This window comes from Neolamprologus multifasciatus, chromosome 5 (genome assembly GCF_963576455.1).
Source record: "Neolamprologus multifasciatus chromosome 5, fNeoMul1.2, whole genome shotgun sequence".
Lineage (NCBI taxonomy): Eukaryota > Metazoa > Chordata > Actinopteri > Cichliformes > Cichlidae > Neolamprologus > Neolamprologus multifasciatus.
The window spans coordinates 25,406,117-25,467,064 of record NC_140443.1 but is presented as its reverse complement, the minus strand read 5'-3'; the positions used below and the strand labels follow the sequence as shown (position 1 = coordinate 25,467,064).

The following is a 60,948-nucleotide window of genomic DNA, read 5'->3' as shown; positions in this document are numbered from 1 at the left end:
CTGCTCAACTTCTTTGTTATATATATGCTGCCTGAAGCTGTATTAATTTTTATCTCTTTTTTAAATGTTTTTGAAACTTTTTAAATACGATAGCTCGTAGTGCACTCGGTAACCTGCTCTTGTTTTCCAGTAAACCATGCTGATCATTGCAAAATCACTACAGCACTTTACTATTCGTTCAGCCTACTTGACACAGGGTGTGTGATATATGAATAAGTATAGTAGTTCCTCTGTGTGTGTGTACGTGTGTGTGTTTTTGTAGCAGGCGCTCACTATTGGTCTTAGCTAAGCTCTCTCTCTCTCTCTCTCGCTCTCTCGCTCGCTCTCGCTCTCCAGGGGAGGGTCACGTCACACCCACTACCAGACTGTCAAACACAAGGAGGACTACAAATAGGGCAGAGAGCAACAGAGAGACACATAAAATTCCTCTCTCAGCTGAAGACTGCCTGAATAAACAGTTTGGTCAACGAGCACAGAAATAGTCATGGCTCAAGGTAAGTTGTGTGGTGCTTCCTTACTAATTTTATGGTGATGTTATCTTTTGCATGAAAAGGTCTTTAATGAGTAGAATTTGTTAGAAATAGTTAAGACCTTACTCAGTATTAAAAAAAAAAATCAATATTGTTACATGTGTTGTTTTGAGTCATTCATTCGGGTCAGCATGGGTGTTCATTATTATCCCACTATGTCTATGTTAATGTGACTATGACGTTTAGTTACAGATTTTTGTAGAGAAGTGCATGTTTAGGAGGTGAAACTTTCACTCTTAGCCTCTTGCTGTTACTAACAATGCTGCAGGCACAGTGCCAAAGATTTCCACTGCTGTCTGAAGTTATCACTATTCACTTCAGCACCGTACTGCTGGAGTAAATAGTGATGTCACATTTTCATCAAGGATCTGAAGATCTATATATATATATTTATTTATTTGAGAAGATGATTGCCTTCCAAGGTCCCTAACACTTAATAATAGCAGCTGAGAGCAGCTGGTGCTTCCACTACTTAACCAGTTCTATCTTTATAGGCTCACAGAGGACCGAGAAAAAATTCGGATGGTGCTGCTAAGAAATTCATAACTCCACAAACAACATGTCATGTCTGTTTAATAGGAATACCCAATAATTCAAAAACAAAAAAAAGTTGCCCACCTGTGTGTGAAGTCAAACACCGCAGCATACCAAAAATATCTGTGGAGGGCAGCTGGACACTTTAAAAGCAGCCTAACTGTCTGCCAGCGCACCTCCGAACAAATTGTAGTTGGTCATGCTTACACTAAGTTCTTATAAATAAGCAACATTTGTTTTCCATATGCTGAATGTGCACAGAGCATTTATTTAAATCTGAATGAACTTTTGAAGGAGAACCTCAGTCAACATGGGTGTCTCCTTGAAGACTGAAAAGTTCTTTAACTTCAGAGTGTTTTTCCTTGTTTATTTTTCCAGGATTTTAAACAGTGTTGACTGTACCAGCTCATGCACACTTGTCCCCTGCTAGATTCTGTGTAATTTTCCTTATGAGGCTCATAGTGGCCTCAGTGATGCTAACCATGATCCACACATCACCGGGGGGACTGTGGCGTGTGGCTCATGGTTGGTAGACTGGAAGTGGAGAGTGGGTCTGTTCAGTATGTAAAGGTTAGAAAAGAAGGGAGGGTCAAAGCTTAGGAATGGCCCATGCAGTTTAGAATGGAGTGCTGTCCTGATAATTTACGCAACCCTGCAGGATAAACTGCAACCCAGTGACATGCATTCAGTTTGGCTTCACACCACACATGCATACCATATGGCATACCAAAGCTGCTCCGCTTTAAATCAAACCTTATGTTCAATTACGGGAGCAAATCAAAATACTTGCCTTTTGTACTATCAATGTAGCCACAACAAGCCTCCAGAGCCCTGCAGAGAGGATGATGTCAGTTCCCCACTGCACCATTAGCCTGTTGTCTCTAAAGGTTTAAGGTGACAGACATCCATGTGTTATTAATCTAAGTAATTGTTTTCACATTGTGTAAGCTGAGGGCATGTTTTATTGGACTTTCTAGTCTCCAGATGGCTCCTATATAACTTGATATAATAATTGTGCTTCAGTGCAATGCTTACATTTTTTTTTCAAATATGTGTTGATTGGTTTGGGATCATGAACAGACTAAACAGAAAAGCCCTCATTATGCTCTGACTACACTCTCCAGCTGTGTCAGAATACACTGCACTAACGTGTCTTCAGTTAAGACCGGACTAAGTTTAAAACATCAGAGCCATGCCAAATACTGAGGAATGAGCCCCTATGGATTTCATGTAAAACCACAGGAACTTTTTCTAGTCGAGCCTTTGTTTACTTAAGTCTCTCCTAGCCCTATGACTACCACCTCATGTCTGTTTCAAGCATTATGTTTGCAAGGAATAATACATAGGGAGAGGCTAACATGACTGTCTGGATTTAGCTTCTGGTAAATTAATACAAGAAGATCTGTCAGATAATATCATCCTTGAATGTTGGAAAAGACAGAGCATCCTACAGTCTGCAGTTTAATTTCAAAGTGAAGTCATCACAAGCAGAAGGAACAAACAAAGCAGTTGTTTTATGTTTTTTAGATTATGTGCCGCATCCACAACTGCGACACAGGAAATCCAGACCTTGTTAACTGCACTTTTTCAGTTAACTGATCATTTTTTTATAAGTATTTGTTGGACATTGGAGTTCCCGATGTCCTACACAGCAAATAGGTTTTATAAAGCTTCCACTTTTTTGCGACATTGCATGTGCTCCATATGCATAGAGATATATTTTTTCCTATCATTATAAGAAACAAGGACATGACTAACGAGCTAAAACATGTCTATGCTTCACAAATCTAAATGATTATTCTGTACTAAAAACCCAACGTTTTGGGTCAGCATTGAGAGAAATTACTAGGTAAGAGATGTTTTTAGAAGTAAAAATTGTAATTATGGATATGTCAGTATTGTTTAATATAAATAGCATTTACACTGTATAGTTTCTGTCAGTAGTTGTGTAGTAGCTGTGTGTGTACTCAGCTAAATGTGCTGCAGACAGTGTTTGATTAATGTAAATATATTGTATGCAGATACTCTTTTACTCTTTGTGTTTTTTTTCTTGATCTGCATTTTTATAAAGAATAATAGAAACTCTCATTACCAAGATGGTTCTTTATAGACTATACTGCATATTTGAAATACTACTTAAATATTTTCCTTTTTATTCATGTTTTTTCCCTCCCTCTCTCCATTTTAGCTCTGGACATCGATCGCTGGAACTTGGAGTGCGAGTTCAACAACACTGACCATCGCACCGATCTCAATGGCATTGATCGTCTCATTGTGAGGAGAGGCCAGCCTTTCTCAGTCAGCCTGTACCTTCGCTCTGGAAGCTACCAGCCAGGAGTCAGCTCACTTGATTGTGTTGCAGAAACAGGTACTGCTCCTGATTCTTGTATTATATTTATATTATATTAAGTGTTTTAGTCCATATACATGTGTTCTTTTATAAAGTTTATATGGTCTGTATCAAAACAATTGGAAAATTGAATGAATAAAACTTTCCCTACACAATAGGAATAGGAAAAGCATTGTGTCCTCTCATTCAGGAAGTTAGCAGCAACTTGAAACCACCTATTACCATGTGTTTATGCTGTCACTATTTTCATTGTTGCCTATTCAAGAATGAGAAGGGAAAGAAACAAAGTTTATGGAAAGGGAAGTCATGTTCCATCTTCAGCGATCAGCAATAGTGCAACACCCTTTTCACACTGGGCTCAGTTACAGTAGCTGAAAGATGTTTCCATTTCTATCCTCTATGACCTTAGTTGTTATTCTTTGCAGCCCTAGAAACTGCATCTTAAATTTTTTGCACTACAAACAGTGAAAGCTCTCTGTCTCTTGTCCTCTTCTAATATTTGGATAAGACTCTTATGAAGAGCATGATAAGTCAACTTGTTGCACATCATCGAATGTAACTCTTTAAACAGGAAATGTTGCTCGCCAAGAGGAAAGCGTGTGTATAATCACAGATAATGATATCAGCCTTTGAAAGTCGAATGTGTTTTAATGGATAAGAGCGGCACTGTTCATCCCCCCCCCCCCCCCCCCCCCCCCCAGTGTGTGAGCCAAAAGCTTGCCCTTGCTTTAGCTGGCTGAGTGGGAGATGTCAAAGAGTTGGCTCTGTGGATTAAAGTGAACATAAATCTAAAATTTCACTAGAATCTCTGCCTCTTCTTTCAGACAGACTTCTAACTATATTTGGGGTTTCATGCAGGTCCTCAACCCTCTGAACAGTATGGCACCAGGGCCTGTTTTGGTCTGTCTGCCAGCATTGACACTTCCCGCTGGAGTGCTGCTGTCACCAGTCCACCCGGAGACATGGTGACCCTGTCGATCTGCTCTGCACCAGATGCGCCTATAGGCCGCTACACCCTGACCCTGGGGCACTCTGCGAGGATCGAGTTCATCCTGCTCTTCAATCCCTGGTGTCCAGGTGGGTAAACAGAAGCTGTCGCGCAAGGGGCTCTTGTTAAGACTCACTTTGATGATCATGTTTCACACTAGAGTGGTGTTGGTGCAGGAACTTTTCAGTTGCACGAGTGAAGGGACCATTTAAGGGAACGGTTGCATAGTCAAACAACTATGTTGTGATTTTTAAGCAATAGTTCAGCCTTGAGCTGAATATTCCTTTGTTGGAATAGTTTTGAAGCACTGGATTGAAAGTGAATGAAAGAGAAAGATTGAAAAAGAGGATTATAGACAGAAGACAGCTGTAACATGTCAGCCACTTCACTTGTGTTTACTTTTGAGCCGAGCTAGCACTAACCTTTCCAGCAGCAGCCTGTAGTCTTTCCTTTGTTACATAAGAGTATTTTACACTCTTGTGTTTTCAATAGGCAGTTTCCAATAGTTAAAGACCAGCAGTACATCATTTACACCCTAGTTAGGACATGTATTAAGGAATGTATTAATGTTTGTAATGTCTCTTGGCAACAGGTGATGCAGTATACATGGACAACGAGGAGAAATTGGCAGAGTATGTCTTAGCTCAGGATGGGATCATCTTTCGAGGAGCCTACAAATATCCCATACCTACTCCCTGGAATTTCGGACAGGTACCAGCAACAACACTGACACAATCAGCCTGCCTACATTATCCACATAATCAGTTATATAAGTTCACACAGTGCCAGAGCGGTGAGGGAGTGAACTGCACTCATTCTGATAACAGAAAAATACATCTACTTGTGAAAGAATTAATGAAATGCTACATACCAAAAAAACCCATAACTCTAAAAATTGGATGGTGGATACATAAAGAGGGTGGACGGCATGATAAAGTAGTATTTTCTTTAGTATGATCCTGAGAGCCAGAAGATAATGTTTTCCTATTCTGATTTTTTTAAGCACTCCCTTTTTACAATTCAGTTTCCAGAGGACAGTTTCCCTTCTTCCCTTATCAGAGAAATTAGGATCATTTGTTACTTTGATGGACTGTCTAATCTTAAAGAATCTCTCCTAACCTATTGAACTGGCTGTAACTGGGACCTGGTATATTCAGATGCTAGGGTATTCGGATCATGCCATGAACACAGATATTTCAGCCCAGTTTCAATAGAGTTGATTTCTAGTGAAAAGACTCCTATTTCCCCGACTAGATATTGTAATGAAAAACTCCAGAGCCCTAACTCAGCGGTCCCCAAGCTTTTCTGCGCTTCGGACCGGTTTGTGTCCGACAATATATATTGTTGTGTTACAACAAAATAAAACCAGTGGAGGTACCAAAAAGAAGAAGATTTATTCATAACACAGGGGAAAAGACCCAGGGAAACTGAGTTAACAATAAAACTGATAAAAAAAAAAAAACCCAATAAAAACCCTGAAAATCATGAATTTCACACCCAAGCCTCAACTCTTGCTGCCTGGTAACGTGTTTGTACTTGCTCAGCCAACTCGAATTCTGTTTTCTGTTTTCCTTTGAGCTTTCACTTTACTGTTATAATATCAGCCTCTTGCACCTGGCAACTCATCCCCAGACAGCTATACGTCTGACTCCCCTTCTACAAATGAGAGCTGGAAGTCCTGCTGTCCACTACAAAGACACTGAATAAAAGTTTTGTTTTGAAAGTGCTAAAATTACTGTAAATTTCTGTGCTCTTGGTAAAATGAAGACAAGAATGTAATAATGAAGATTTTGAAATTTTTGAAATCTTTAACAAAAGAATAATAATATCAGATCACTTAACCTCCCTTGTGGCAATAAAATGCAGCATCAATAGAAAGCCCAGGATGTCCTCTTTACTATGCAGTAGGCCTGAGATACAACACATATACTTTGGTTGATGTATAGGTCTCAAACTTGCATCCCTTACAGAGGGCAAGAATGATTTGTTGAGTGTTAGGAGGTTAATGGATGGTGCGTTCCATCAGTTTTTCCATGTTGTGACTCTTCAAAAGCTGGTATCTCTTCCTCTGAGTTTTTACCTTCCTGCTTTAATGCCCGGATATCCTCCACATCATGCTCTGCCAGAAATCAGTCTGATTCCCCTTTAAAATTCTGAGTGAAGTCCCTTTAGTCCTCTGCTTCCTGAAGTATGGACATAGGTTGAATTTGAAGGCAGTAAGCCCTGCTGTCCACTACAAAGTATACTTTAAATCACTGTAGATGTGATTTTTAGCAGCAGAAGCACAATATCTGCAAAAATAAAGGATCATAACCCTTCCTTGTTATAAAATGTGGAAGCCTTAATGCCCGTCATTCTGAATGAAAACAGTATTGTATATGAATGATTGGGTATGCTCAAAGTTTTGACTTGCATTGTATTTCAGATTTGTTGTATTTATTTATTTTTATAAAGCATGTGCCCGCCATGACATGCCTAGTTTTGTTATTTTTCCGCTCACACTTAATCTGCAGTTATGTGTCTTATGTTGCGGTACAGTTTGAAAGTGGAATCCTGGATGCCTGTCTGAGGATTCTCGATATGAATCCTAAATATCTGAAAAATCCTGGCAAGGACTGCTCAGGGAGAAGAAATCCCATTTACGTGTCCAGAGTGCTGAGTGCTATGGTTTGTCCTTTTGACTTCTCGATATTCTTTCATTTTGAGAGTGTATTGTTTCTTTTTGTTAATTTTCATAGACATATTTCTTTTGCCTGGCAGGTGAATTGCAATGATGACAAAGGGGTATTGCTGGGAAAATGGACAGGTGACTATGAAGGAGGCGTCAGCCCCATGTTATGGAGGGGAAGTGTGGAAATCCTGCGCAACTGGCACACACAAGCCTGTCAGCCTGTTCGCTATGGACAGTGCTGGGTGTTTGCTGCAGTGGCCTGCTCAGGTAAGATAGCACAGAGCCAGGCTTAGTATATCCTACATATAAGCACATATGTATGATATGCATTTTGTTCATCTTTTAAATATGATAATACTTAAGTTGTTGTTAAACCCTGTCAGTTTCCAGGGCCCTGGGCATCCCCTGCCGAGTTGTGACCAACTATCTGTCTGCACATGACACCAACAGCAACCTGGTGATTGAACGCTATGTCAATGAAAATGGAGAACCCATTCAATCCAAAGAAATGATCTGGTGAGAACTCTTTTAAGTTGACTCACAAATGGTGGGACAGCTCACAGATTCAATTTAAATCACTGATTATCTTGAAATGAGAGAATCCACAGGCTATACTCAGCGTGAATCTGTTGTGTCATGGGGCAAGTGTGAAGACCTGAGTTACTTTGGTTAGGGCCAGGCAGCTGGGTCTGGAGTAATGAAGAGGTGTGGCAAGGGTGGCCATAATGTTTTTGCATGTGATGCATGGTTGTAATACATATAACCATGCAGTATGTTTCTATTATGCTATCCAGCTTATGGTATGATTGTATCTACAGGAACTATCACTGCTGGGTAGAGAACTGGATGACTAGACCTGACCTTAAATCTGACTTTAATGGTTGGCAGGCCTATGACCCCACGCCTCAGGAGAAGAGTGAAGGTAAGAAAGACTGTCCATCAAAAGCATGTTGTTTTATCAAGTAACGTGCTCACCGTGTCTTTTCCCCCCCGTTTCCCTCAGGGGTGTACTGCTGTGGCCCCATCCCTGTCAGAGCCATTAAGGAAGGTGAGCTCACGCTCAAGTACGATGCCCCCTTTGTCTTTGCTGAGGTCAATGCTGATGTGATCACATTCATGAAGAAGAAGGATGGCAGCACATCGAAAGTTTCTTCCGATGCACTCGTTGGCCAAAAGATCAGCACCAAGAGTGTGGGCAGTGATGCCAGAGAGGACATCACTCATCTCTACAAATACCCTGAAGGTAGATCAAACTTTTAGCACTCCAGCTGAATCAAATAAGTTCTTTCTCTTTTGAAAAAAATAGATATTTACCCGAGATGTACTATTTAAACACTTGTTTGCAATGCATAGAGGGATTTACCATGCACGCCTCATCCAACATGGTCTCACATGTTTGCATTCATTGCACTTTTGCCCAGTTTTTCACACACCGTAAGTGTGCGTGGAAATCATTCCCTCATACCTGTAGGTAAAACCAGGGTCACTTTCTAGCTACATTCCTGAATTGCTTATCAGTGTTTGCATTCCCCCTATTGTACATAAAGTCAACCTAGAACACCCTTAGGCTCATTTACTCCTACACACACTTTATCACTTTGGTTCAAATATACTGTAGAAATTGATTATACAACATGGCAAGGCATATGGGTCGAGGCTTCTGTTATTTAAGCCATGATGTTGCTTCAATACTCACAGGATCTGCTGAAGAGCGCGAGGCTTTTAAGAAAGCTGACCACCAAAACAAGCTGCTCCAGCAGCAGCAGAATCAAGGCCTGCACCTCAATATCAAGGTGACATCAGATATGAGGAAGGGCTGTGACTTTGATGTGTTTGCTGTGGTTACTAACAACACACAAAGTGAGAAGAAGTGCCGCCTGTTGTTTGGATCCTGCGCGCTGTCCTATAATGGGTTTATGGGAGGGAACTGCGGCTTCAAAGATCTACTCAATGTTGAGCTTTCCCCTGGAGGAGGTAAGTAAGCTCACCGCTGATAGAGAAGGTTAGTACAGACTTTTCTTTTCACTGTAAGTTTAAAATATAATGTCTACATCCTTCCAGAGAGGAAAGTTCCACTAAGGCTGAACTACTCCAAATACGGTGGTCAGATCACTGAGGACAACTTAATCCGTCTGGCAGCTCTGCTGCTGGACTATACCACCGGAGATACAACACTGGCAGTGAGAAATGTTGTACTGGACAACCCTGAAATCAAAGTCAGGGTGAGTAGCAAGATATGTGACAAAATACAAACTTTTGGGGTCTTTAAAACCCAGAAGTGACCTGAATAAATATAACCAATGTCATGCATGATTGTTATGAGATAAGCAGCATTATGAGCTTCATCTGAGAGTGATCATAATTTTTGGCCTGTTTCTGAACAGATCCTGGGAGAACCAAAGAAGAATCGGAAGCTGGCTGCAGAGATCACCCTTCAAAACCCTCTGCCAGAGATGCTGGAGAACTGCTGCTTCAGCATCGAAGGGGCCAACCTGACAGGGGGAGGCATCATTACTGAGAGGTCATTAAGCCATTAAGATATTTGTCTTTTTTCAAGACAGCCTTTTAAAAATTATTACTGTCCGTAATGGAAATGTTACTTCCCAATTTGAATTATGAATTATGAGATTTGTGTCATGTTGTTTCACGTTTTGCTGCCAAGTCTCAATTCAGCACCCGAATGTCTGGCTGAATGTGCTGCTGTTTAGTCAGGACAGGAGGTCACTGGAGCAGGCAGGAGAGAAAATAAATTACCAAATGGATTCCTTATGATTGCTCAACAGAAGGAGATAGGAGGAGTATCTCCTCATTGAGTGTTTGAACAGTGTCCAATAATTTACTTCACATAAATCCAGCTTTGCGTTTCTGACTCCATGACTGATGAGCAATGTGCCTGCTATTTTTTTTACCACGACTATGTTTGGCCAAACTCTTCAGAGCAATGCAAATACTTCAACTCCAACTGCACCATTGCCATAAATAGTCACAAGTATCATGGTTTGTTTGACAGCAGGAATTATTGAAATGTGTATGCAATCACAGGACTGTGATATAAACCTTCTGGTGTTGCCTCAAAAGTAATCTTTAAACCTTTTTCCTGCAGGCTGGGACCAGTGGGACCTGGGGAAGATGCCAAGGTGAAAATCTACTTCACACCCACCCATTCTGGACTGAGAAAGCTGGTGGTTGACTTTGACAGTAACAAGCTGTGTCATGTCAAGGGCTACAGAAACGTGATTATTGGAAAATAAAGCCTTTCAATGTCCGTAATCCATTAAATGGAATTATTCTTACTCTTTTTTTCAGACCAGGCATTTAAAGATTAGACAATGAATCAAGTTTAGTGCCTTTCTGCTCCAGTGCTTCCTTACTGTCTCCTCTCTTGTTTATTAGGGATTACTGTGTGGATATATACTTTAGTCTGAGCCCCAATTTTTTTTACTGTGATTTATGAATGTTTTGTACTCACCGATGCCAGCCACAGTCTGATGATTTTAGGTATTATGTGTTATTTGACAAAATTAAAAATCTTGTTTGCCAGTCAGTAACAGCCTTTGTTTCCACGTGACTGAGAATGCAATGTGTAGGTTTTTGTTTGCGTATTATATGACAGTCAACACATTTGGACTAACTACAGCAAAGGCAATATGGAGGAGCTGTGTTTATGATGCTTTTTCTCTTGTTTATATACAGTAAATATTTCCCTGGCTAATCACAGCCAATCCTGAATATTTTATTTTACTCATGGGATCCATTTCCACATGCACACTGTGACTCTGCAAATATTCCTTTTATGGTAGCATCTCTGTCCCCAGTAAACATGCCGCCATTAGTTCCCCTATGAATCTCAGTACAAATCTCATTTGTACTGAGATTACAAATGAATACTACAAACACACTTTGGAAGCTAATCTTTTGTCTCCTAACACATTACATCATTTAACAACCCTGTGTTATTATTGCAATGAAAGCTTTACTTAAAACAAAGATCATCATAATCTCCTCTCACTTATAAATCCTTCATCACTGATTATACTCAGACTGAGCTGTGGAATATTCTGCAAGTTACTACATGCCAGTTTCCTTTATATTCCTTTCTCAATTCCTCTATAGTCAGAGAGACAAAAAAGAGACAGTTGATTAACTTGAAAAAAAAAAATCACATATCTGCTTTTTCAGCCCCATTTCTCATGCACCTCTTTTTCCATGTCTACTTTGGCTCCTGTAGTTGAGCTCTCTGGCACCTGTTCCCTTTCATCTGCCTCTCATGGCTCCAGTGTTTGTCCTCCAAATACTTCTAAATGACCAGAGAGGGCTCAGGCTTTATGACACAATTATCAATTATCATTGTATTAGACAACTGCAGATCACAGTGCTGAACTGGAACACAGCCACAGACCTGTAAAGCTTATTCACCATTTAACAGTGCAAGATACCACAGATATATCTCAAATATGCTACAAGCTCATATCACGAGCAGGCTGAACTCTTTAATTTGTGCCGTGCATTTAAAGAAAGCATCAGTATTCCTGTTTTTTCTTCCCTCTAAAGGCATGAGTGCATGGAAGTGTCTCTGCATGTTTGTGACTTACTGCATTTCAAAGCTTGGAGGAAGCAGTGCTCTCTGCTGGTCAGGGAGATAAACTGTTAAGAAAAAGAAAGTCTGCAGAGCTTTTGAAGAATGCACTGTTTGAGTTGCACAGTAGCTGGCAGCACAACACAATCTGTCAGCCGTTTGTGGCAGCTCGGAATATAATACAATGCATGGGGAAAATCCTTTGTTTATCCCGTCTACAAATGTGTCAGCTTACACACCATAAAACGTGACTGCATGCTCCAAAAGCACATAACACAATTCACCACTCAAGAAAACGACTTACCCTTAATCTTACAGACATGCAGAGTGATTAGTGTGCAGTAAACATACCATATAACGGATATAAAGAATTTAAAGCATCACTGGATCTCACGAGTAGTCAGCCTGCACACCTTGAAATGTATTTAAATTACCGTAAAACTTTATTTGATCAAACACAAGACGGAAGACCAGAATCACAGAATCAAATTTATAATTTAAAATGAAAGCATTTAACACAACAGTTGCAACGGGGCAAACACAGTCAAGGAGTGATTTGGGAAAAAAACAAAACAAAGGGTATCTTTGTTCAGAAAACTAGAGCAAAATTTTAGTCAGATTTACGTACTAGCTGAGGTTGTAATATTTGTTTGATTGGCACTGAGTAACTTTGTGAAACAATAAAAGTATACAGTGCAAATAAGTGAATACACAAGAACAGATATCTTATCTCGATGTGACGAGTGCGTACACTTGCATTGTTACAGACATACTAGTTATGGGTTAGAAAGCTAAATATACACTTTGCCTTTAAGGCGCCAAAAAACAAGGACTACACGATTTAAAACCAATGCACGGAAAAGTTTTCAGATAATGAAAAAAGTGGAAAATTATTCAGTTTTTCTTACAAAGCATTCGTACTGAAATACTGCAGCTTTCAGCACACGTTTTGGTAAAAGACAATAGAAGTGGCACGCTGCATCGTCTGTCTGTATCTTGGGCCTACAATAATAACATAAAACTTGTTCTTTGTCATTACAACCTTACTGTCACATTATGGTAAACTTAATGCACAGAGATGAAGTCAATCAGATGTACTGTCAGCAAAACCATGAACAATCAAACCATGAAACACAAAGGGTCTCAGCCGTGTGATAAATTAGTGTGCTGATGAGTGTCCCTCTTTACAGAGTGAAGTCATGCAAAGTGCCGGGCACATGGCTCGTTTTAAAGCACACAGGTCTCATCACAGTCAGATTGATGGGGCAAGTGTGGGTGACTGCCCTGCGACTTATACTGGACACCCTCTGATCCCTGACTCCTCTCGGGCTTCACCTGGAGGTAGGCCCGAACGCGGTGGTGCTGCACCACAGCACCGCTGTAGTCGAACACGCGGCACTCGTACGTGCCCTCGTCTGTTGGTTTGACGCTGGAGAGACGGAGTTTGTGGGAGATGTTACTACCGGCCACTTTCACCACCTAATGAGCAGAAAAGATCAAGTTTTCTTGTTTATGTTTAGTTTGGTGAAATGTCAAAAGAGCATCTATCAAGAAATGGAAATGAGTGTTACAAAAGTGTGATTTCTTACGTGTCCATAATCGTGATTGATAATGCCTTTAATCAAAAATGACTTTTCTAGGTGACAGCTGATTGATACCACATCAAACTTACACTAATTTTAGTGGCACCTCTGACAGTCTCCTCCAAAGGTACGACCTGCACGGAAATACGGATGAAAAGTTAGCAGCAGAAAGCGACTGAGGCAGGTTTTTCAAAAAAAATAAATAGATCTCATTCTCAGCAGCATCTCACTGGAGGAACAGGAACAAACACGACTGATGTATCAGTATTTTTTCTTTTAAAGCAAAGGATTACTTGTTTGGATTGCTTTTCTGATGTGTTTACCTTGTTCTCCTTGTTCTCGTCTAGCTGAGGTTTATACGTGTGTGTGTGTTCAAATGTGCATGCACAAGAACACACTCCACAGTGCCAAGCATGTAAGCCTCTGAGCAGGAGAGTTTGCGTGATTGGGTATGCAGAGGCACAGAGGTATTCTTTTGGGCATAGGTATGAATTATGCATGGAGCAGAAAGAGATTTTGAAAATCTATTTCTTTCTCAGCACCAATTATAGTGTCTAGAGGCACAACAGGGGAGCCCGAGTCCCCCCATGATGGGAGAGAGTCAACCTGTTCCCCCAGTGCTGGCAAATGCTAATCAGCAATTATACCTTGGTTTCCATGACAGAGGGTTTGTGCCACTGCATTTCCCTTTGACTGATATTCAGTAAGCTTTGGGTTTAGTCCAAGTGGACGTGCCATAAGAAACTGTGTGAAATCTGAAAAAGTGAACGTTAAAATTGATGTTCAGCAATAAAAACGTGTACAGTGATTAAGGTTGCAAGAAATAATTTATATAATCTTTGCTTTGTTCTGGATGTGTTGCAATATCAGTTATATATGTACTATTTTGATCCATCTAGTATTTTTTGGAGCGATGAAATAATTTCTAGCTATTTCAGCTGTTAATTCACTACTTTTAAGCTAAAGCAGCCCTGTTTCATCTATAATTGGAATTAAGATATATATTTTTAACAAATCTCTTCTTGTTTAAAGTTAAATATAGGATGGTTGACTGAGTTAAGTTTAAGTTTGCTGAGGTATTACAGGAGTTTTTCACCTTCGCTGGGCTACAGGTGACTCCATCAAGAAATCACTGTACTTATACAATAAAGGAACTAACATTACAGCTGCTTACATTATTAGTGATATAGGGAGGCTTCTCTTGCCACTCTCTATAGTCCTTGATATACCACCACTGGATCTCCAGGGAGTAGGACGGAGAGCCCGCCCCACGGAAGGAACAGGCCATCTCTACATCCTCACCACTGTGTGTCGTGATGTCGTGTGGGACCTCTGTAAACAGTGCTGCAACAGAGAGACACACAGAGAGAGAGATAGGCTTAAGATGTCCCCAAAATGACAGAAACATTATTTCTCAAAGAGCCTTGTGACAATGTGGCATTACTGCATCACGCTCATACATGAGAAAAACTGTAAGCCAAGGACACGGTGTTGGAACTTAAGTTAAAATAAAAATAAGGATTCAGGGAAGAGTGGTCTATTAAACCAACCAAGCAATGATTTTATACTGTAGGTCTGTTTGCAATGCAGGATGATAACAGTTGTGATCAGGTTGGTGGTAATCAATCAGTTCTTGAATTTGTCTCAGTTTTCTTGGGATGCTCATAGAAACAAACGTGAGCCATAAATAAAAATCTAAAAATGAAACAAAATAAAACACATACACAGCAAAAAGTTGAACACTAAATAAATTAAACCAGTTAGTTAACCAAGGAATACTAAAAAAAGAGTGTAGAAGTGAAATATTTTCAGCTGGTTATAGCTGCTCTAAACTGACAAGGAAAAAATACAGAAGAGGGATCATGCTAAAGTAAAAGCAATCAATGCAGCAAACTGACAATTCAATTGGCTTTTCTTCAGGTATCAGTGTGCTTTTCAGTTGTTTTGAGTGCATTAATAAAACTGATTATATTATAGGTAAAGCTGACCTACCTAAAGGCTGCGGAGACAATAATTAGGGAATACCTTTTGCATCACAAGCCCACACACGTCTGAGATGTGACAAATGAAGCCCGACTGCAGCAGTGATGGATTTTAAGAACTCGGATGTCATTATCAATGACTGATCATTTCAATTAAATAAAATTCATTAATTTGAAAACTTTGACTTATTAGAAGTTACTACATTACTCAGACCTTTATACACATTACTGTGCATAAGGTCTGAGCAGACATAAACATACTGAACCCAGTCAGTGTAACACAAAATTAGATTTATGCAGCTTTAGAAATTAAATCAATACCAATGCAATTTTGAGGTTACATACCATGAAATGTAATCTAATTTCAGTCAGCTCAATGTTGTGCTGGCAGTGCATTGGCCATTAAAATTAGAATATAATTAATATGCTCCAGAGTAAAAGCATAATGCGCATAAAGCATCACAGGTGATGTGTATTGATCAAATGTAAATGTACAGTTCAACATTCACTCTTCCTGTAGCTCTGTTTTGGTTTCTGCCATCACCTGGCAAAACTGTAAAACAAAAGGAAAGGTACTGAAAAACCCATCGCTCTTTGAAGAGCGATAAGGACAGAAGCCATATAGACTATCAGGTAATATTTTAAGTCTTATCGAGAAAATAACCATCTTTCAGAAAAGTGAGTAAGAGAGGAGTTTTTATTATTTGAAACTGATATTCACTCTGCTTTCTGCAAAGATGAAAAGTAGGCTTGATGGGGGAAAAAAGCTGAGAATAGGCAAGCAGAGAGAGGCTTTAGTGCCACTGGACAGACTCCTAAAGCCTCTGTGCCCTTGCACTACTGCGGTGCAGTCAGGCAGTGGCCTCATTTGTCAGGAGGAGACCTGCTGTAGTTTTGAGACTCTCCGGGACCAAAAGAGAAAAAGGCAGAAAAGTAGGATAAACACAGGACACTTTGTGACAAACTTATCTGGTATGTATGCAAATGTGCATGTAACAGTGTAATCTTGCTTGAACACTTTTTTATCCATTTTCCCCAACTATGCATTCAATTTACATACAATTGTAACATTTTTCACAGGGACACAATATCTCGCTATTTGATACACTTTAAAAAGATTTTAGAAAAATAGCTACATAAATAATAAATAAATGAAAAGCATGTTCTGACAGGAATGATGCTATGAGTAAGTAGAAACCTGAGGTTTAAATGGTCACTTAAAGAGGAAAGAGCTCACTGCAGAGAGAAGCAAGAAAAGCAAAGACTTACAGTGCACATGTGAGAAACTGAGAATTTTCATTGTTTAATGCTCATTTTACTACAAAAAAGCTCTTTATGTGTTAGTTCTGTCTTCTCTGCAACAGGGGCGAAGCTAAAGTACCAGCACAAACACAAACAAGAGCCACAAACATTACTAGTTTTTCCAAATATTTTAACACTGCCCCCTGGTGACAATCCGCAGCGGCAACTTGCAGACAACAGCCAGCAGAGCCCTGTGTAGCAACAACGCACAACAGTTTTGGTCACCTAAGGGAGTCTGTAAGCTGTGTTGAGAGGCTGTTCTTTGGCACAGTGAAGTTCCGACTTCAACGCTCATATTCAAAAATGACAATTGAAAAAATTACAATAACAGAGACTTTATGCTAATGTTAAACAGTTTTACTGGCATTCAGCACCTCAGTTTTGCTTTACCAGAATTAATACTTTAAATGCCATACCAATTCAATAGTTTTGGAGACTTTTCAGTTTGATTTAAAGAAGTCTAGACTGAAAAAAATGCATTGCAATCCTTACAAAGACTGGTTTCTTGCAGGACTAATGTATTAGTGTATGGGTAGCTTCGTAGCCTTGGATGTCTTATCTCAACACCAAACATATTGGTAAAATAGCTTGTATTGTGTCTCACACAGCCACAGATAATATTGTGTTGCATGGCCCCAAGTGATTTTCTCTATACTGCCCTCCACTTCAACCACTGCTGTGAATGCAACACATTCAATAGAGGCGTTTCCAAAAGGTCCTAACATCCTGGTGTCAGTATTTGCTCAGATAAAAACTGCTTTTACATTGGCAGACCAAAACCATACATATAGACACATTTCCTTTAAGCTTTTGAGAGATCTCCTGAAAGAAATCACTTTAACATTAAAGTACTTAATAAGTTACAAATACACTTTATTTATGCTAAAAAAAAAATAACACTTCAGTCACCAAATAACCAAATATTTCTCTACTGTCTACGTTTCATCACAGCCTAACAATCTAACAGTTAAGATGCCGGCAGATAAAAGGGCAGCAACTGCACTTTCTAATGTATGCGCCGCGCAATATTTCATGTTAAAACAGAGAACATGCAAAAGGTTCAAGGTTTAAAAATACAAACAGTACAACAATACAAAACATGATGACATGATGAAAGAGAAACTATGAATAAACCATAAGTTCCTAGCTCAGGTTGAAATGTCACTGTGGATTGCAGAAATAACAGTCTTAACAAAAGATTCACTAGACAACAGCAAATTCTATATCCTGACATTTTCAATCAGACCCTTTCATTGTAATGCAAAAGTAAAATGCTCCCATAAGAAAAGAAACATTTTACAGACATGAGTGTCTTTTATTTTAAACTGCCAGACTTTATAGAACGTTTCGGGGCAGATCAGATGTGCACAGACAGCTAAACAGAAAAACAATAGGAAGTGCAGATCTATGATAAGCAAAAGGAAACAAAAACTGTAAATGTGCACATTTTCTTCAGATTTTTCTGCACAGTAGGCTGCATCTGCTGAGACAATTTCCCGTTGCGCTAACTACCCCTACACTGCCAGTGCAGACTGTAATCACAGCAGGTACAAAGATTAACTGTAATCTGATGGTGCGTGGCTTTCTTGCTAGGAAACCACAATAATTGTTCATTTTCAACAGATCAAGACATTCAGAAATAGCACCTGGGAGAACTTGTGACGATTGTTATAAAGTGAAACGTTCCAGAAAATTGTAACATGACAAGGCCGATAACGTCTGGCAAAATAAATAAATAAATATTACAGCCAAGGCATGAAGTTAGAGTAGTTACAGAAATTAGAGACATCTACATCTACATATTCTATTCATTCAGCTTTAATAAGACTAAACAAATAATAAGAGAAAAGGAACAGCTAACTTATTTACTGTCACTCTAGAAGGTGGTGCAAAGATTGACATTTCTGAGAAAAGCCATTTTCTTTATGGTTTTATGCCAACACAGCTACTTTTCCATAATACTACAATATGATGCTCTGCAATGAAAAGCACTCTGTAAGAGTATACGTCTCATTATTCAGCAGTGGCAATCTTGCCTCTCAGGTCTCTGACGAAGAGCACAGATGTCAGGCAAAACTAATAACAATGTCTTGTTATATTGCGCTTCCAACATATGGTGCTACAACTGAAGCCGGGAAGGCAGAGAAGTACGCCACGCACAAAATATAAGAGCAAAACAACCAAGGGTGGCATTTCAATCATCTGGGTTTTCTTACTCAATGCAGGTTCTTAGACTTTTCTGTCCTCCAGACACAGTATCAACAGCCAGCGGCACAGCACTGCAGCATCTGTCACTTGGAACAGACTGCACTACTGCGGGAAAAAAAAAGGCTGTTTGTGTGTGACATACTGTAGAAAGTAAGAAACACAAAGCAAGTAAGCACAAAAAGGAAGGTATGTAATATCTTTAAATAATAAAATGTTTCAACATAATAAATTATTAATTGACCAATACAGGAGTATCAAAACCCTTCTGTTAAAAGCACTCAACAGAGAACACTGCAAAGGCCCATGGAACCAAAATGTAATAAAAAGGTAAGTGTCCCAAGTAATTAATAATAATGGATTATTTTTATTTATATAGCATTTTTCAGGGTCCTCAAAGTGCTTTACAGTTCCACTATTCATTCACTCTCTGGTGGAGGCAAGCTACAGTTGCAGCCACAGCTGCCCTGGGGCAGACTGACAGAAGCGAGGCTGCCATATCACACCATCGGCCCCTCTGGCCAACACCAGTAGTAAGCTGTAGGTGAAGTGTCTTGCCCAAGGACACAACGACCAAGAAAGACAGAGTTGGGGATCGAACCAGCAACCTTCCGGTTACAAGATGAGCTTCCCAACCCCCTGAACCACGGTCGCCCGTGTTTATCCCTAATTAAGACGTAAACAGTTTTACATCTTCAAGATTTTAAGTCTTTGCTGAAGAGCATAAGCTGTGAAATGTGGAACGCTTCTATTACATGACACAGCATGATAACATTGCTGAATGAGCATGAGTAACATATTAGCTGAAGTAAACAACTTTGTAAAATCCTAGATACACCATTGTATTTTGTGTATTTTGTGGTGTTTAGTCTGTTTTAATTGAACTCTGGTTAGTTTTCCCCCTTGGTATGGACACACAACCAAAACACTCGCAGATCATTTACAGAGCGAACATGATTCAACCACAATCTGACCCAACTACCAGGGAAGTTTGCCCGAAACACCTTCCTGTAGCCATGTATGCTTAGCATTCTGGGATACGGCAGGGCCCCATAGACAGTGTTGGGAAGGTTACTTTTAAAATGTATTCCACTACAGATTACAGAATAAATGCCCCAAAATGTATTTTGTAACGTATTCCATCACATTGCTCAGTGAGAGTAATGTATTCTGAATACTTTGGATTACTTGACATTAGGTAAGGCTGGACTTTTTGCAGCGATCTCGTATAGAAAGCTATTCCGTGCGTATATAAAACAGGTCCGTGGCTCCGAGCCGTAGTAAAGGGACCTCTGGCTAATACGTCAGGTTCCGTGTCAGGCTTGTAGCAGAAAACTAGCTTTACTTTGTTGTCTGGGGCAACTTTGCCAACGAGAGACAGAGAGATGCGTTGAAAGGCTCACAGACACATAACGTGTATGGCAGTCCATTCTCCCTGCAGCACGGACTACACTGCCCATGAGGCTACATTCTTTAGGGCTATGCCTCTAACACTCTGCCTTCATATTAAATCATTTTTTGAACAGTAATTTTTAAAAATATTTCCTCACGTCATTATGAGACGCGAGATTGAGACACAGGCATTTGAGCCTCTTAATGTGTGTTTTGTTTGGGTTTCCACCGGCGTGGAATTACCAAAAATAGAGAGGGCGTAGCCTAACATATGAAACAGGAAATGACCACCGTGTAATCCATTTATTTCAACAAAGTAACTGTTTTCTGAATACCACCTTTTTAAACGGTAACTGTAACAGTTACTCATATTTTGTATTTTAAATACAAAACAGCGGCACATGTATTCCGTTACTCCCCAACACTGACCATAGATGTCCAAAGGTCAGTACAGGCTAGCAATTAGCTATGAAATGGACATGGATTCTCCATGGTGTCCAGAGGTCCGTAACACGTCACCTTCTTCCTGTATTTACTTTTGTTGCTCCTGCTTCAGCCACATGCGGCCAACAAGTGGACTCGAAATTCTCACGTGGTTTGTAATGATGTATCTTGGTTTGCTCATCTACTGATTGTGAAAGGATTACATAAAAATGCTAAAAATAATACTTTTTTCCTTTTTATCTAAATAATAGTTAATTATTAGCCAGTCACAGTATCAAAACAGTAGCACACATATTTAGGTCAGCTTTCAATCAGACTCATGCTGAACTGGTGTTGGCTTTAACAGTCTAACTGGTTACATCGGACAAAACCTTTTATTGAAAGGGTTCTTTAAAATTAAAATCAAAATAGAGAATAAAGGAGAACTCTTGAAAAAGGACCAGTTCTGAGTGTTCACAGTCATTTGAAGCCACAGCATCCGATGTCAAAGTCAAGCAAAGGAGAAAGCTGCATGGGTAGTCCTTGCGTCCAGAGCTATAGTACCAGCACAGGCTTATACCTGCAAGGTAATTCCTGCACTTTTCCACTTCCCTGCCAACCAATAAGACCCTGAATCTGTAAAGGTAAGATTTTTTCCTTCAATTTTTAACCTCTTTCTTTTCTTTTAAATCCTTTGCCTTCTCTCTGCTTTTCTCTCTCACTAGCCCACCGACATGTTTCTTAAAAGTCTACCCCCAATTGTTGAAAACAATAGCATCTTTACTCTCCTATCTCCCTGTTCCTATTACCCTTTCATTTTTACTTTCTACCTATTAAGTATCCTTTCTCACTTTCATTTCTCCTTTTATTCAGTTTCCCTTCGTACTTTCCACTCGCTGAGTGGGCAATATGTGTCTGCTGGCGTTCTGGTGTCTGGCATAAAGAGATTCTTCCAACAGTCTCAAGAGTAGCTCACTACATCTCCTGGAGCCTTGCCCACTGGCTTTGGCAGGTGTTCAGCATCCTGGGAGAATTACCCTGTGTGTTACTCGCTGTGTGGTGCCCTATGGCTTCAATTCAGCATACTGTGTGTGTGTGTCTGTCTGAATGTAGCTATGTAGAATTGAAACACGTGTTAAAAAGGTGCAACGCATTATTTCTTTGCCATAAGTTGACCACGTTCAGCTACGTGTTTCTGCTGCATGTTTCAATGCACACGTTTTCCTAATACAACAAAATCCCAGCTGAGGTAAAGGCAGAGAATAACAAACAGAGCAGCTTCTAAATCATCCTGCAGCATTTAACATCCATAAGCGTTGTCTTTATTTAACACACACACACACACACACACACTAATTGCCCAGAGAGTCACAACAATTAAAAAAAGACAAAAGGATAAAGTAAGAATCCTTTACTAGATAGACGAGAGGAAAATGACTAATGGAAATAAAAAAACAAACAAACAAAAATCAGTAATTTCTCACATTATCTGCTGGCAGAATAACAGAAAAATATCATCCTTTCATCCATCCATTTTCTGCTACTTATCCAGGTTCAGGTTGCAAGGGTAGCCGTCTCATATATGCATATATGTCCAGACCTCACTCTGCCCTGGCCAAACCAACCAACCAACAGATGTAATGTCTTATCTAGCCCAGGACTTCCTCCTATGCCTGGAACACCTCATTTAGGAGACATCCAGGAGGCATCCTGGTGAGATCCTCAAACTACCTCACCTGGCTCTTTTCAGAGCAGAGGAGTAGCAGCTGTCCGCAAAGCCCCTCCCAAACGATCAAGGTCCTCACATAACTTCTAAGGATGAGCCCCCAGGCACTCAGATAATTTCTGAATTAAGTAGTATCCTTCAGTTACCACTCGAACCTCGTGAGAAAGGTGAGAGTAATTCTGGCTTCTAATCAGTGATCCTACACTATAATGTAAGAGATGTTTCAAGGTAGCTTTTCTCGAGGGTTTGTTGAGCAAACAGCCTAAGAATTACAACTATTGGTCATAGATTCAGGCGTTATCACCAATATAAACTCAATATGCAGTACTGATTTTAAATACAATACACTTTGATTTGGTGCTACAATATGTATAAATATTATAGTGTACATATAAATCAAATATTTTACTTGTATACCATTTTTATATATGTGGTCCATGCAGGTATAGTGCTTTTGTGTTCTCTAAGTGAGGAAATCGCATAACTGGCATTTAATCCAGGTGAATTTAAATCATAGCTAAAATGTGTTTCACACAAAAGGTGTATATAAATATCTATAAATTCTTGTGCAGGGCATACCATGCTTCTCCTATGACAGCTGGGATAGACTCCAGCCCTCACGTCACATTAAACTGGATAAGCAGAATGGTTAGATGGATGAATCTCATCATCCACTCTGTTACTGCATTACATTTTTATACACACTCAACATTTCTTTATCCATTTCAATTAAAGAGTCCTCTAGATTTTCACTGGACAAACTGTCAATTTCCTGATGAGGATTATTGAAGACATATGGTATACAAGATTATCTATGAATGTGGCATTAATCCTTGACAACTGCTTATTACACCGCACCAGAGATTACGTGAAGGAGAGACAAAGACGCATAAGTGAGGCTGACCGTCTTTTTTCTAAAGAGGAAGACAGAATGACAGATGTTATACTGATGATGTTATGATCTCTTCATTCTAATATTTGACCATGTAGTCTGTTATAGTTTACTGATATATGTAAACTATCTCTGTGCCCTGCTTACACAGGAGCCACAACTCAACAATGCATGTCCACACATTGTCAGTGTACTTAAACACATTACACCTGTACAGCTATGGTGGTGTATCATAACAACAATGTTTCAAACAAGAGAGAGTGCAATCTATTTGCATATGATCCTCTATGCTGCTACATTAAATCTACATTAACTACTGAGTTATAATTATGCTTCCCCCAATTTCACAACAAACTAATGGATAGTGTTTCTTCAGTTTTCTAGCAAAGAGCTTTTTTACTTGACTTTGACATACTGACACTTTCTGAGTATGTGCAGTCAGTCTTTTTCCACATCACCATTTTTAAGTCCATAAGTTACCGAGAATAAAGACATTTTTCTATATTTTTGTAAGTGAAATTTCTTATCTTTTTTTTTTAATGCAGGGACTGGAAACACAGAATTCAGCTTTTACAGATTTGACTTTACACACCAATCTCAAGAAAAAAAATTAAATCAAAGGACAAAAAAAGCATCTGGGTGAAAATTAGATTTCACACTATAGTTCAACCGACTCAGCAACTCAATTGTGCGCATTCTGCTTTATGTTCAAAATTTATGATGAACCTTAATTGTTGTGACTGCAGGCCTGATGATCAAATGTATGAGGGGAAAATTTCACATCAGGAAAGACACGAGTCACAGAGATCATGAACAGAGGGAATTGACCACAATAGAGAATATTTCACCTGTATTATGTGTAAACTTCCTTCATTCTCACTTAAATGATTGCTGTCAAAAGTATAAGCAATATACAGTGTTTGCTATTCGACAAACTCGGGTCCTTTGTCAGGGTTTGACTGTCCATCTGACAGTTGTCAAATTGCCTTCCAGTTAGCTATGCAGGAGCCCTTCTCAGCCCTGCCTGTGAAACATGACTTGTTGACAAACAAACTGTCTGCTGGTGTGCGCAGTGCCAGTGTCAGGCCGTAACAAGCCTGCTCAGCAGACGTCCAACTGTTTCCTGACTTTAATCACACAAGCATCACCAGAAATCAATCGAATAACCTTGGTAGAATGCTAAATCAACACAAAAGCTGACTCCGTCCGTGGACTTTCACGGCCCTGAACTGGCTGAGAGTACAATGAGAACGTGTACTTCTGAAGTGGATATTGACTCCCAGGGAAATCTTAAGCACACTGGGTTGTCTCATTTATAACGCTATATAGCTGGCAAGGAATGAGCTTGTCTGGCCTGGCCTTGTCTTAGTATGGATTTTCATAAAGGCAGTACAGTCATAACCATCTTTTAAGCAGAGGCAGGGGCACGCTTGTCTGAAGATGCAGAGTACAGTACATGCATTTTTAAAGTGGCCCTCCTTGCCATTTTTTACTTTATTGCTTAGAGAGCAATGATAGAAGTGAGACCATGAGAACACTGGAGCAGCTGCTCTCTAGCCACCAAAGACTCATTAAAAATGAAAAAGGGGGGAAATAATGAAAGAAAACAATCCAGTGGAGGACATAAATATATAAACAAAGGCAAATACTTTGTTCATGCCCTACAGAGACCATACTTTTCCAGCAATGGTAAATATTTTTCATCTTCAGGTCCAAGGCAAAACAAGAGGGATAAATCCAGTATGAGTGGCAGTGTAAGGTCAATGCATCGATCCTCTCTTTCTCTCCCTCCCTGTTGTGGAGGAGCTTGAGCCGTTTGAGGATGACTAAATTACAGGCGCCTCATTAGCATGGATGAGAAGCAAGTGTGACAGCCGTATCTTTCCTTGTCCATGCTTGTGTACTTATGTGAGCAAGAGAGAGAAAGAGAGAGAGAGAGAGAGAGAGAGAGAGAGAGAGAGGCTTGCAGTGTAAGCTTGTCAGCACCCCTGAAAGCTTCTGTTTTTACTTTGTGAAACCATTAAAGGATAGGGTGTATGTTATTCTATATTCCTCTCACTGCCAGTTACTTGAAGAGACGAAAACCAGCAATCAGTTTTTTCCTTTTCTTTCCTCAATATGCAGTTGTTCCACCTAAGAAACGTTTAAATATTTGCAGCTTGTAATTGCAGTTTTTAGTTCAATCAGGACCAATATAGTCAAAGGAAGATTGATTGCGCCACCTGCAGCAATTTGTAATATTTATATATTTACTTGGATCTGCTTTGAGAGTTAGTCTGCCTTCGACATGCATATGTGAATTGCATAATCCAGGGAGACATCAATCCAGTGTTCTGTGGACATTACATGGAAACCAAGGGCAAGATCAAGAGGAAAATACCAGCACAGAACAGAGTAGGCATCGACAGGTATGGCTTGAATGGTCAGATACACCATGAAAGAAGCAGATAGGATGGAAATGGGTTGCTAATTGGCTTGCAGATGGGCAACAGAGTGAACCATATGAGATAGCTAATTGTTTCTTTGGAAAAATAATAGTTGTCTGAAACTGATCATCTTAGTTAGGCCTGTCCTAACTAACTGTATTCTTGATTTTTTTTTTTTTTATCCAACCACTAGTAAACACTAGTTTACTCTATACAATAACTACCAACTTTATTAGGTACACCCAGATACAACAACCAATGGCAGGTTTATTACAGATGGCAGGAACCCAATGTATTTAGGGATGTAGACCTGGTCAAGATGAAGTTTAAACCCAACATCAGAGTTGGGGATAGAGGTGATTTAAGTGACTGTGTCGTTGTCTGTACCGGGCTCTGGCATGGTATTTTAAAAAACTGCAGATCTGGTGTGTTTTCCCCATACACTCGCCACACAAAAAGGAGAAAATATCCAGTGAGCTGTAGTTCTTGGGTGAAAATGCCTTGTAGATGACTGAGATTAAAGAATGGCTAGCTGCTTCGAAGTTATTGGAAGCCAAAAACTGAAATAACCACTTGGTACAACCAAGGTATTCACCAGAGCATTTCGGAACACGGGAAATGAACTTTGAAGCAGATGGGCCAAAAATTGGACAATAGAGGACTAAAAAATGCTGCCTGCTGCAATAAATCTGCATTTCTGCTGCAACATTGAGATGTTGGGGTCACAAAGTGACACAAACAATATGAAAGCTTAGATCCATCCTGCCATGTATCAACAATTCAGGCTGCTGAAAAAACAGTGTCACTGTGTATCATGTCAGTCTTGTCCTTTTTCAGCTGCTCCCGTTAGGGGTCACCACAGCAGATCATCTGTTTTCCATTTCTCCCAACCCGGCAACCACCTGCATGTCATTTTGACAGCACACCGATTAGTCTCCTCTTTGGCCTTTCTCTTTTGATCTTGACTTGTTTCTTCTTCAGCTTCTTTCTCCCAATCAATTTAGTCTCTCTTTATTTCTCCCATATCCAAACCAAGTCAATCTCACCTTTCCTACTCTGTGCCTAAACTGGGACTTGACATACTAATTCCTAATTGTATCACCCTAAATGCAAATCTTAGAATAATATCAGTGTAAAATATGTATGCAGGAAGTAAGCACAGAAATAAGATTATGATGCAATCTAAAGAGGCCTTACTGGTGTGGCTGAAAGTTCTCCCTTCTTCAAATGTGTCTGAATTTAGAGAGATAAAGTATAATGATGGACAGCAGGCTATACTTGACTATTGAGAAAACTCGGCCAAGGACCACAGTGGTTATGTGGCTCATCTGAGCCCATCTCCAGGGCTGCTTTCATGTGTCAGTCCAGTCCTACAGAGAGATATGAGAAATGATGCCTGGTAGCTGGAGGAATTGTAGAAATCCTTTTCTAAGTTAAGTGCAAACATTTTTCACCTGAAAAGGTGCTGCCTTACAGGGACAGCTAGTAAAATCAGGTTCATTAACTCAATGGTGCCATTTGAGTCACATCTATAGGGCACTGTAGAGAAGAAACGAATCATTAAGAAGAAGAAAAAGCTGTAAATACCAAGACACAAAAACCCAGATAAACAACATAACGTCGACCAAGGTGAATGTAAATAGCCCGTGAACAGAAACCCCCTGAGAGAAGGGATTTCACTAATTTGATGAATGGGTTTAATAATCAGGGAAGCCCCAAGGGAATAGTGGGTGAAACAACAAGAAGCAGCAGCAATAAAGAGACCTGCTGCAGATACAGATATTTATCTTGATCTTAGAAAGCTTTAATCCTGCATACAAAAAACGCCTACTGAGAGTTCTGTTAGATCGATGAATACAACACAACCTTTGGAGATTATCGCACTTTCAAAACATCTTTTAAGTAGTCAATAGCTACTTTTCTTAAACCTGTATACATATATAAAATAAATATTTGGATCACCTAGGATATTACGTCAAGAGATTTCTGTACAACAGTTACAGTACAAGTGACAGCAAATAACCAAGTGTGGGAAATAATTATACTGATAAACAAAAAAATTGCCAGAAAGTCAATAAAGCTGTATTTGGTCCAGAATCAGCTCTGGGGCAAACAGAAAGGTATGTCCTTTGGGAAATTATCATTTATTGCGAGACCTTCAGCCTGAATTCAAGGTGGAAGTTAAAAATAATGAAATAAGAATGGAGCCGGGATTCAAGCAAGCAGCTGTCCACCTTTTGCCACTGATACACCGGGCTTACGGACTGAATTTTTCATAGCCCTTGGGACGCGAGACACGGAGGCTATTTCTGCGTTTCCTCCCAGTATGTGGCTACATGAAGTATCACGTATTGTTGACAACACATACCAGGGCTCTGAGGCATTTTCGAGATTGCTCACCGTACTCCATCTGGAGTCCACAGTAATGAAAGACAACATTATGTTCCTTTCTTCTATGTCGCCCTTGAGAGCCTTTAAGTAACGGTGTCTGTGTTTTCCTTGAGTAGAGTGCAGGAGCCCTTGCTTGGCATGTCCTGTCTACACAGTTTCAATGAACTAAACAAGACATTGAATTAAGCTGCTACATTTTCACGTTACTTTTTCTTGCATTGAAAGTAGACATATAATAATCTGTTTAATAACTGAATCATAACACACAGAGCTTGTTAAAGTAGAATATTCACTATTGTACTATATCTTTATCAAAAAAACACCAAACTTAAATGTGCACTTTGGTACACTGGGATTGTCACAATACTAATATTTAAAGCAACCCAGGAAAATACTTGATAGAACAGGGACAAAAGAAAATCCCAAAAAATTAAGAGCCCTTTTTAAAAAAATAAGGATTAGAACGATGGAAAGAATAACATCAGTGATAATACTAGTTAAGTTGACTGATAATTGCAAGCTTTAAATGTATTATTAATAATAAAAATAGTAAATAATTATCATCATCATCTTACTATAACGATGCATGCCTGTTCCCAAACTGCTCCTACACACAAATGATTTTTATAGCACTCAAATCCTTACAAATGATATATTACGTGTAGTAGCTGTTCTCATGCCAACATTACGTGTACGTGGCTGGATGCAAATACATTTTGCAGGTGCATATTGGGGTAACTTTTCTCATGCACAACTGTAAATAAGTGTTCATCAAATAATCATGCTAATAATGTGATTCGGTTGTCTTAATATATAGCTTGCAAAGAAGAAGAAATACATGTATTTTTTGTTCGGTGTTTATGAACAGCTGTTTTGGCCATCTGACTAGATACAGTGATATAACGAACATAAAAAAGAATAACATGACAAATTTACATTCATGTCTGTGTTGTAATGCATGAGCAAAGCAAAGAATAACTGCCCGCAGCACAGATTTTTGCTGGTAATAATAATAATAAAAAACTTTATTAATATAGCACCTTTAAAAAACAACATTAGGAAGTACTTCACGAGACAAGACAGGAAATAAACAGCATATAAAACATTTAAGAGGAGATAAAGATGAAACATTAGGTATAACAATACAGGCAGGACAGGGAGATTAAAAGCGATGAATGAAGACAATTAAAATTAAAAAACAAGTAAATTAAAAGCAAATATAAAATAAATTAAAAATCCCTAGCAGAAGGTGATAAAGCAATTACAAAGGACAACATAGAAATAACTCAGAATGGAAGATCAGAGAAAGCCTACTTATAAAAATGCGTCTTTAAGAGATTTAAAAGACAAAAGTGAGCCATTCAGGTCTTCTCAGGGAGATTGTGGGGTAACTAGCCTTCGCTGAGGACCTCAGGTTAGACCAGGAGTGTACAATTTCAGGAGATCGGAAATATACACTGGTGCCAGTCAACAATAAAATTATAAAACCAATTCAAGACATAATAGTGAAGCAGCTCATGTTAATATACACACCAGTTAAGATAATGATAACTGTTCACTGCTTAATGTTGTTGAAAACGGAGCTTTTCTGAACTCTCGTAATTCCTCCTCAAGTGTTGTTCAGTGTTACAACCATCACCTACTTCACAGACAATTTTTCATATGCCAAAGGCATCAGGTAAAGCAATCAATCTCTTGTCATCGTAATGAACCTTTTCACTGTTGTCAGCATTTAATTGGGCAAATCACAGTCGGTTATTGGAGGAAAATTATCAGCAGATGAATCTATAATTAAAACAATCACAACTGCTTTTTTTCCATGAGAAATTCTTTGTTATATTTTAATTTTTATTAATAGTCTTAATTTATTAAATAAAATATGATGTTTTAATGTAGCTACAAGTACTGAAAGTCAATTGTTCAAAGCTTATTTTTTGTTTGACTTGAATGTTCGTAAAATCAGGTAGGTTTCACAGAAATATCAAGACAACTGATTGATAGTTTTTTTCTTACAGATCAGAGGAGATTTCTGTATCACCAGTCATCACTTCAAGTCACGTTGTGTTACACACACTCTTGTTTCACTGCCCTTCTGTTTCCTACCAAGCCTCCACCAGCACCCTCTGCTGTGACAGCATGACTGTGCAATCTGTTGCCCCCCACCTCCTGCACTGTCAGGGCTCCATCAAATTAAAAGCCAATGCAAAAATGACTGAGCTGGCTGTCCTCATTAAGAGGACACCAAGCAGAGGACTGGGTGAGGATCCTAGCCACTTTGGAAGCCTAATGAATTGGTACACGCCCCCACACTGTGAAGGTAGTGCCCTCACAGAGCAGGATGAGCATTGCCAAAGAACACTAACACTGCAACATCTTATGCTAAAATTGAAAGGCTTCCAACATGTTTCCCATCATCATTATCATCACTTTCTGTTATAAGTTACCCCTGAGACCTCCCCCATGCATAACATCACTTATTACAGCTTCTGTCGCTTTCCTTACTGCTGACACTTGACCTTCAAGTACTTGTGGCAGGTAAGAGTCTTATTCTGATGCATGTGGCAAACAATGGGGTGAAGCTACTGATCCATTGAACGTGTTTGTCTTCAGACAGAACATATATTTTTGCGTTGTAGGTGATTCAATCTACACTTCAGCTCAAGTGGAAACTGGGGTGCAAGGGCCAGGTGCACTTATCTGAAACAAATGAGTCAGGGCTAAATTTAACAAGCACTCTCCAGAACTGTGCATCCGGCCTCTCTGCTCTGCATGAAGGCTCGGCTTCCCTCTGCTTGAGCCATTTATCAAAGAGTCTGATTACAAAAAAAAAAAAAAAAAAAATCTTATCTAACCACAAAGGATAGTACAACTCTGTTTTCTGGTGGTGAAGCTGATGTTGTACAAATATGACAGTAGAAAGCTTCTAGGTTGTTTTCTCAGTATAGTTTTTCATTCTTGTTAAACACACGGAGGCGTTCCTTCTTTTTTTTTTTGCCTGGGTAACAGTATTAATGCCAATACTACAGTCGATTTTAATTTGCTTCCTTTGGGAAAAATGCTGCTGATTTTCTAACCTGTCCAGTACAGTCCATCCTTGTGACGCCACTGCAGAATTTATAGTTTGTCAAGTCAAAGCTAAAATGCTAAACACAGCAAGCTGAAGGCAAACCACGCAATTTAATTATGTAACAGTAAGGTTAGGAGGTGCAGGAGAAAGGTGAGATTGCTATTAGCTATAAATGATAATTCTGTTCAAAATTTCACAATGTATGAACCACAGAAAAAGAAATCAGAATTGTTTTTCACATTCAAATAAATTATTAGAGCTGGTAAAATAAAATATAACAAATAATGCAACAGTGGTTCCAGTGACTATGACCTGAAAATATGCATTCAAACGTGCAGGTAAACATTAAATGTTTCAGTCTGAAGTAGGTTTTATCGTTGCCCAACAGATCCTGCTGTTGAAGGTGCAAGGGTAGACACTTATCTAAAAGGAAGGGAATTTTAATGTAGGCTTTTACATAGTATTTTTATGTTAGTACAGGTACAGTACCGCAATCCCAGTGAAACTACAATAAGTCATGTGTTATTCTGTGAAATACCAACCTAGAAGGACAACCGGACAACTGCAAACTTACATTTTTTTAGCCAGTTCTAAGTATGAAATATGGCAGATTACTTGAATAACAGGGCATCTCAAGCCTCTACCCACATCCATAAAACGCACACAGCACAGTACAATAACTTCATTCTCCTCTGGGTGAATACTAAAGCTGTATTTTGCCCTTGAAAACACATAATGTGCACATCCGTTTGCATTTGTGTTTTACTTTATAGTGTTACATTTTATTTTGTTGTACATCAGACTAAATGTTCAGTCCACCCTGGGTTTAATTTTCCGTATGTTGAACTATTCTGGTAAGCCTTGTCAATTTGAACAGCTCACACAGTGTGCTGTTGGATTTGTAATTCATATCTACTTTTTCATAACTCTACAGTTCTTGTTTAGCAATATTAATTAGCATTATTTTATACTTTTTGATGAAATACAACTCAAAATAAAGTTTTCAGAGACACAGATTTTCTAAACTGTCTTAAAATGAAACATTAATACACCACTGTAGTGGCCCCAGTAATGGGCAGGCTACCATCTCACTGATTTTCAAAGGGTGCCCTACACTGCACATCATCCCATCCAATCTCTCCTCACATTTTCTGTCCCTCTGTCTCTACCATAATTAGAGATACTGTATGAAATTACTAAAATCAAGAAGTTTGGTCGGGGTGTTGTGCCTTTGGGAAAGACCTTAGTCAGTTATGTATAAAGTAAAATTTAACAAAAAAAAAAATGGACTTGTCAGACCAAAGAGCATGGTTAAGAAATGAAAGATGACTGGCTTTATTACAGTTTATACTAGTCTCACATTTTCTCTGATATTAAAAAAAAATTAAAAAATGTTTATTTTCCACTGACATTTAGGGATATGTAAACATTTACCAAAGTTGCAGCATCTGTTTTGTGAGTGTGTGTTTGTGTGTGCTAAAATAATTATACACACAAACATTTTGAAAACACTTTAGTAAGAAGACATTATGATGAAACACCTGCCTGTACCCAGGCTTCAAAAGCCTTTGTCCTGCCCCTGCTTGTTATTACCCTAAGTGTGTGTGTGTGTGTGTGTGTGTGTTTGCGCTTTTAATGAGTAATGAAAAACAAGTTTCATATACAGGGATATTAAAAAGCTCAAACATGGTCGATGAAAGTGCACAACTCATTGTTTAATTTAGCCCCACACACCCCATCCGTAATGTATTTGAACTAATCACTGACATCAAACGTTGTTGTTCACTAAACCCCACCCAAACACTTAAGAGTCAATGCAATGAGAGCTTCACTCTTCCACTCCAACAAACACACGCATTAACACAACTTACCGTTCCCAGAGATGTGATTATCCACCTCTCCGTGTCCGTCGTTGAGAGCTGCGTTAAGTTGAATGTAAAGTCCCGCGTACTGTAAAAGCCCCATTATCACTCCGAAAGCTCCCATTGCTTCGGCCGGTATTTAAAACAGTTGTATGGAATTTTCACGTTAGATGGAGAGCATCGGTAACGATATATCCCCACCGGCGCAGAGCAGCCCTTGCAGACATACAGCTGGAGCTGGAGGACAGAGACTCGGGGACCCGCTCGGCTGTGAGAGGGAGGAGATGATGCGGCCAGCGCGGGCGGAGGGAGAAGCAGCGTGTAAACAGGTGAGGCGGCTCACACCGGGACAGTCAATTAGGCGGAGGGATCTGACAGAGCCCTTACTGTCGTTTTAAGTTTATCCCACACCCCCATTTTTGGACACCCTCCTCACTCGTTTCATCTACACAGGTTAGATAATTGCCCTCAGTAAACACATTAATGTATATTTAACGTGGCGGTTGAGAAGGTGGGATTTAATTGTTTCATGCTAAGTGTTTTATGTATGCTGAGGGTGTTTGGTGTGTTTTTAAACTGGGTATCCTTGCTAACCCTTGAAGTTAAAGGAATAAAAGTAGTTCCACTTTGAGAAACGTCCAAGTTAGGAGAGCGTTAACATTAATGGTGCTTTAAAAAAATGCTATAAGTGTTTCCTTTATGCACTAAGAGTAATGTTTGCTCACTGTTTACACTGATAAAACACTGCATACAAGCTTGTATACAGGCTTTGTTACTAGCTAGGTGATGCCAGCTAGCATGCTATTAACTGTCTCAGAAAACTGCAAAGAAACTACGTTTTTGTAATATTTTTCTGTAATATTTTTGTGTTCGTGTGGTCTGCATTAGTGGTCATGTCAGTGTTTCTGACTGTGCTTTTAGATTGACCTACACATGACACAGAGGTGGCATGTGAGCCTGTGTTGAGATGTCCAGGGCTGACAGAACAAACGCAGTCAGGGCTCAGTGAAGAGACAAGTGGCCTTTAGCCAGTATTCTTTCCTTCCCAGTTTGACAGCCAGATGAGTCACATTAGAGCTGAAGGACGACGCTCTGATATTGGAGACATAGAGACAAGAACATTCTGTTCTGTTTTCAATGATATAGGCTACCATATTTTTTTTTTAACAATAACAGAATGAGCAAGAAATGCACCCCTTCATGCCGAAGACACAAACGCTTTTAATATTTCACTTTTCATATTAAGAGGACATCTTCCATCTGTCCCAAAAAGTCAATTCTGCTCTTATTTTACTTGATTCAGCAACAAACAAGCGCACAATGCAAAGTAAGAAAATTACGATATGGTGCTAAGAGGCCACTGCATTACTCTGAGAGGTATAATCCCTTCACATTTAGCATCACACATGCATATGCATTTGTTTTTGCTCGAGTGTGTAATTAATTATTATCAAAGGCAAGGGAGCCCTTTATCCCTCTTACTTTGATCCATCTGCGCGAGAGCCTGACACGTGGAGCTCACAGCATGCATTTTAAATTTTCTGCAGAGGGTGGAATATTTTTCTTTAAATTAAAGTTTGAGCACATTTAAACTGTTATTTTGGATCACTCCTTGTTGTATGAGTTGTAATAGAGTCATGTGGGGACGTAAAAATCAATTTCGTCTGCTTCAACTTTAATGAGGTATTTAATACCAAGGCACCTTCTGTCATCTCCTGGTGTCAGTAATACTGGAAAATGATTTATTTGCTGTTAAGACATTTGGGACATCCACAGCTTAAAGCCCTTTTCCCTCGAAATATGAGCATGAGCAGACAGCACCATTTGAGGAGCTTAGATATAATTTCGCCGCTACAAAAGAAAACCAGTTAACCTTAGAGGTCTTTGAGAAACCCTGCCATTTTCACAATGCACCAGCTGGTCAAAAGAGGCTCATATAGCTATTTATTCCTGCTCTTGGCTGATGGTGCCTTTTGGTCTCCTCCTGTGGCTGTAAGCTTGGCTCACAAGCCCCGAGAACCGAGGGTGAAATTGAAGCTGATGTATGCAGACGTGAGCCTCTAAGATGGACACAACACCTGCCTGGTAGCTGTGAGATCAGCACCTCTCTAGCACTAACTGCCTCAGACAGCCCCAGCTAGAGATGAGGAGAAAATGCCTGTGTGTGCTTGTGCCTGTGCGCGCGTTTGAGATGATGGGCCTGTTAAATGTAAAATGAAGGGAGCGAACTGGGAGTGTGACTCAACCAGGGAGTGGATTTCAAAGCCAACAGCTTCCACAGAAGCGTCATGACATCCATTATTTATTCACTTCACTTTGACACATTCAGTTCCTTCTTTTTTACCTGCTGCTTTTAGAAAGGGAGCCTGTTTCTCCTTATGAGCAAACTATCATAATCAACAGAGATTGTAATGCACAATACTTGCTCTCAATGGGATAAATTTAAATATGTTCAGACCATTAATTATATTTAAATGCTTGCTTTTTTGTAGTTACCTTCAAAAGAAAATGACCTTTACGCCTTTCTTAAGTGGACAGATATTTATGAAGGAAAAAGTGCAGCAATTTGCACAACTGCCAGGTAAATTGCTTTCACATTTTCACTTTTAAAAGAATAAGCACAAAAAGACAGTAGTTCCATCTCACTTTGATTGATTTGTCGTGACTCCATCTCATATTCTAGTTCTACCTACTCATTGATACTGTGCCAGTAAAGCTGAAACAATCAATAAAACTGAATATTGTGCAGCGTGCATCAGCTGTTGTACAGGAACAGGAAATTCCTAAATGTAAGTTCCCCAACTTTCCTACTTGTTTTCTGTTACAGAAATATAACGCATCAGTGCCAAGCACTTTACCAGCATTCAAATATGGTGTTACATCACTTTTAGATAACTCCTGAATCACTACCAGTATATATAATCTCTAAGGGTAATCAGCCAGTGATACATTTAAGCAAAGTGGCTTTGTTAGCGTGCTCCTTAGCGCAGCCTTTTCCACAGGTTCCTCCCAGCCGTGTCAATCAGATCAAACAGATTCAAGACAGCTGTCTGCCCTCTTAGTTCTTATCTTGCTTCTGCTGTGTGGTGTTTAGGTGTTTAGGTCTGTGTTTAGTTTTTTACTGGATGAAAAACATACCTTTATTTTACATATTAGAATGACACTCCATGTGTCTGACCATCCTTGGTGGTCATTGCCATTTTGACTTTCTTGTCCATGGAAATCACCTTAGTCCATTATCCCCCAGCTTCTTGAACTCTATAATATATTGCAGCTCATGCTGCTAGTTTAAAAAGTATGAGGAAATGACAGTGGGTATGTGATAAATGGGGTTTTCCACTCTTTCTTCAATGCTCTGTTTACCAGGCTACATAACAATATTTCTTTTTACTCTAGATTGTGCGGAGCTCCCAAGGTGTTGAGCACTTCATGAATATTAAACAAAGCTTTGGGAGCTACGTAACATCATCTTTAATACGATGAGGATTTAAAATGTGGGTGCATTTGCAGACACGCTCAATCATTTTTGTTTATCCGAGCACTTTTGGATTCTTTACACTATCCCCGGGGATTTAACGCTGCGGCATGTATATTTAAATCCTGAGGCATCTCTTGCTCTCCCTCACAGTTTTTGAGTGTCTGAGCTTTTCAGCATGTGGATGGTGAAGGTATTGCTTTTAAAAGCGAGACAATTTTGTGAGTCAAATGTTGCCGTACCCTTGTGAAGACGTGCAGGGCTTACACAGAGAGAAAACTCTACCTCTTGGGGGTCGAATGGAGGAGAAAACTGATGTGAGCAAAGAAAGTTAAATCTCTCAACCCTCAGTAATTACTGGACATTCAAAGTACACAAAACAGGTTCATTTTGATCGCTCTGAAATAAAACATTCCTTTACTAATCCCTTCCCTGGTTCAGTAGATTCAGTGAAAAATATTTGTTCAAGAATTTAAAAATTAAATGGAACGCTGAATTTGTTTTGTGGTTAAATAATCACGTTTTACAGCTGCCAGGCTATCAGACTGAAAACTGTCGAACCCATCCTTTGTAGCACCAACCTTTCTCATTTGTCTCGACAAGACCCTTCACAAACATTACAGCATGACACTAGTTTTCAATAGACGGAAAGTGTTTTCACACTCTACAGAATTCATCACCAGTCAAGCACACTGTTGCACAGCCTCTTTTCCTCTGTCTCTACCTGTCATCTCACTGAATGTTCAGGAAAAATTATATGATGGCAAGAACCCCGGCACCATTTCCTGGTTCACTGGATATGGCTTTGCGCTCCAGTAAATCTTTACTGTTCATTTCTGGTACAATTTTAACTGGCTGTCGAAGAGAAGCCTCAGCTAGTATCGCGGCAGGTGCAGAACATTAACCACCTCTGTCTTTACCGCCTTCCTCCTGAGGCTAATGTGGCTTGACAGAAATAGGCATAGGCAAAGCTATAGGTTTGGTAGTGATGAATGTTGTGCATAATATACGTTACAGTATGTGAGGATGAGCATCAGTTGTAATTAGACTAAAAACATTAATGTTTCATGACATAAAAAGAATCAATAATCAAAAATTACTTCCTGCATAATAAATGCCCTTTATAAGCAAATGACTCTTCTGCCAACAGCTTTGTAATCACTGGATGTAAATGCCACTTCTGTGGACTCACAATGACTGGCAGTCTATGGGGAGCTGGACAAGCAAGATCTATTCACCCTATTAAACCATGCAGTGTTAATACACCCTCATTAAAGCAAGGTTTTTGCACAGGAGGTGATGCAATAGTCAGCGCTCCTGCTCTCAGCAGCACTTGGCATCTCAGCACAGTGGGCAGAGATTGTAGTCAACTGCTTTTTAATCTTCTACCAATTTTCATCAGTACTGCAGGGTCTGGTTTTCCAGAGTTCACAATAGCCTGCCACCTGCCAGCTAAGTGACCCGTGTTTTGACAGGCAAGCAAAAGCAACACGAACTAGACATGTGACCACATATCTGAGACATTTTAGGCCCCTAGCGTCGTCTTATGAATTCATTAACTCATCGGCTTAGCTCTAAGTTTCAATTTCACTTTCACTTTCAACAAGTTCCTGCAGGGTACCGCTTCTGAAGAGACAACATAATAAAGACAGTTATCTTGAAGGCAGTGATTTGTTTTGGCAGCCTCTGTACATCTTTTAAGGAGCGTGTCACTATTTGAAACCAACAGGGAGCCCTGTTGTCGCTTGTATTTATTATGCGCCTTCATATTCCAAGAAAAAATGAAATAATACATTTCCGAAAGAAAGCTTGTACTTGGAAATTTCCCCAGGGAGTCATGCTTCTTGTCCTGCTCAGCTGGCAAACATTACTACAGCACTGAAAGGGGGAGAATTTTGATAACATTTTATCACATTGACATGTTGAATAGCCTGAGCATTTGGCACATATAGAGTCCCTTACAGCCCATTGTACATCAGATTCAATCATTCTGTTTAAATCATGTGAACATATGCTCCCTCAGATCACAGAGATCCTGTTTCCCTCGCTTAGATTAATCCCCAGCAGACCTGACCGTAAGGACGTTCACAGACATGAAACCAGACACCGTGATAACTCTGTTTGCCGTCATACGTTATCGAGATGGGTAAATGTTTTAGTAATGTTAATACATCTACCTGCTCGTGAAAAAGTGAACTTACAAGTGTGTGGCACATGAAGAAAGAGATGAAAGATGCGCTTAATAATTCCTGAGGTGTTGCAGAATGTTGTTTTCTGACGAGACTCACCCCGTGTTCATCAGCATTCCCAAAGACAGAGCGCACATTCAGGGTACATTATGCAGAGTCAATCAATTTTGCATTTTCTTGTGTGCGCATACCTACTTAATTCCTACTCTCTGCCCTGTTGTCATGACAACATTATTATACATTGTCATCGCCTTCAAAGGGAGATGAGAGGTTCATCATTAAGCATTCACAGTCTCTGAAATGCAAGAGCTATGTAGCTTAAGAGCATGTGAGAATATTGTAGGTTGTCTTCTTTCGCTTGAACACATTCCCTTTTATTTTTATGAGAATCAAGGTTAACGTGCATGTGTACGTGCATAAAAACAAAGAGCATACTTTTGATTTTTCCACAAGTGTCTAAAAAATCACAAGCAAAAGCCTGACACAAACATCCAGAGGACAAGCTTCTGTTCCAGTGGACTGGCTTACCATCAGTCTTCTAACAGATGGATTTTTATTACAGTTTCATGTGCCGAGGGACCATGCTCACCCAATAAACTGGCATGTGCTCCAAAGCACCCCTCTAGCGAATTCATGCGTCTTACGAACAACAAGGGTTCTGGTGTAGTGTGCCAGGGCTGTAAAAAATCAGCTTAACAGCAGCACTGGGAAGGCATCAGTATGGCTCCAACTTTATTGTGATGATAAAAGGCAGAAGAGGTTGTTCTGTCCAAGAATGAAAGATGACAGTTTTGTACTTTCTGTTAGAAGTGTCTGAAATGCAAATAACACCCATTTTTACCACATAGTCACCAGAAAATGGTGTGTCCTGTTTTATTGATGTGGATGTTATTTTTAATTATTTATATTCATTGTACATTCAGAGACAGTGATATCACACCTTCACAACAGATAGATAGATATGTAGATGTTTGTTGTGTTAGTGTTCTTGTCTTTGTGCGAGAGCAGTGACTCCAGTCCTGCTGCTTTACTACTCACTGTTTCATGTTTCTGCCACATCTGGTGACTGTCCCCTTACAGGAGCCTGACAGTTGGCATTACTGCTTCTTTTCAGTTGGATTTGGCTTTGCTCTTTGGGATGAAAGCAGCAGATTACTGATTGCATTTACAGAAAGGTTTGGGCTTTGTTCATATATGGCAGGAAACTGTATACATGCAACATTGTGCATTGGGGAAATATTAATTATTTACTGTAAGATGTGCGACTTGTTACACACTCAGCTCATTTCAAGCATGCATTGATTGTTGAAATAAAATGACAAAAAAGGAAAAGAGAAGCAATGCTTGTTTTAAGAGGTAGTCACAATGTCTGAGTACAATTACAATAAATGGTACAACTCTGCTAAGTGGAACCACTGGAACTATACAGAAGGGGAGCACAAATTTGTTTTAATATATACACAAAGTGGGATTTGCTAAGATCTAAGTTGGATTTTCTAAATTCAAACTAGAGTGAAAAAACATAATTGCTTATTGTGTATAATAGTTCATTTATTATTTTTCATCCCATCCATCAACAGCTCCTTATCCAGGGCCAGGTTATGGGGGCAGCAGCCTAAGCAGAGATGTCCAGACCTCCCTGTCCCCAGCCACTTCATCCTACTCTGAGTCCCTCCCAAATTATTGAACTCCTCACCCCATCACTGAGGGAGAGCCCAGTCACCATTCGAAGAAATTCATTTTACCTGTTCATATTCGCGATAGTATTCTTCCTGTCACTACCCAGGCCGCCACTGAATGAGGCTAACAGAACTATATCATCTGCAAAAAGCAGAGACAAGAACCTGATACCACCAAAGTAGAGGCCATTGGTTTGGTTTTATGTAGAAATTTATGATGATGCCTGAATTAGTGATTGGTGATGCAAGTCATCACCATGTAGTGACTGCTCAGCACCTCCCTTTACCTGAGCATCCAAGACATGTGACCACAGATCTGATAAAACAATAACAAAATCAATCACCTGCCATTTAGCGTATTGTGATCCCACCTACACTTATGAGCACCGTTATGCTTGAACACTGTGATTGTTATGGACAAGTCTTGATTGGCACAGAAGTTAAATAACAACAATGCTCGGGGTCAGATTAGGCAGATCAGGCTCTTAATTGGACCATCTGGGGCCTCCACCCTTGACTGTTACACTTCAACTGTCTCTTCCATGGACTAAGGCCCTTGAGATGGTCTCCCTCGACCTCCCTCCCCAGGCCTGTAGCAGGTAAACCTGTCCAAGGTTCATGTCGGGGGAATTCTTTTTATTTTATTTACCACAGTAGAATTGTAATCATGTTAATCACTTTCTTTCTGTCTTGGCTTGTTCTTCTTGTTTTTTTGTCTTTTTTTTTTTTTGTTTAGTTTTTTTCAACCCCTCTAATTGTGGCTCAGGAGGTAGAGCATGTTGTCTATTAATCAGGTTAGTGGTTATATTCCCTTGGCTCCCCCAAGCTGCATGTTGATGATATATGAGTAGGCATGATACTTAGAAAGCCACCTAGAACAAAGCACTGTGTGAATGTGTGAATGCTGGCTCGCAGTAAAGAGCACTCAGAGTAGAAAAATGCCATTTTACTCACCTATTTTACTTTTCTTTCCTTTCCCCGCAGAGGTTGTTCCCTTCTTATATTGGATCATTGTTGGGCTTTGGTATGGATTTACCTGCACAGACTTTATAGTGATCTTGTGTTCGGCTTTCTCCCCTACAAGTCTTTGTTCTTTCTAACTTTAATTAAAGTTCTCCCTTTTTGCCCTAGTCCTGCATATGGGTCTTTAATCTAAACTCTAACATTTCTTAAGTGAACTTTCATAAGGCTCTGTCTGTCCAGATGTCAACTAAACTGTGCCCAGGGGACCTCATTAGCCATATAACTAAAATATTTCTGACCCTGCTTTTATCATCGTTCTTCACACTAATGGATACTGACCAAATTCTTGGTCATTTCTCTGACATTCAGCTATTTGCTGTATAAAAAGTAATGAGTATCATGAATAATCAAAGTTATGCATTAATAAACTGAAATTCATAAAGGTCTTTTTACTGAGCTTTCTCGCTTGTGTTACATGGTTTATCAGCTCAGAAACTGCTTTTTTAAACCTTAGTAATACTTTGTACCATGTAATTTTTAAAATTTAATTAATGTAAATTGTAATAGAGGACTGGAAAAAAAATCCCTCAAGACAGAAAAAGTGCATACTTACATTTACTTATGAGTACTTTTTCTTTGACTATATTACTCATAATAAATATAGGATTCATTTAAAAATATGAAAAAATTTGAGTAAAAAATACAAAACAAGTGAGAATGAAATAGTTTAGTTAACTGAAAGTAAAATAAAAAAACTTGTCAATATCATAATAATAAACTCTCTCGTGTCATGTCATGTGGATTGTGCACATATCTTTAAGATACTAAAAACATTAAATCGTTTACGTGCTCCTTAATGAGACTGTGTAGCTCAGCATTAAAACTCTGAGGATTCTTGCTGAAGCAAAATCTTTTCTGCTTGACAGATTTGCTCTTGCTTTTCCTGTCCTCTTGTGCTTAATTTATGTCCTTTTTATGCGTGAGTCGTACAACCTGTGAGTTATGGACACCTCCGTGCAGTGTTTGCATGGGAAATGTGCTCTAGGCAACCATAAAAATGTCAGCACTGTGACAACACCATTAGCACAGATGTAGAGTGTTAAAAGGTAAAACAAAGGTGATAATTTCAGAAGTTCTGCTGCTCTGCCGGCACTCTGATTAGCTTTAGCTTCCAGGTATGTAATGGCCTGCCAGTGCCGGTAATCCATTGCACAGTATCCTCCATTAACCCAGAAGGAATGTTTGGACTAAACATAGACACACTCACCTGTCACTTAATTAGTTACACCTTGCTAGTACACACTTTGGCTTTTTTGCCTTCAGAACTGTCTTAAATCTTTCATTCAACAAGGTGCTGGTCCATAGTTACGTGAAACTGTTATGCAATTACTGCAGATTTGTCAGACGCACTTCCATAATCAATGAGCAAATCTTCACTTTACTACATCTTCACTAAGGTGCTCTATTGGATTAAGATCTGCTGACTGTGGGGGACATTTGAGTGCAAAGAACACAAGGTCATGTTCAAGAAACCAGGTTAAGATGATTTGAACTTTGTAACATGACATGCATACCAAGCACGATGGATCCACCCAGTTGCAAAAAATTGCAACTGGGTGGCTGTTTGCAAATGTGGACTTCATATATCAAACATGACTAATTTATATTTCTCATCTAAACATAATTTAGTTTTGCACTTTTCACATATTCTTCAAGGATGTTCAGTCTATTAGAATTCAGTCATTTCAACGTTAGTTATGATGAAGTAAAAGAAAGTGGTCATGTTTTCTTCTGAAGCTCCGCCCCCTGGAAAGATATTTTGGAGGGAAAATCAGTTCATCGTCCTCGATTTTGTCTCTCAATCAAGACATTTCAGTTCATATAGCACAGTACAATATATAGTAATGTATTGTGAGATTTTTGGAATATGCGTCATCATAACTATTTAATGTAAAATTAACATGAGATAATTATAAAACTGCTTGAATGAAAAATAACAACATTTAACTATTTAACTGCTTTTGACTGCTCGCTTGTAACAGGAAGTCGCCAGCAGATTTTTACACTGGATGTCCTTTTGTTCCTCTTTTTACCTCATGTAACATGATTTCTAAACTTGAAAACATAAAAATCATTTGTGACCTTTTTATCTTAAATTAGATAGCAGTCAATGGCTTTGCATTAAAAATAGTTACTTGTAATGTTAATCATAGTCTTATTGCATATGAATCCTGTAGATCTTGTTTGTTTGTTTTTTTTAAAATATGTCTATAGTTAGTTTACTGTTTTGTGAGGACTAGCAACTTTAACACAATACACAGTGTAGAAGGCAAAGCTCAGCTCTGCCCTGGACATATGAACAATGAGGCTTATAAGGAGCAACTCTCTAGAGATGAGCATTTCCAGCCTTCAGCCACGGTGATTTTTAAACCGTTTGAAAGTGTCTCCTTGTGCACTAGGATTTCTGCCTGCACATTTTTACTGCTTTTAAATAATAATAATAATAAAAAAAATTAAAAAGCAGTGATGGTGGAGATCTCTGTGAGCAGGCTGTAAATTTAGAGTGGATAACTTTCTGCATCTGCCTCATCCAGCGAGTGACTCGTTTTGAGACAAAATCAGCTGCATATAATAAATGTATGATTTAACTTATTTTCTAGAATTGTCATTGGCCCAGTGTCATTTGCAATATTTTGTGGTTGAGCTAAGTGACTTTGCAAGAAACTCATAGTCTTGTAGTACTCTGAAAATGCACAGTTGTTGCCTCTTTGTCATAAAACCAACAGCGAAATGTGTTAACCTAATCAAAGAGAGTGTGAAACCTGAATTTGCACAGCGGCTGCAGCAAATGAAGGAAAAAACAACATTCCTACATGGAAACTAACATGATTTATACTATCACCATCAATCCAATCTCCAAATGATTTCATTACCTATTTTTAGATAGAAAAGAAAGATAATTGACAGTCTTGTGATATGATTGCAGGGTAATAGGCCAAAACTACTGGCATCTCGCAATTTGAATTAAATTAAACTTAAAGTAGACATTTTTGCCATGCTTGCTAATGCACCATTTTTATGTGAGACTGAGTTTAAGAAATGGACTTGCAAAGTGGTGTTTTATGTGGAGAGAATGGTGGGCAAGCAGTTACTTTGGATAACTGCAAAATTTGCACAGTTTCACATTTCTCTTCCCACATTGTGGAGATTAACCTTGTTGCTACTTAAAGAGATCCTGAAAACCTTGTTGCCTGCCAACAGACATCCACAGGAACCAGCTATTTTATAGTGGTTACGGTTTTTGTCCTTGAGAGATTTTTCACATTAAATGCAATTTTTTTTTTAATTTCAGTTTTGGTGCAAAACGGTGGGTTGACACAGAGTAAATGAGCCCAGAATCACATTAAGCAGAGGTAGTACCACTAAAAGTATGTTTATCAATCCCAGTATGTGGAACATTTGCTTAAGTGACCTATTGCCTAAAGGCAAACAGTCACATCTGTGGTATAAGTGTCAAAGTATGGGTAAAATATCAGACTTTCTCAAGTATAAGTAGTGTGAGAGTGTGATTAAAATGGAGAGCGTGACACAGAATACAATTCTGAGATGTTTCAAAAAACCCTAATCACTCGGTTGCAATGGGAAGCACATTCCTGCACAGTTGTGGCCATGAACAACACGGATTAGAGGCTGAGGATCAGAGTGTGACGCCTCAATTGGAATACAGTCTGTCTGTCTGCATACCAAACAGCTAATTTTGTGGCCTGTGCTCCAGTGAATTCTCTCACATAAAGACTTCAGTCACAGACTGACCCACAGACATTGTAATCGCTGCTAATGTCAGAGTTCGGCTCTTAACGAGAGAAACCAGCTGGGAATGATTTCACGGACTAAACCGTAATCAGTATCCCACTGTCTCAGCAACGAGAGAGAGAGAAAATGTCATAAGGAGCTCTGTCATATCGTGTAAGAAGTTTCATCAAAGTATTTACTTTACTGTCTCGTCATAGTCCATCCACTTTTACTGCAGTGTTTCATCAATAACAACCATTGTTGTGGTCATTGTTTTAAAAAGTATTGTATATTTTAAAAGTATTGTATTTTAAAATTACAAATTGCTTGTTACTTTTCTTAAAAGTAATGCAGTATGTAACATAATTACTCACCATAGAAAGTAATTTTTTACGCTACTCTTTACATTACTTACACATTTCTCCATAAAATGACCTAAAATGTACCATCTTATAATTACATATAGCTATAACCAGTTAAAAATATAAACCTGCAGGCTACAGTCCCAGAAACCACACAATCTTTTTTAAGTATTTACATATAACCACAGTGCCAATAATGCAAAGATGAAAACCAGCCTTTGTTGCCTGGTGGGCTGAGGTTAACATGCACTCAGCATTAACATCATTCTGAATGCTTGGCTAGCTTTTTATTAGCATGCATCTGTGCAGATGCTTGCAAAGGGCTGACGTTCTGTTACCAGTATAAAGCCATTACTTCTGTTCAGGTTGCAGATTGCAGTTGGGTTCTTGTGCTTTTGTGGCACAAAAATAAAGTAAATCCTCCTACACCAACCGATATACAGTCGGGCAAAAAAGTATTTAGTCAGCCACCGATTGTGCAAGTTCCCCCACTTAAAATGATGACAGAGGTCAGTAATTTGCACCAGAGGTACACTTCAACTGTGAGAGACAGAATGTGAAAAAAAAATCCATGAATTCACATGGTAGGATTTGTAAAGAATTTATTCGTAAATCAAGGTGGAAAATAAGTATTTGGTCACCTCAAACAAGGAAAATCCCTGGCTCTCACAGACCTGTAACGTCTTCTGTAAGAAGCTTTTCTGTCCCCCACTCGTTACCTGTATGAATGGCACCTGTTTGAACTCATCATCTGTATAAAAGACACCTGTCCACAGCCTCAACCAGTCAGACTCCAAACTCCGCCATGGCCAAGACCAAAGAGCTTTCGAAGGACACCAGGAAAAGAATTGTAGACCTGCACCAGACTGGGAAGAGTGAATCTACAATAGGCAAGCAGCTTGGTGTGAAAAAATCAACTGTGGGAGCAATCATCAGAAAATGGAAGACATACAAGACCACTGATAATCTCCCTCGATCTGGGGCTCCACGCAAGATCTCATCCCGTGGGGTCAAAATGATCATGAGAACGGTGAGCAAAGATCCCAGAACCACACGGGGGGACCTGGTGAATGACCTGCAGAGAGCTGGGACCAAAGTAACAAAGGTCACCATCAGTAACACACTACAACGGCAGGGAATCAAATCCCGCAGTGCCAGACGTGTTCCGCTGCTGAAGCCAGTGCATGTCCAGGCCCGTCTGAAGTTTGCCAGAGAGCACATGGATGATACAGCAGAGGATTGGGAGAATGTCATGTGGTCAGATGAAACCAAAGTAGAACTTTTTGGTATAAACTCAACTCGTCGTGTTTGGAGGAAGAAGAATACTGAGTTGCATCCCAAGAACACCATACCTACTGTGAAGCATGGGGGTGGAAACATAATGCTATGGGGCTGTTTTTCTGCCAAGGGGACAGGACGACTGATCCGTGTTAAGGACGGAATGAATGGGGCCAAGTATCGTGAGATTTTGAGCCAAAACCTCCTTCCATCAGTGAGAACTTTGAAGATGAAACGAGGCTGGGTCTTCCAACATGACAATGATCCAAAACACACCGCCCGGGCAACAAAGGAGTGGCTCCGTAAGAAGCATTTGAAAGTCCTGGAGTGGCCTAGCCAGTCTCCAGACCTCAACCCCATAGAAAATCTGTGGCGGGAGTTGAAAGTCCGTGTTGCTCGGCGACAGCCCCAAAACATCACTGCTCTTGAGAAGATCTGCATGGAGGAATGGGCCAAAATACCAGCTACTGTGTGTGCAAACCTGGTAAAGACCTATAGTAAACGTTTGACCTCTGTTATTGCCAACAAAGGTTATGTTACAAAGTATTGAGTTGTATTTTTGTTATTGACCAAATACTTATTTTCCACCCTGATTTACGAATAAATTCTTTACAAATCCTACCATGTGAATTCATGGATTTTTTTTTTTCACATTCTGTCTCTCACAGTTGAAGTGTACCTCTGGTGCAAATTACTGACCTCTGTCATCATTTTAAGTGGGGGAACTTGCACAATCGGTGGCTGACTAAATACTTTTTTGCCCCACTGTAAGCTGATATAAGTCTGTACCCTTGGCAGAAAACCCCCCCAAAGAATAATGCTTACACCGCCATTTGACTGTGGGGATGGTGTTCTTTGGATCATGCTCAGGATTTCTCTTCCTCCAAACACAGTAGGCTGGGTTGATGGCAAAGAGCTTGTTTTAAGTTTTATCTAACCACAGCACAAGGTCTCGCATGGAGCTCCAGACAAAGGGTGATTGATAGTCATTTTATATTTCTTTCATTTATGAATAATCACACCAACAGTTGTCACTTTTTCATTGAGTGTCTTGCTGATGGTCTTGTTGCTCATTCCAGCCTTGCGCAGGTCTACAGTCTTGTCCTTGACGTCCTTTGACAGCTCTTTGATGTTGCACGTGGTGGTGGAGAAACTGGAATGGAAGAAACTGATTCTGTCGACAGGTTGGGAGCCAGAATTCTGGCTCTGTTGTAGGGGATCAAATGCTTATTTCACTTAGTGGCATTCAAATCAATTTCTAACTTTTATGTCTTGTGTTTTTCTGAATTTCTCTCTCTCTATTGAAATGAAACAACCATAAAAATTAGAAACTGTTCATTTCTTTTTAAGTGAGGAAATTCAGCTGGGATCAAATAATTAATTCTGCACACTGCAGGTATAAATCCAGAGGGTAGTGTGGCTGATTATTTAATTTCTGAAACTGTAAATAACATGATTAATTAAATGTTTATTTTATTAAACTGTTAATGCTACTTTTACATTTTCCAACCCAATTAGTGCTTCTGAGATATTAGGCTCAGACTATATTTATTTAGCTACATAAAAGCAAGACTTGTTTACATGCAAGTGCAGATCCCAAACATAACTTACCAGGCATAAACTCAGCAGAGCTGAAAATCTCTAACAGGCAGTCAGCAATCCATCAGCAGTCCTCCGATCTGCTCATTTGAGATAAAAGAAGTCAGGCCAGCTCCTCTGGGATATAGGGAGCGCCAACACCTTCTACCTCTCAATTCCACAGCATGTAATTCCCGTTAGTGCACCTCAGAAAACCTCAGCAGGGAAGAACCTGATGTATGAAAGCAAACTAAAATCAGCATAACTTGTCTGACTCTTTTTTAAAAATATATCAAGCTTAAATGTGAAGAGAGAGAAACCATAAAGCAGCGCCTTTACCTGATATAAATAATCTATTGAGCAGTCATCTGATGTAGGTTTAATGCAACATATACAACTAAAGAGAAATCTGACTTTTGTCATTGTTATATTTGACTTAACCTGACTAACCTCTTTCATACATAATAGTGATTGACATTCCTATTTACATTCAAATCATATGCATTGCATTAACACAGTATACACAATAAAGCACAAATTACACACAATAACGGTTTTAGTGTGAATCAAATTTAATCTGCATATTGATTGATTTTGGACAATAGAAATATTATTTCTGTAGGACTTTAGCTTCTAAAATACAGGTGTCAGCCTAAAGTATATCCTCTTTGATTACAGTGCTTAATTACATTTTAATGGTAGATGAGTTGTTTTTGACATCGACTAACGCTGACTTCTACATCATGCTGCCCAAAGCTGGCATTTACAGTTACGACAACTAACTTCACAGCAGCTGCAGAATTTAGAAAGTCTGTTTAGGATGTAACAGTCTGTGTCCTCTATCTGCACCATCTTATTCGAACCTTAACGTTTATGAGTCCAGGCTCACAGTACTTGTTGTCTTTCGATTTCTAGTGCACTTAACCTTGAATGGAAACAATGAAGGAAAAAAAGGGGGAGGAAGTAAAGAAAAGAAAAATGGTAACCTTACAAGAAAAATATATATAGGGGGAAAAAGTTAACGGGGTTGTTACATGTAAAAGTTTTGTTTTTGTTTTCAAGAAACCATACTGCCTCAATTTGCAAGGATGGATCATCACACCATAGATGCCACTGTAATAAGAAACTACTTGTAATATTACTCTTGAATTATTATATATGATGAATATCTGGAAATCTTGCATTGGGCCTGTACAAGAGAAAAAACATGTTTCAGGTGACTGATGATGACCGATTTTTGTGCAGGTGGCATTTTCTGTTTAGACACCATCTCTGACATTATAAAGATCCAACCTCTCAAAGTGAAGAGAGGTTGTGGTTCCTTAAAAAAAAACTTTTTAGATTTATATAAAGTAGACAGAAATAAAGTGATTTAATCCATTGTTTTTTCTGTTTACAAGTAATGAGTACAGTCCACAGTTTTAGTGAAAATGAGATAAAAAAAAAAAACTCTCCACTCATCTCTCGACTTTTAATACATGAAAAGTGCGTAGATGCACTGGCACAATGTAAATTTGGGTAGATGAAGTGAGTCAACTGTGATTTTTTTCCCCCTACAAAGCATCAAAAGAACTCTCTCGCTCTCCCCAGAATTCAAAATGATCTACTTTGCATTTTCAGATGAACTCGCGGCCGCTTACAGCTGAAGAGCGAACAAATTAGAAGAGCATCAATCAAATTACATCTAATTGGCAGCCCAGTCAACTCCTCAATGAAAATCCAATACCAGATCTCATTCGGCTGCATTCTCTCCATTTCAGACAGCAAATGAAGTAGCCTCAACAAGATGTGATAAAACTCATACATTTTAACAAGTCCTCTCAGGCTCCCTCTCTCCTCGGCTGGTCTCTTCTCAGATCCATCGCCTGTCCTGCCCCATCAAGCGGTGAACGGCCAGAAACTGTGGGGTTAATCAGTGTCACTAATGGAGGCTGAGCTGCCTGGAGACACGGCCATTACAAGTGGAAGAAGAGATCATGGCGTATAGGATTGTACAGTCAGGAGGAATTTAAATCAGGAATTCTTCACAGTTGTCGGAGCGGGGAAAGCAAATTTAATTGTGCGCTGGACAACTTCCTACAGAGGACAAAATGAGAAAGATGTGTACAAACTGGGTGAAAAAAAATTGAAATGCCCTACATGTGCCTTTAAGTGCCGTATTAGGAGGTTTTTACTGAATGTATTCACAGAAGTGAAAAATTCTTATCATTTTATTAAGCTTACAATCGGAATCAGGCTAATTACCCTGGGAATTTGCTTTGAGGTGGTGAGGAATAACAATCACAGCACAATGCAGACCGATCCTACCAGCCGTCTGTGGCGCCCTCGTGGAGTACATCCATTTGTTTCAGTCGCTTGTCCAACACTGGGCAAGAGCCCAGCTTGAACTCTTTGCTTATAGCGGACAAGCCTGCTATACACTGACAGGCATACCTAGTGTCACCTTTAACCCTCACTAATTAACAGGTTTGACTTGATTGGATTAATTTGTAAACAAAGAGAGAAACAGGAGAATTTGTGTGTCTGGAGGGGAGCAGGGTTGTTCCTGTAGACTAAGCTAAGAGAACTGAGTGAACAGTAGGACAATGGAGAGATGCTATATCTCCCAGTATCCAGCTAAAAGAACATTTTGTTAAAAGCATGCAACTTTAAATACATTTTAAATTATTCCTTTAATTCAACGTAAACCAGAAAGCCTGAGAAAGTGCAGCACGTGCCTTTACATTTGTATTCAAGGACAGAGCTATTAGCAGGGGCAACCATCGTCAGCAATTATAATGATGGCTTTTTCACTTAAAGGGCTGTTTATAAGACAAACTACAGCATATGCTTTGTATTCTCTAGTTGGATCCCATTAATAAGACAACAAAAACCTATCGCAGAGCCATTTGTGGGATCTTGAGCCAGCTCTCTGGTTGTCGGATGTAAAAGTGGTACGGCTTAGAAGCAGTAAAGCGCTGGCTGACTGTGTGCGGCTGTGGTGTAGCATTAATCTAAATCAGTCAGGGCCACATTACCTTTACCCTGGCTGACTGGGATAATTAGTTTAGACAGAAAAAAGTGATTCAGAACACAAACCTCACCTTCAGCAGGGTTTTTGGCTGAATTCGAAACACTTGGGCCGTTAATATCACGACCGCCTAATCGATAATATTTGTCATATATTATTTTCACTCAGCTCAAGCCTGATCAGAGGCTCTTGTGTTCGACCCCAGGGAGTGCGAGTAAGTGAGTGGGTGAGCGTGGTTTAATTAGGATTCCTCTGAGCTGTCAGACGCAGCGAATGCTCGCCTGTGATATTGGCATGAGGACTAATTAAAATGACTTGACCCATGAAAAAGACATGTGCCTCATCAATAAGGTGGAAGAAAGACTGTGTAGGGAGTGAGGTGAGCAGATTGGTCTCCTGACAAGATCGATCAAATTATTTGTCAGGACATTTCAACATAATGTAGGAGCCGGGGAACATATAAGGCCACATATGTGCATTATCCTATGTGCTCTAAAAGCTTGAAAAAGCCATACAGCATCTATTGTTTTTATTCTCTGTTGACTAAACATGAGTGCTGTGAGGCAGTAAGCTGCAGAGGTCTGTGCTTATCGTAAGAAAAATCTGTAATGCAGTGATGGCTGATTATATGATTCTTTTATTTTCTTTAATAGCTTGTTTTAGTAGCAGAACAGCAAAGTGATTGTTGGCTTGGAGAGTCTTGCTACGAAGCCATTTATCTAAAGTGTTTTCCCCAGAAAGCAAATTTTACCAAATCGGATTCAAGAGTGCTCACTGCCCACTTTTCTTCCACCTGATCCTAATCCAACCCAAACTACCAACATCCTGAAGTAGTGAGACATTATTCATGAGTAAATTTCCTCCAGTCTTAATAACCAGTTTAAGATTGTCTTTTCCCACTTATCTGTTAGCACATTCTTCATGGATAATTGCCAAGCTTAATATAACTCTTTATTTTTTTCGGCTTGGGTCGCTTGATCAGTTGTCACAAATCCTGTTCTGTAGTAAGGTGCAAAGGTATGTTGTTTCTCTTCAGTTGTCACTTCTGAATTGCTGAGTCTAAAGAAGAGTGTTACATTTTTCTTTTTTTTTCTGTTGGCATTAGAAGCACACTGTATATGTGATGAGACAAGCGAGGGATGGATTAGACTGGGAAACTGAAGAACACTGCATACTCAAACAGTAATAAATTGTCCGTTTCAAGGTGGATTCTACTTAAAGCATTCTCTGCTTTTTACTTTTAATAGATAACATGCTGTAATCAATAAGACCTAAAATTAGGAAAAGCATTTGCTAAGACTGTTGGTCCAATGAACTAGCGACTGGAATCGTTGCCCTCTGCTGGACATTGAGAGAAAAGAACAACTACATGTTACTTTTACTTTCTGGTCTAAAATCTACATTTTTAATTTACACTCTGTGCTATTAAATCAGGCATCTCCTCATCAAAGTTTGGGTCAGTGGTACAGATGAGAGCAAAGAGAGCGGCTGGTGTTTTTCAGGGGGAATTCGCCGATGAGTTTGACAAACAGATGCTTTCATACAAATGTACAATAGCTCATTTCACTAGCTGGGCCCACGTCCTCATTTTAGGTTTGACAGCGTTTTAGTAGGTAAAAATGAATGCTTTGACATGAATTGAGTTGCGGTTTGGGGAAGACCTTGAAGGGGACTGGCGATGGCTCCCGGGCCTGGCAGATCCCCATGCACTAAATAGAAACGAAGAAGTTAAAGAATTGAGAACAAGGAGGGAGGGAGGGTGGGCCACGTAAACGAGAATGAACAGCTTGCAGAACTGGGGGAACCTATATAGATGACAGCCAGAAGGAGCGTGTTTGGAGGCGTGGTCCTGCTCCTTAAATTCCGATACATAATCTCCAATATATTAGCTGTGTAGCTGGAGGGACATTAGTTGAACCATCTATAGCAGCAATAACTTAACTGAACTATTCACTTTCTCTATGACTTTATCACTCTCTCACATCATTGTGGAGGAATTTTTTGGCCTAATCTCCATTAAAACATCTCTTAAGTTCATTCAGGTTTTCAGGAATTCATTAATACGCAGTTGGGTTGAGGTCTAGCCTACTGCAACAACTTGATTCCTTTTTTTGTTTCAGCCATTCTGTTGTAGATTTGCTGGAGTGCTTGGGGTCATTGTCCTGTTGGTGAACCAGATCCTTTTGCAGCAAAACAAGATCAAACCATCAGCCCTTTAACAGCGTGCTTGACAGCTGGTGTGAGGTGTTTGTGCTGATATGCTGTGCTTGCTTTTCACAAAATATGGTGCACTGTATTATGGCCAAACATCTCCACTTTGGTCTTCCTGTCGATAGGATGTTAGTCCTGACATCTTATAAACTTTGCAAACTTAAGTTCTGCTGTCATTTCCCTTGTTTTTCAGTCTTTTTTTTTGTTTTGTTAAAATGCTAACAGAAGCCTGTGAAGTCTGAGATGTAGCTACTGGGTTTTTTGCTGTTTTCCTGAGCATTGCACGGTTTGACCTTGGGCTGAATTTGCTTGGCTGTGCGCTGTTGGGAAGAATGTGGTGAAACCATCAACTGCCAATACTTGTGCTTTTCTAGAGGTGCTCATATTTGCTGTTGATCAGTTCGTTCCAACGTGATGTCCTATAAAACTTTTCTTTTTCACATGACTTTATTAAACACTGCTCAACTGTTTTTTAGAATATCTTCATTTTAAAGGATGAATATAAAACAAGAGCTGCTATTAAAACATCTGCTCACTTATGTAAACTACACATGGAAATATATGTAGTAAAATTCTCTTTTTACATGTGTTTTAAAAAAATGCTTTGAATGTGAATGCTTCAGTACAGCTTCACTACTGGAAATATATGATGACAAAAAGAAAAGACAAAAAGAGACGTGAAGTTACAACACTATGAAGTGCCTTGCCAGTGGATTGCACTGTGTGGGCTTCATTTTACACAGCTGCTATCTTTCAGCTGAGTTTAATTTTGTTGCTGAACATCTATTTCTGTTTTTGATTTTCTGAACAACTCGACTGAACTCAAGTGCACTCTCTCACACACATACACTCACAGAAGAACTGAGGAGAAAGGGCAATTATTTTTAAACCTTTCATGGACCACAGACCTCCAAGAAAGTTGGCCAAAGGCTGGTGAACTCCTGGTGGACTGGGACTGTCTGTATGACTGATGTTCTGTGGCTGGAGGAGAACAAATGGATTTTCTATATTTGTAGCTGATCACAAAGCAGCATTCAGTTCTCTCAGTCACAGCAGATTGCTGCAGCTCGCTGCATCTCATCCGACTGTAAAGAAGAGCGAGCTGATGGGGAAGCTCAGCCATGTGTTTATGGGGGTAGTTTTTTTTGCATATGCTTTGTTTAAACATAAGCTTCTAGAGCCAAGTCTTTAATAACAGTGTTTGCAGTTTCTTATGATAACCATTGGGGGTTAGTTTCACCGATACAGCTTGAGCTATGTTTGGTTTGCTCATTTTGGCCAAAGGTGAAAGATCTGAGGTGTAAATAAAAGGAAATGCATATTCAGAAGTAACTTCTAGAACTTGCAGCTGTGCGCAGACTTTGATGGTGAAATGTGTGTCTATAATCCATGACTAGCACAAAAGTGGCACAAAATGTATGTAGTTTTATAGTTTCTAAGAGTGGTAGTGCAACACCTGTCCAGTAGATGTCATCAGTGACTTCTCGATCTCTGTAGATCACCTGACTGACCTTGTGATGTCACCTGAGTTGAGGTGAAATTTCTCCTTGCTGTAGATTTTGTTTGTGTCTTTTATTTCTTGTCTTTATGGCCCGTGACCTATAACTATTATTTTGGGCTTTGAGGGTATCACAGCAATACTTGGTAAAAGTTACTATACTTGATTTGAGTCTTTTAAACTTCTCAAAAAGACCGTTTGAATTGTCAAGTTTTAAACTATGTGTGGATGACATTGCACGTCCGATCCTCCCATCCCCCTCCTCTGTTTTCTCCTAACGGAGGCAATCATTTCCCCCGATAGGTACCAACGCGTCGACCTGTCACTGCCTCTTTACGGTCCCCTCCACTGCTGGCACCCCCCTGCCAGTGACACACTATCATTTTCCCCTCCAGCAGTTTTCAATTTAGATTGTTAAAACCAGCATGTTCTTTATAGACGGCGAGGAAGTAAATCTTAAAAGCTGCTGTGAAAGCACAGTGACAGTGTTTTCTGTAAAGCTTTTCAGTTTGACCCAGGGTCATGAGCCAGGCTGATCTGATAGGGGCTGACATCCCATTAGTCTTGCATAACCTCAATAACACCACACAATTTAATCTGGTTTTCTCGTTTTCTCTTGCTCAATTTGTCTTCAGCAATAACCTACACTTTTTCAAAGAAAACACGCAGGGTTGATCAGCGCGATGTCTCTGTAGCCGCCTTTTTTTCCCCCCTGTGCAGTTAAAAAGGGCGCAGATGTAAACGCCATCAAACCTCAGCAGAGATGATAAGGTTTGATACCTGGTAGAATATTAATCAGAAACAGATACACTACAGTATTTACCATTTAAAATGAGAGAATGGCGTACAGCTGCTTTAAATAGTAAGAACGTGTGTGCAGAAAGAAGTGAGAATGCAGGAAAAATCAGCTAACTTGGTTAAATTTCAGGGCTGGGAACTACAGGTTTGAGAGACTTGTATGTTATTATTAAGTACCTAGAAGCCTGAAAGCAGCTTGTTTTTTGTGGTATTACACTGACAATAGTCTGCAGCACTGCACTTAATTTTTACAAAGTAAGGAACTATCCGGTTGTTAAGTCTGACGTCATTAGCCGTGTCTGGGCCTAAACTCTGCTGCAGGTCCATATATCAAACAATCACTATGGCATTACTGAGAGTTGAAAAACTGTCTAAAGTCTTTCATCTTTAATAAAATGATCAGCGTTCTGCTCTACCAGGTGTAACAATTGAGTTTAACATCCAGGCATCCATGAAAACGGAATTTATGACAGAGTTAGAAGTTAGCAGGAAGTTAGCTCGCTAGCTTCAATCTAAATACAAAATAGCATGTCCTTACTGCGGGATTTTGGAAACAAATTAAAACGTACAGCTCTGTTATCACTTCCAAAATAAATGAAGACAGAAAACTAAACAGCAGTGACGTTTGTAAGGTTACTGAAGTTTGGCTAGCTGGTATATGATGATGTGCTACGTGACCGCTAGCGACACAGCTATGTTAGCATAATATAAACAAGCTAACTTTTTTTTCCACTCGATAAAAGTTAACGTGAGTGTTCTTGGTGGTCAGGAACAAATGTAATCGCATGGCAGGATGCTGTAAAAGGACCAAACTTCAGCCAGGAGAACAACTGAGATAATCCATCCACAATACGAGGTTAGTCTTTCATATACTGCTGCATGGGCTGGGCTGTAGTTACATCCTAAGGTTTTAAAAACTGAGCTTAAATAAATGATTAGCGGTAATAAAAGCCGAGGGAGGTCAACAGTGATCACTGACTGTTTTAGGAGCTTTTTGAGATTAAATAGAAGAAAATACAAGACATTAAACATGTCAACAACACAAAAGCCATATTAAACGCAGACTACTTTAGGCCCGGACGTATTTGTCACGTCATCACTTAACAACCGGATAGTTGCTTCGGTGTTCATATCTTAAAATAGGATATGATTTGAATACTGGGAGTTTGTGCTTTTAGACAACGTTTAGTCAAATTTTGAATTGGCCGATATTCAGATTTTGTGCAGAAATAAATCATGTTTGGAAGAAAAAAGCCCAAATTTATTAGACCCCCCCCCCCCCCCACACACACACACACACACACACACACTATTATTTATTTATTTGTTTGTTTTATTAAATAGATTACATACTTTAAAATCTACAGACACTTCTATATAACTCACTTTTTGGATAGATGAAATTCTTGAAATATCCTCCCCTGTGTTTGTCAGTGTTGTAGGTGTGTATGAAGTGATGACCAGAGGAGCTTTTTTTTTCCTTTTACTGCCATAGAAAACTCTCAGGGAAGGGAAAATGAAAACACAGAACAATTATCCAACTTCCACTATAGGATATCTATTACCCGATAAGGCCGCCGCTCATTTATCTCCCTTAAACACCCCATGAGGTGTTGGCAGGCGGGCGAGCAGGGAGGTTGTAGTGTGAAGATCAGACACGGGGATGAGGTGGACAGAGCGCGATCGCCAGAATGGCTAAATGATCATTGGGACTGTTTTTATCTGCACATACCAGGAGAAATCCTCCATCACCACGACAGACAGGACTCACCTGGGGGATAGCTGTGAAATGGTTTCATCCATTTCAGCAAGCGTGTACACTGAGCAGAACTCATTTCGTTGTTCATTGTGAGTTAAATATAACTCAGAAGTTTGGTTCTCTTGACCTAATTCCAATAATGAAATTAGGTGAAGAGAAACCTTTTTTGACAGATCTGTTAAGCACCTTAGAAAAACATACAACTGCAGAGTGTGCTTAAGCAACCTCTTTGAGAAGCCTCTAAAGTGCACAGGTGCATTTGTCCTGTTCCCTTTATTGTTCATACTGGATGTGGCTCCAGATAAATTTCATCTTACTTAAGTCAGATATTGGGTTAAATTTTTTTACTAAAACTAGAAAGTTTTAAATAATTTCCTCCATGCAGGAAAACATACTGTATCCTTTCCCTGCTTTCGCAAATCGGCCAGATTGTTCTGTAATGCCTCTGTAATGCACTATGTCCTTAAGCCTAGATAGAGATTTCCTTGCTATAGATTGCAAAGTTAAAGACACCAATCAGCATTAGCAAACCCATTGATTTGTCTGATAATGAGTCTTATATCCTGTCTCCACAGAGCCCAAAGGACTATCAGATCAATACTGCATTTAAAAACTTTTCCGTTGTCAGTGCTCATGAAAACATACATACAACTTTAAGGCTGAAACGCTATCACATTCTCAGTTAATGCTTACAGTTTGCTGCTGTAAATATGCGATTTATGCACACAAAACATGGGACAGATTAATAGATGTCAGGCTTTGAACTTGTTCTGCTTTCATTAATTGGTTAGACATGAAAGCTTTGCTGATACTTCATAGATGACATGTTGTGATTTAATTAACATTGTCCTGATCAAAAATGTATATAAAATGGTAAAAAAAAAAAAGAAGTAATAAGACTGTGATCATTCAAGAAAGAGCAAGTAAGACAGAAAGAAACACATTTTAAAAAATTTGCTAGAGTTAATCATTTTCCAGCTGAAAAAACGTTCTGATCAGTGACTGAAGTGTGTGCAAACTGGCCACATACAATCCTCCCAGTCACTATAAAGCCGTTTGCCTGGTGGTCCTCCTTGGGTCCTCGTATTCTGGGGCCTCTGGATGTCTGGGGCCTGGATCTCCTCCATACCTGCTTCATGCCCTGGGGGACGGGGCTATGGCTCCCCACACTCCCTAGCAGATCGTTACATGGAGAAACCTTTTGAATACAAGTGTGCTGATCCACACAGGTGTGCACACAGGTGTACACACGGGTGTACACAGACACAAACTACACCTTTTCTTGGCTGCTACCTAAAAGCACATTGTGCGCTGTCGATCTTGTGTGCTGCACAATAACATGTAATATTTAGTATCTACTGTTATCTACTGTTAGCTAGTTTATTGTGATGGTGTTGTATTTGTTATGTTGCTCTTTTTTGTTTGTTTTCTCTTCTGTTTTTTCTTATCTCCATACAGGTGATCCAGGTGTTTTCTTTGTTTTTCTTTTTTTTTCTTCCCCCTTCTCACCATCTCTTCTCCCCTCTATTTTTCTTTCTCTCCCGCTCTTTCTTTCATTCTTCCTCCCTGTCCTATCCCCCAGTCATGTCTGTCCCGTTTGTAGCAACCGAAAATAAAATAAAATAAATACATAATTATAATAAAGGTCAATCAAATGGGCCAATATGGCAAGGCCATGATGATCCACTTGGTAAAGTAAATCTGCTTGGCATCTTTCTTGGCCTTCAGACAACAATTCTCATGGCTAAAGATCCAAACGGGACAGGCAAAAAAAAAAAAAGCTGTTTGCCAATATCCGTTGTTGTGGAAGCAGCAGGGAAGCTCCTATCTGAACATCTTTGCTTGTGAGAGATAAAATGAATAAATTTGTCTTGATCACTAAGCACATAGGAGTTCTGCTGCATAGAGTGCTGAGGAGTGTTGAGGTATTATGTGTGTAGTTTTAAGATGTTTACTATTTTATTTTATATTAGCCTCAAGTGGATTCTTCCCCACATGCAGTCTTGTTCAATTAGACTATCAACTAACTTTTCCCTTCTTCCCCAAGAAAAGCGCATCTAGTAAATCATAAAATAAAATGACTCGCACTAACTTATCAGCAAAGTTTAAACTCTCTTTTATGAAACTACCTACATGCTGAAACCTGGATGGACGCATGAAACAGCACACAAGGTAACCTTATGGTAACCTTGTGGTTATGAGTTCTATTCAAATTATATTGCTTTTCACATTTACTACTGTAACCCAGGAAATAAAGCCACAGGACATAATTTATGGAAAGACCATAAAGGAATTTTTATTCTCTGACTAGTTAATAAATAAGAGAGGAGCATTAAAGTTGCTTGAGATATAACAGAGCACATGCTTCCAATAATCTCACCAAAGCTATGAGCACTTCAAACTAATTTTCTTCCCCTTTTTGGTCTAATAAGAACAAATCAAATTCAGTGGAACTCAACAATTCACTCTAATTAAAGCAGAAAATTTGTGCTTTTTCTGTTTATAAAGAATCATTTCTCAGCAAGCCAGAAAAACGAGATTAACTCTCAGCTCACTTTAATCAAAGATAAAAAATCTATAAATAAATAAGTGGATACAAAGCAGTAGTGATGGTAGTGCTCTCGGTTTAACAGCAGTTTAACAAAGAACAGCATTTTTAGTAAAGGCTTATCTTTTTGGGATTAAAATGCTTAAGTACTTTCCCCCTCAGGTACAATCACATTGCATTCACATTACATGTAAGTATGTTACGCCTCACAACTTCAGTTTTCAGCCAGATTAGGCTCAGAGGTCCTTTGAGCAAATGGCACCACGTTCACAATCTTATTTTATGAAGTACTAAACGGTACACTGTGATCGGGTTTCATATAATACAATAAACAGAAATACTGGAGAAAATAAGAATTTGGAAATAATGTTGGCACTAAAATACAAAATAAATTGTATATTTTCGAAGACTTATGGCAACCCGCACCAGCACAAACAAAGACGCGCACATCATGAGGAAATATCCTGGGAGTTCGTCCATTCATTTTCTTCTGCTTGCCTAGAATCTCACAGGGCAGAGAGACAACCATTCACACCTACAGCCAACTGTTCAAACCCAGGACCTTCTTGCTATGAGGTGACAGTCCTACTGCAACTTCTCCACCCGTGTCCCATCATTTTTGGAGGTCTAAGCTGTTTTATTGGGTAAGTGAAAACAAGATTCTAGCGGTGCTATAAGACTGACCATGAACCAGGATATAATGCACATTTCATGGCAGTCCATTTCACATTAGTAGTTAGCAACCTCATTATGGACTAAAATTAAAAGACAAAGATCACCAAATTCACTATTCATCCTCTGGGGATCATGTTTTAAGGTTTTTATTCAATAGTTTTTAAGGTTTTCTGGATTTCTTCAGTTGTTGCATGAATTTGGGAGGTCAACAAAAAGGATTTCTTTGTCTTAAA

At 39.4% G+C, this 60,948-nt stretch overlaps 2 protein-coding genes across 3 annotated transcripts; one reads left to right on the top strand and one right to left on the bottom strand.

Annotated features, from left to right (window-relative positions):
* Positions 1–348: 348 nt before the first annotated feature.
* On the top strand, positions 349–13,766 carry tgm2b (transglutaminase 2b). Of its 2 annotated transcripts, none has more exons than XM_085159865.1 (13): positions 349–494; positions 3,253–3,432; positions 4,408–4,491; positions 4,995–5,113; positions 6,941–7,069; positions 7,163–7,340; positions 7,457–7,589; positions 7,892–7,995; positions 8,077–8,316; positions 8,772–9,047; positions 9,135–9,295; positions 9,458–9,594; positions 10,177–13,766. In XM_085159865.1, exons 1-13 carry the CDS (start codon positions 485–487, stop codon positions 10,322–10,324), a joined length of 1,899 nt encoding a protein of 632 aa, XP_085015991.1. In that variant the 5' UTR covers positions 349–484; the 3' UTR covers positions 10,325–13,766. The 2 variants fall into 2 exon arrangements, with proteins under 2 accessions (XP_085015991.1, XP_085015989.1); XM_085159863.1 differs by having other exon boundaries at positions 353–494; positions 4,273–4,491.
* vstm2lb (V-set and transmembrane domain containing 2 like b) lies at positions 11,507–33,170 on the bottom strand. The gene is made up of 4 exons (XM_085159866.1): positions 32,910–33,170; positions 14,407–14,576; positions 13,322–13,366; positions 11,507–13,128 (listed from the first exon to the last, which is right to left on the bottom strand). Exons 1-4 carry the CDS (start codon positions 33,022–33,024, stop codon positions 12,877–12,879), a joined length of 582 nt encoding a protein of 193 aa, XP_085015992.1. The 5' UTR covers positions 33,025–33,170; the 3' UTR covers positions 11,507–12,876.
* Positions 33,171–60,948: the final 27,778 nt, after the last annotated feature.

Excerpts from the sequence above, each read along its gene's own strand:
- vstm2lb (XM_085159866.1), bottom strand. The coding sequence starts at position 33,024 with ATGGGAGCTTTCGGAGTGATAATGGGGCTTTTACAGTACGCGGGACTT. Across the intron at positions 13,367-14,406 it reads CTCCCTATATCACTAATAAT|GTCGTACCTTTGGAGGAGAC; the intron begins GTAAGCAGCTGT and ends ATTTCCGTGCAG. Across the intron at positions 13,129-13,321 it reads GAGGTGCCACTAAAATTAGT|GTGGTGAAAGTGGCCGGTAG; the intron begins GTAAGTTTGATG and ends TCTGCTCATTAG.
- tgm2b (XM_085159863.1), top strand. Across the intron at positions 7,341-7,456 it reads TGCTGCAGTGGCCTGCTCAG|TTTCCAGGGCCCTGGGCATC; the intron begins GTAAGATAGCAC and ends AAACCCTGTCAG. Across the intron at positions 9,595-10,176 it reads GGAGGCATCATTACTGAGAG|GCTGGGACCAGTGGGACCTG; the intron begins GTCATTAAGCCA and ends TTTTTCCTGCAG.